This window comes from Primulina eburnea, chromosome 16, assembly GCF_022965805.1.
Source record: "Primulina eburnea isolate SZY01 chromosome 16, ASM2296580v1, whole genome shotgun sequence".
Taxonomy (NCBI): Eukaryota; Viridiplantae; Streptophyta; class Magnoliopsida; order Lamiales; family Gesneriaceae; genus Primulina; species Primulina eburnea.
The window spans coordinates 21024869-21096957 of NC_133116.1; the positions used below are offsets into that span (position 1 = coordinate 21024869).

General features: G+C 40.1%; 2 protein-coding genes and 1 long non-coding RNA gene across 5 annotated transcripts; 1 reads left to right on the forward strand and 2 right to left on the reverse strand.

Annotated features, from left to right (window-relative positions):
* The first annotated feature begins 20358 nt into the window (after positions 1-20358).
* LOC140816522 (acyl-CoA-binding domain-containing protein 1-like) lies at positions 20359-23845 on the forward strand. 2 transcript variants are annotated; one of them, XM_073175855.1, is made up of 7 exons: positions 20359-21038; positions 21603-21708; positions 21817-21923; positions 22787-22878; positions 22992-23089; positions 23424-23613; positions 23708-23845. In XM_073175855.1, exons 1-6 carry the CDS (start codon positions 20587-20589, stop codon positions 23592-23594), a joined length of 1026 nt encoding a protein of 341 aa, XP_073031956.1. In that variant the 5' UTR covers positions 20359-20586; the 3' UTR covers positions 23595-23613; positions 23708-23845. The 2 variants fall into 2 exon arrangements, with proteins under 2 accessions (XP_073031956.1, XP_073031955.1); XM_073175854.1 differs by having other exon boundaries at positions 20360-21038; positions 23424-23845.
* A 3410-nt stretch (positions 23846-27255) lies between these two features.
* LOC140816848 (uncharacterized) lies at positions 27256-42028 on the reverse strand. Of its 2 annotated transcripts, none has more exons than XR_012114653.1 (3): positions 41917-42028; positions 27547-27857; positions 27256-27392 (listed from the first exon to the last, which is right to left on the reverse strand). It is a non-coding gene; the product is annotated as an uncharacterized lncRNA (long non-coding RNA). The 2 variants fall into 2 exon arrangements; XR_012114652.1 differs by having other exon boundaries at positions 27384-27440.
* A 5786-nt stretch (positions 42029-47814) lies between these two features.
* On the reverse strand, positions 47815-51465 carry LOC140816109 (uncharacterized). Its single transcript, XM_073175176.1, has 7 exons — positions 51378-51465; positions 50921-51088; positions 50412-50872; positions 49734-49907; positions 49448-49595; positions 48849-49084; positions 47815-48462 (listed from the first exon to the last, which is right to left on the reverse strand). Exons 1-7 carry the CDS (start codon positions 51463-51465, stop codon positions 47815-47817), a joined length of 1923 nt encoding a protein of 640 aa, XP_073031277.1.
* Positions 51466-72089: the final 20624 nt, after the last annotated feature.

The window sequence follows — 72089 nt, forward strand, 5'->3', positions numbered from 1 at the left end:
ACATGCAAGGTATATATACAGATTTGCCTCGAATTCTTCTCATTTCAGTAGCAAGAACCGAGGATTTCTGAGGAAGAAAGGCTTTCAAGTTTCCTTTCACTTGTAATTGTGATTTTAGAAGATTTAGCCATCCAAATTCAAATCCGACTTCGGTTTTGAGCTCCTCTCGTTACTAGCTACAAAGTGATGTAAGTTTTATGTAATTTCAACAGGTTTCGAAATTCAGATGGTTGGGAAATTTGAATATGATAGTTATATTGTGTTCTTGACGTATTGAGCATGATATATTTGTAAACGGATCAAAGAAATGATATCATATGCATTTCCTATGAATTTCAGTATGGTTTATGAATTATTGGGGCAGAATTATTGTGTTTTGGATGGATATTGTATTGGATTATGATTGAGAATGAGATAGTGTTGATATCTGTTAAGAATTGGATTGACCGGTATCGAGAATTACGTCGTTATGCCGTCAAATTGTATCGAGATCACGTAGTGACTTGGATATGTGTTAATTTAGATTAGAGATTGATAGAGTGTATATCAACATTTCCATTTCAGATTCAGTTTGGCGACCGTGACAGCGCTTGTGCGACGAAAGGTATAAGCTATGTTTGTTTGGGAAGCCACAACTCAAATAAGATATTATTTGAGTTCCCAAACTAAAATCACATACTAGAATTATTGTATATATGGTATCATGTTATGAATTGTTTATAGACATTATCTTCAAATCTTGTAACATGATTATGCTTTGATTTCAGCATTGTATTTACATATATATGATCATTGTGATATTCAGATATGAATATAAGCATGCTTTGTTTACAGATTGATATTCATTGCATTTAAGATAGGAGAGTCGTTGACAGTCATTGTCAACTATCTAGATGTTCGGTGTATCTCAGCTTAGGAGTAGCCATTACTCTTATTGCAGCCGTTGATACAGCTCAGACCGAAGTCTAGGAATAAGACGTACAGTCACCCCGAGTGGGAGGGTAGGTGACAGCCATTGACGTCTTATTCACACCGGGATCCCTAGAGTTCTAGTCGAGTCGAGTCCAGACATGGTTTGATTCGCATTTCATTGCATGTGCATATGATGTCATTCATGATAGCATGTTTCATGTTTAATTGATTATATGCATGTATACATTTTTATACTGGGATTTGTTCTCACCGGAGTTTCCGGCTGTTGTTATGTCTGTATGTGTGCATAACAACAGGTGGGGCAGGATCTGGGTCACGCAGAGGATGAGAGATGGACATAGCGTGGTGATCTCGGGCATAGCAGCAGAACTAGTAGTTGTACTTTTGGCATGTACTGTATTTAATTACTAGTTGTTGAATATGGTTTGGAACCAGACATATTTGTATTTTATGTTTGTATATTACGTTGTTGAATAACATAGAATCTTCTTGTGTTAGCTTTCATTTGAGTTAATGTAAAAGCAAAAATTTGACCCACTTTTTATATTAATAATCCTTTTAATCCCAAAGAAAGAGTTAGAGCCCGGGTCCCCACAACAAGTGGTATCAGAGCCGTAGGTTCTGTAGACTGAGATAGAGTAGAATGAGCGGGGTAGATCGAGTCATCTTCCTTGCTTATGCTGTGCTAGCATGTTTATTGCTTTCGTTATTACATGTTGTTTATTATCTGATTGATTACAGCGTGTAATAAACTGAATCAGAACCGATTCTGGATCAGAGGTAAATGATCAGAGGAGGACTGAAACAGTTGTATAGCTTTTATACTAAATTGTTTGAATATCAGATACATGCCTCCTCGAAGAGCAGCAGTGCCTCTACGACCATTAGCGCCAGAACAGGGGAGCACATCCGGAGATCCTATGGATGTTACGGCGACCCCTATGGAGACGTTGCTGAAGCGATTCCAGTCATTCCGACCACCGACCTTAAAGGGTACAGAAAATGCAATTGAATGCGAAAGCTGGTTGGAGGATATCGAGATGTTATTCGAGTCTCTAGGGTACAGTGATGAGAAGAGAGTGAAGCTCATTGGCCATCAACTGCAAGACATTGCTAAACATTGGTGGTTGAATATCAAAAGAGCACTAGAACAGCGTGGCACTGAGATTACATGGAAAGTGTTCAAGACCGAGTTTTATCAGCGATTCTTTCCTATATCCTACCGTAAAGATAAAGGCGCTGAATTTGCAAACCTGAGGCAAGGGCCATTGAACATTGAAGAGTATGTTGCTAAATTTTCCTCTTTGCTTCGTTTTGCACCCCATGTTTCAGGAAATGATGAGGCCATGGCAGATCAGTTTATAAATGGCCTGAATCCAGATATCTTTACGTTGGTCAATACTGGGAGACCTGATAATTTCTCGGATGCATTGAATCGTGCCAAAGGAGCTGAAGCAGGATTGCTTAGGCAACGGAGTGCTCCGTATGTTGCACCGAGTCCGAGACCGCCACTACCTCCATCCCAAGTTCCTCCTCCTAGATTCGAAAGTGGTGGTAGCAGTAGTGGACGCAAAGATCAGTTGAAAGCGAAGGGTAAACAGTTTAAGAGGGCAGGGAGCAGTTCTTCGAGCTCCAGCGGGTCAAGACAGAGAGGTTTTGGCCAGAGTCTAGAGGTGGCAAGTGGATATTGCAGTACGTGTGAAGGTAAGCATGCCACAGAACAATGTCAAGGTGTAGTGGGCAGGTGTAACATATGCAAGCAACCGGGACATTATGCCAAGGTCTGTCCCCAGAGAAGTGGTGCATCGAGATTTCAGGCTGCAGGGTCGTCTGCCTCAGTGACTCAGCCTGAGAGGCAAGCTTCATCTGTCCACTCCTTTCAGCCGCCACCTGCACAGACCCAGCCTCGAGCCAGAGGTGGCCAGACAGGGAGTCAGCCTCAGAGACAACAGGCTCAAATATTTGCGTTGACTGAAGAGCAAGCACAGGATGCCCCAGATGATGTCATTGCAGGTAACTGTTCCCTTTGCGGTTATCCTGCTTATATATTGATAGATACGGGTGCATCGCATACATTCATATCGGAACGATTTGCATTATCGCATTCCTTGCCTGTTGAGTCTTTGTTAGATGTCGTGTCTATTACTTCTCCGTTAGGAAGTGGTTTGATATTGGTGACTATGGTTAGGCATTACATCTTACAGTTTGAGGGTCATGAAATTGATCTAGATTGCATAGTACTTGGGCTAGCTGACTTTGACTGTATAGTGGGTATTGATATGCTAACAAAGTACAGAGCCACCATGGATTGTTTTCACAAGATTGTCAGGTTCAGACCAGAAATGGCAGAGGAGTGGAAATTCTACGGTAAGGGTTCCAGATCTCGGATTCCCTTGATTTCGGCTCTGTCTATGAATAAGTTATTACAGAAAGGAGCATATGGGTTCCTTGTGTATGCTGTAGATGTACAGAAATCGAGCTCGACATTGGCAGACTTGCCAGTAGTACGAGAATTTGCGGATATTTTTCCAGATGAGATCCCAGGACTACCTCCGGTGCGAGAGGTAGATTTTAGCATTGATTTGATTTTAGCATTGATTTGATTCCAGGTACCACTCCTATTTCGAGAGCTCCGTATAGGATGGCACCGATAGAGTTGAAAGAATTAAAAGCACAGTTGGAAGATTTTCTAGCAAAGGGATATATCAGACCTAGTGTATCTCCTTGGGGCGCTCCAGTGCTATTTGTGCAAAAGAAAGATGGATCGATGCGGTTGTGTATCGATTACAGGCAACTGAATAAGGCAACGATCAAGAATAAATATCCTTTGCCTAGGATCGACGATCTATTTGATCAGTTGCAGGGATCCTCTGTTTATTCTAAGATTGACTTGCGATCCGGATATCATCAGCTCAGAGTTCGAGATGTAGACATACCGAAGACAGCATTTCGAACTAGGTATGGGCATTACGAATTTATTGTTATGCCTTTTGGGTTAACAAATGCTCCGGCGGTATTTATGGGCTTGATGAATCAAATCTTTCAGAGGTATTTGGATGATTTTGTCATTGTATTTATCGATGACATTCTGGTGTATTCTAAGAACAGGAATGAGCATGCCGAGCATCTCAGAATTGTGTTGCAGACACTGAGAAATGAGAGATTGTATGCCAAATTGTCAAAGTGTGAATTTTGGTTGAATCGAGTTGTCTTTTCGGGACATATCATATCGGGAGATGGTATTTCTGTAGATCCAAGTAAAGTGGAAGCTGTGATCAGTTGGCCGAGACCGACTTCTGTACCTGAAATACGCAGTTTCATGGGTCTAGCGGGATACTATAGACGATTCATCCAAGATTTCTCCCGTATTGCGAAACCAATTACACAATTGACACAGAAGAATGCACCATTCTTATGGTCTGAAGAGTGTGAGTCTAGCTTTCTGGAATTGAAGAAGAGGCTGACCAGTGCACCTGTCCTGATGATTCCTTCAGGTAAGGGTAATTTCGTTGTATATTGTGATGCCTCTCACAGAGGGTTGGGATGTATTCTTATGCAGCGAGGTCATGTGATTGCCTATGCCTCAAGACAGTTGAAGACTCACGAGACTCGATACCCCATTCATGATCTTGAATTGGCGGCTATTGTATTTGCACTGAAGATTTGGCGTCATTATCTTTATGGCGAGAAATTTGAGATCTATTCACACCATAAAAGCCTAAAGTACTTGTTTTCTCAGTCGGAGTTGAACATGAGGCAGCGTAGATGGCTTGATCTGCTAAAAGACTTTGATTGTGAGATCAAATATTATCCAGGGAAGTCAAATGCCGCAGCGGACGCCTTGAGCCGAAAGGTTTGTTCCCTATCCTTATCGACGATAGGTGTTACAAAGCTAGTTGAAAATTGCTGTTTCTCTGGATTAGAATTTGATACAGACAGGAGGCCACTACGACTTACTGCTATTCAAGTTGAGCCTGACTTGATCAGGAGAATCAAAGAAACTCAACGAACCGATCAGAATGTGCAAAGATCGATTCAAATGGTCAGATCAGGGCATTTGTCTGAATATCAGGTGCATGAGCATATCTTGTACGTTAATAACCGTCTTGTTGTGCTAGATGTTTCAGAATTGAAGCATCAGATTATGTCCGAAGCGCACTGCAGTCGGTTCAGCATCCATCCTGGGGGCAGGAAGATGTACAACGATTTGAAGACACAGTTCTGGTGGAAACAGATGAAGTCAGACATCGCAGAATATGTGTCTAAATGCTTGAACTGCCAACAGGTGAAGGCCGAGAGGAAGAAGCCCGGAGGGTTACTTCAGAGTTTGTCTATTCCTGAATGGAAATGGGACCATATTTCCATGGATTTCGTGACGAAGTTACCCCGATCTTCCCGAGGCTGTGATGCGATTTGGGTCGTTATCGACAGATTAACCAAATCAGCTTGTTTTATCCCGTATAGAATGACGTATCGGCATGATCAGATGGCGGAGATATATGTTCGAGAGGTAGTCAGATTGCATGGTGTGCCGAAGTCTATCGTATCAGATCGTGATCCCCGATTCACTTCACACTTCTGGCACAGTTTACAGCAGGCCTTAGGTACGACATTACACCTGAGTACTGCTTATCATCCTCAGACAGACGGACAGTCAGAGCGGACTATCCAGACACTGGAGGATATGTTGAGAGCCGTAGTACTAGATTTTGGTACTAGTTGGCAAGATTCCCTACCTCTTTGTGAATTCTCCTACAATAATAGCTATCAGACGAGTATCGAGATGGCGCCGTTTGAAGCTTTATATGGCAAGAAGTGCAGATCTCCGCTATACTGGGATGATGTCTCAGAGGTACCAGAACTTGGGCCAGATATGATTCGTGACATGACTGAGAAGGTGAATGTCATTCAGAAGAGAATGAAGACGGCACAAGATAGGCAAGCTAAATACGCCAATGTCAGACGTAGACCGTTGGTATTTGAGCAAGGAGACAGAGTATTCTTGAAAATTTCTCCGTTCAGAGGCGTTGTCAGATTTGGCAAGCGTGGGAAATTGTCTCCGCGATACATTGGTCCTTACGAGATTCTTGAGAAGATTGGCGACCGAGCCTATCGACTTGCTCTTCCTCCTTAATTGTCTGGGATACATGATGTTTTTCATGTATCGACGTTGCGTAAATACATGCCTGATGTTTCTCATGTCATTCATCCTGAAGAAGCTGAGCTTGATCAAACGTTGAGCTACGTTGAACAACCGATACAGATTCTTGATCGGAAGGAAAAGAAGCTCAGAACGAAGATTATTCCCTTAGTAAAAGTCCAATGGAGTCGTCATGGCATCGAAGAAGCGACTTGGGAGACAGAAGCAGATATGCGACAGAAACATCCCGAGTTGTTTTCATGATGTAAGTGATTTTCAGTCTTGATTATATTACTTGTCATGTATGTTTAATAATTGCCTGCGATTTCGAGGGCGAAATCATTTCTTAGAGGGGGAGAAATGTAAGGCTCGAAGATTTAGTTATCATAATCAGATGGATTTGTTGACAATTAAAATGATTGTAGGTGTATTTTATTGGACTAGAAAAGAAAGGGACATGTGCAATAAAGATGTGAAAGATAATCAAAAGAATAAGTAAGGTCGAAGCTATGGCGCACATGCGCGCATATGCGTGGGAATTCCAGTAGCCTCGGCGCACATGCGCAAAGAAAGGCGCGCACATGCGCGAGCAGGCCAGTAGCTTTGGCGCATATGCGCGAGAATGGTGGCGCATATGCGCGGAGCTTCCAGTAAGATTGGCGCACATGCGCGGCAGGAAATGGCGCACATGCGCGGCACCTCCAGTAGCTGTGGCGCATATGCGCGAGATAAGTGGCGCATATGCGCGAGTGCTAAATCTGCCGAGACAGTAGGTTCGGCGCATATGCGCGAGTAGTGTCCGCGCATATGCGCGAGACGTGTAGTCCAAATGGATTGCCATGTGTACGAAAACATGCAAGGTATATATACAGATTTGCCTCGAATTCTTCTCATTTCAGTAGCAAGAACCGAGGATTTCTGAGGAAGAAAGGCTTTCAAGTTTCCTTTCACTTGTAATTGTGATTTTAGAAGATTTAGCCATCCAAATTCAAATCCGACTTCGGTTTTGAGCTCCTCTCGTTACTAGCTACAAAGTGATGTAAGTTTTATGTAATTTCAACAGGTTTCGAAATTCAGATGGTTGGGAAATTTGAATATGATAGTTATATTGTGTTCTTGACGTATTGAGCATGATATATTTGTAAACGGATCAAAGAAATGATATCATATGCATTTCCTATGAATTTCAGTATGGTTTATGAATTATTGGGGCAGAATTATTGTGTTTTGGATGGATATTGTATTGGATTATGATTGAGAATGAGATAGTGTTGATATCTGTTAAGAATTGGATTGACCGGTATCGAGAATTACGTCGTTATGCCGTCAAATTGTATCGAGATCACGTAGTGACTTGGATATGTGTTAATTTAGATTAGAGATTGATAGAGTGTATATCAACATTTCCATTTCAGATTCAGTTTGGCGACCGTGACAGCGCTTGTGCGACGAAAGGTATAAGCTATGTTTGTTTGGGAAGCCACAACTCAAATAAGATATTATTTGAGTTCCCAAACTAAAATCACATACTAGAATTATTGTATATATGGTATCATGTTATGAATTGTTTATAGACATTATCTTCAAATCTTGTAACATGATTATGCTTTGATTTCAGCATTGTATTTACATATATATGATCATTGTGATATTCAGATATGAATATAAGCATGCTTTGTTTACAGATTGATATTCATTGCATTTAAGATAGGAGAGTCGTTGACAGTCATTGTCAACTATCTAGATGTTCGGTGTATCTCAGCTTAGGAGTAGCCATTACTCTTATTGCAGCCGTTGATACAGCTCAGACCGAAGTCTAGGAATAAGACGTACAGTCACCCCGAGTGGGAGGGTAGGTGACAGCCATTGACGTCTTATTCACACCGGGATCCCTAGAGTTCTAGTCGAGTCGAGTCCAGACATGGTTTGATTCGCTTTTCATTGCATGTGCATATGATGTCATTCATGATAGCATGTTTCATGTTTAATTGATTATATGCATGTATACATGTTTATACTGGGATTTGTTCTCACCGGAGTTTCCGGCTGTTGTTATGTACTGTATGTGTGCATAACAACAGGTGGGGCAGGATCTGGGTCACGCAGAGGATGAGAGATGGACATAGCGTGGTGATCTCGGGCATAGCAGCAGAACTAGTAGTTGTACTTTTGGCATGTACTGTATTTAATTACTAGTTGTTGAATATGGTTTGGAACCAGACATATTTGTATTTTATGTTTGTATATTACGTTGTTGAATAACATAGAATCTTCTCGTGTTAGCTTTCATTTGAGTTAATGTAAAAGCAAAAATTTGACCCACTTTTTATATTAATAATCCTTTTAATCCCAAAGAAAGAGTTAGAGCCCGGGTCCCCACAACATCAGATTAGTTATATGTTCATATCGGAATGACAACATTTTTTATTTTATAAAGTTATTTTAACAAACATAATGTAACGAACCGTACTTCTCATACTTAAAATTTGCGGAAAAATTAAAAACTTTCTTAAATAAAAATATCCATACGGTCGTCACTCAACATTCATAAAATAAACCTCACAATCATCCGTCACCAATAAAATTTTGCTAAAAGAAACTGTCTCCAAATATTTCGCATCCAAATATTTAAAAATCAGAGTATTTTAAACTTGCATAAAAACATAAACATTGCGGTCCTCGGGTCTAGCCTGCCACTCAGCCCAAGCCTGCCCCTTGGTCATCACCTCCTGTCTCCTCAACATAGTCACCTGCAACGATCAAGTCTAGTGAGTCTAAAGACTCAACACGTATAAACTGGAATAACGAGTACTACATAATAAAAATCACATGCACTTTAAAATAGGACATACATAATTTGAAGCTTGAACATACGTACATACAAAACTAGACGTGCCATCAACATAAACTTTCATAAACATACTGCATACGTAAACATACATAACTTCATCATTTTGCGTAGAGGCATGTTTCAAAGCAAGTGACCCATAACATAATAAACGCCTGATCAGACACACCACAGTACTGGGCTGACAGGGACGTATCCACTGTCACATACATAAGATCCCCGTTCATAATTTAACGGGCTGGTTGATCCTCGTTCATAATTTAACGCTTTCCAACCATGATCTAACCCGTTCATAATTTAACGGGCGGATTGGTCCCCGTTCATAATTTAACGCTTTCCAATCCTAACATAATTTGGTCACAAGACATTTAGCATACCTCAAAACTTAAAATATTTTCTTTGCACGTCAACATACTTACTTGGCGTTGAGGGATTCATTGGACTTCGATCGGGGTCGTTGCTGCACATACCAACATGAATTCACATACGTAACTTGCATAACTTAGACGTAAATATCATACTTACTCTCAAGTTCAATCGATACTTAGGACGTTCTAACATTTCCCATAACACGACCCTGGATAATCCTTGCACTAAACCATAACATCAAACCTCAAACGTGTTATAATATTTTTCCCAAAATATGAAGGACACGGACCCCGTGCCCAGGTCCGGCTCCGGGTCCGTGTAGGTACTGTAAAAATGTGTGTACAGAAAAGGGAACACACGGACCCCGTGCTGAGGTCCGTGTAGGCACTGTAAAAAGACACTCCGGAAGAACAACAGGCACGGACCCCGTGTAGAGGTCCGGGTACGGGTCCGTGTACACACTGCGAACGCGAACTAACGAAAATTTTGTACGTGCTTCGCTTAACTTTCTAGACTCGATTACACGGACTATGAAACGACACCCCGAGACCCATCCTAGCACGCTATGACATCAAAACATTATCGTATCAGTTCCCAAAGCGACGACGCTCGCCCTACGACACATACCATTCAAAACGTGGCATTTGACATTAAAACGTTACCTACGACTAGTACCTCGACACGAAACGACATGTCAAATAACAACCCAACGTCATAATAATCATACCTAGGTGCAACAACGATCGTCCGTCGATCTCCAACGAAGCCTGCAACAAATAGACTCGAGAACACATATTTTCATAAAAGTCGCAGTTTGAGCAGTCCCACAAAAAACGCCATAACTCACTCAATTTTCGTCCAAAAATTTCGAATCATATATCAAATCGAAGGTATCGAAAAGTTCTACAATTTTGAAATTGAAATTTTTCTCAAAATCTCGACGGAAAAATCGCAGTTTTAAGAAGAACAGAAAAAACGAGTTTTAGATCTAAAAATATTTCTTCAAAAATCGATCCGAACGAAAAACCGCTCAAACTACTACACTTCATACATGGTTTTACGCATAAAAACAACGCAACACATATTATGACATGATCGATGCATCAAGAACAGAATATACGTGCCTTTTGAATCTTAAACGTTACCGAACGACGTTACCGAAGCGGAGATAGAAGCAAGGTTGATCCGGGAAGACCGTGGCGCTAAAATCTTTGAATAAAACTAGACAAAACTTGCTGGAATTCGCTAGAAAAGGGGGCGGCTGCTAAGGGGAGAAGAACCCTAGGTTTCCTACCTTTGAAAATAATAAAAATCTGAGGGTGTGAGTGTGTGTGTATCGGTGTGTGTGTGTGTTAGGTGTGTGTAAAAGTGTGAAAATCGTGTAGTGTGTGTGTGTGGCTAGATTAGGGGATTAAAATATTGTTTAAAAAATGAATTAACCAATAATTAAAAGTTAATCCTCCTTAGAATTAAAATACACACTAATTTCAATTAAACTCCTGAATTCAAATAACACACACAAAAGTGCGAATTTTAAAAGTTTCAAACTCTAAAATAATTAAGCACATAAATAAGGATTTTAAAATGCTAAACTAAATAAATTATTTAAAATGCCCCTTCCTAACTTAAAATAAAACACCGCATAAATTTCCAAAATCGTCACCGGTCTCCTCCTCGATCTCGCCTCGAATAATCGCCTGAAACATGAAACTCGAAAAACATTTTAACGTGTAACACATAATCATGAATAATTTAAAATAATGCATTTTCATAAATTATGCATGGCTAAAGCTCATTTAAAAATAAATAAATGATCTAATAATTAAATAAATGCATAGGTTATACGTGTACTGAATTTGGGCACTACAGTTCCTCCCCCACTTATAAAAATTTAGTCCTCGAAATTAAGTCTTACCGAACAAATCCGGGTAGCGAAGTCTTATGTCGGCCTCTGACTCCCAAGTGGCTTCCTCCACTGATTGATTCAGCCACTTTACTTTGACCAACTTAGTCGTCTTGTTCCGAAGTCTGCGCTCCTGTCTGTCTAGGATTTGGACTGGTTTCTCTTCATAAGACAGTTCTGGAGTCAACTGTAACGGCTCATAACTCAGAACATGAGAAGGATTAGCCAAATATTTTCTCAGCATCAAGACATGGAGCACATGGTGCACCCCGGCCAGATTCGGCGGAAGGGCTACACGATAAGCTAGTGTCCCAATTCTGTCCAAAACCTCGAACGGTCCAATAAACCTCGGACTCAACTTGCCTCTTTTTCCAAATCTCATCACACCCTTCATGGGTGCTATCTTGACGAAAACGTGATCACCCACTGAAAATTCGAGATCTCTCCTCCTCTTATCAGCATAACTCTTCTGACGGCTTTGGGCAGTCTTCATTCTCTCACGAATCTTGACCACCACGTCTGCAGTCTGTTGAACTATCTCTGGACCTAGATCTGATCTCTCACCCACTTCATCCCAATGAACTGGTGATCTGCACTTCCGACCATACAACGCCTCATAGGGAGCCATACCAATAGATGCTTGGAAGCTGTTGTTGTATGTGAACTCCACTAGAGGTAGTCTAGACTCCCATGTTCCCTGAAAATCAATCATGCAAGCTCTTAGCAAGTCTTCTAAAATCTGTATCACTCGCTCAGACTGGCCATCTGTCTGCGGGTGAAAAGCTGTACTGAAAAGCAACTTCGTCCCCATGGCTGCATGTAAGCTCTTCCAGAAGGACGATGTAAACCTCGGGTCCCTGTCGGACACGATAGAGACTGGGAAACCATGTAAACAGACTATCTCCTTGAGGTAAAGCTCCGCATACTGCGTCATGGAGAAAGTCGTCTTCACTGGTAGGAAATGCGCTGATTTAGTGAGTCGGTCCACTATAACCCAAATAGAATTCGAACCTCTGACTGACCTTGGAAACCCAACCACGAAATCCATTGTAATGTTCTCCCACTTCCACTCGGGGATGGGGAGTGGCTTAACCAGTCCTGCTGGCCTCTGATGCTCAGCTTTTACTTGCTGACAAGTGAGACATTCTGATATGAACCTACGGATGTCTCGCTTCATCCCTGGCCACCAATACAATAACTGTAGGTCCTTGTACATCTTGGTGCCTCCTGGGTGAATGGAATACGGAGATGCGTGTGCCTCTGTCAAAATATCCTGTCTGATCGAACCAACACTAGGCACCCACATTCTACCTCTGTATCTCACAATGCCGTCTGAAACTGTGTACAGCACACTGCCCTTGGCTTCGTCTTTCAGTCTCCATTTCTGTAACTGCTCATCTGAAGACTGACCTGCTCGGATTCGGTCTAGCAAATCAGATTTGACTGTCAGATTAGACAGCCTAGGAGCCTTGCCATCCCGATAAATCTCTAGACCAAACTTCTGAATCTCCGACTGTAGTGGTCTCTGAGCTGTCAACTAAGCAACAACTGCCACTTCTCTGCTCAAAGCGTCTGCGAAAACATTAGCCTTTCTCGGATGGTAACTAATTTCGCAGTCGTAATCTTTCACAAGTTCTAACCACCGTCTTTGTCTCATATTCAGCTCTTTCTGCGTGAAGAAGTATTTGAGACTTTTGTGATCAGTGAAAATCTGACACTTCTCGCCGTATAAGTAATGTCTCCAAATCTTCAATGCAAAGACAACGGCGGCTAATTCAAGGTCGTGCGTCGGGTAGTTCTTCTCGTGCACCTTTAACTGTCTGGAAGCATAAGCTATGACCCGACCTTGCTGCATCAACACTGCGCCTAATCCGAGCTTAGATGCATCGGTATAAAGCACAAACTCACCTTGCCCTGTCGGCATGGCTAGCACTGGCGCTGAAATAAGAGCTTGCTTCAGAGTATCAAAGCTCTTCTGACATTCATCACTCCACACGAATTTAGCATTCTTCTTGGTGAGTGAAGTGAGTGGCACCGCTATGGATGAAAATCCCTTAATGAACTTACGGTAGTAACCGGCTAAGCCCAGAAAACTGCGGATTTCCGATGCATTCTTTGGCTCAACCCATTCCTTAACAGCTGCTACCTTCGCTGGGTTCACCTCAATACCACTGCTAGATACTATATGCCCCAAAAATGCAACTTTCTGCAGCCAAAATTCACACTTACTGAACTTCGCAAATAGCTTGCGACTCTGCAAGGTCTGCAAAACTGTCCTCAAATGCTGGTTATGCTCCTCATGGCTCTTCGAGTATATGAGAATGTCGTCGATGAACACGATGACGAACTGATCAAGGTAGGGCTGAAATACTCGGTTCATGAGATCCATGAAAATTGCTGGAGCATTTGTCAGGCCGAATGGCATTACTAAGAACTCGAAATGTCCATACCTGGTCCTGAAGGCCGTCTTGTGAACATCTGCATCCTTAACCTTCAGCTGGTGATACCCTGATCGAAGATCTATCTTAGAGAAAACTGTAGCTCCCTGCAATTGATCAAACAAGTCTTCGATTCTTGGAAGTGGGTACTTATTCTTGATCGTTACCTTGTTCAGCTCTCGGTAATCGATGCACAGTCTCATGCTCCCGTCTTTCTTCTTTACAAAGAGCACTGGTGCGCCCCACGGTGAGAAACTAGGGCGGATAAATCATTTGTCGAGGAGCTCCTGAATCTGCTGCTTGAGCTCTAACATCTCAGCTGGAGCTAACCTGTACGGTGCCTTAGAGATTGGCGATGTGCCTGGAACGAGATCGATTGCAAACTCCACCTCTCTCTCTGGTGGAAGGCCGGTGACGTCATCGGGAAAGACGTCTGGAAATTCTTTGACTACAGGTACCTCTGATAAAGATGGAGTGGGCACGTCAGACGCTGAAATAATACTAGCCAATAAGGCCTGACATCCCTTGGAGATCAACCTCTTCGCCTGCATGCACGAAATCATGCGAGGAAAGCTTCTCCATCTGGCTGGCTCAAAAAGAAATTGCTCCATGCCCGGCGGTCTAACCAAAACTGACCTCTTCTGAAAATCTATCAGAACTCTATTCTTAGTCAACCAGTCCATGCCCAAGATAATGTCGAATTCTGGCATCGGCAATAGGATTAAATCTGCATATACCAGGTGGCCATGTAATTCTAGATCAATGTCTCTGATCACACTGGTGGCCAACAGCTCTTCCTCTGACGGGACTGTCACCGAAAAGTTCACGTCTAGGCCAATGGACTTGAGGTCCAAATGATTAGCGAACGACTCCGATATGAACGAGTGAGTGGCTCCTGAGTCTATCAGTGCAGTTGTGGATAGTCTCTTAATAAAAATGTTTCCTGAGATGCGTTAGCACAATACAAACTTATATCCCCAACACGCAAACAGTAACTTAAAGCACAACAGAATTCCATATCCCAAGTCATACAAACTATCACTAGCACACTAATAATCCCAAATGAAAATTCCACATGCAAAGCAAAAATAATACTGCTTAGGTAGGAAAGTTTACCAGTCAGTAAGGTGGTGTCTGGATCCGCCTCCTGTGCGTGCATGGCGAATACCCTGCCCTGGGTTGGCTGCTTCCATTGCGGGCACTCTTTCAGCATGTGGTCGCTAGCTCCACACTTAAAGCACTTGCCCGATCCATATAAGCACTGCCCCGAGTGCTGACGGTTGCACTTAGGGCACACCGGAAAGTTAACGGGTTTCTGAGGCGCCCCTTGCTGCTGTACTGGACCCTTGCCCCTTGGTGGTCCATGAAAAGGCTTCTTAGCTGGCGGCCCCTGAAACGGCCTCTTAAACTGGGGCCTCTGATTCTGCTGCTGGTGGTGCTGCGGCGGTGCCTGGTAGGGCCTCTTGCCCTGTCTATCCGCCTCTATATCTCGCTGGTCCTGTTCTGCCGCCAAAGCTCCGGACACGGCGACTGCATACGTAGTAGGACCAGCTACCCTCACATCCCGGCGCAAGACGGCCGCAAACCGTCCATAAAATGCCTCAGTTTTGCCTGGGCATCATTCGAAATGAGGGGTACGAAGTAACACCCCCTCTCTAACTTTTTGACAAAGTATGCCACGCTGCTATCCCCTTGCCTCAGTGTCATAAACTCCCTGGTCAGGCGGGAGCGTACTTCCTCAGTGAAGTACTTTGAGTAGAAAACTTCTTTGAATCCATTCCAAGGCAGCACTTGCAGATTGACTGCCACTGACGCGCTCTCCCACCATAGTCTAGCGTCCCCTGTCAGCAAGAATATAGCACATCTGACCCTGTCAGCGTCCATCAGCTCCATAAAGTCAAATATCACCTCGATGGACTTGATCCATCCCTCAGCCACCATCGGGTCAGTAGTACCCGAAAACTCCTTCGGGCTCATCCTCCGGAACCTCTCATATACTGCCTCCGGTCTAGGCCTCTCCTCGGGGCCTGCAACAGTCTGGTTCCTCGCAAATTGTGCGAAGAATTGCGTCATGCCAGCAAGCATCTGGGCTTGCATATCTGGCGGTGGCGGTGGTGGGGGATTGGCCCTCTCCTCATCTCGATGCTCTCTGTTCTCATCACTTGTTTCACGGTCGATCACACGTCTAGGAGGCATACTGTTCCAATAAATTGCCCAACACGTAAACCCAACATGCATGAATATAATACCAATATCATAAGATGCACGAAATTTTGAACTTTAAAACATAAACATGCTGAAATCATGACCTAATGCATAGTACATAGCATAACTCAAAACTTTAAAACTTACAGACTTGAGGTGTGACTTCGTGAGCTTCTTGCGACTGGCAGTAGGCATAACCCTTTACAAGAACACCGCTCTGATACCAACTGTAACGAACCGTACTTCTCATACTTAAAATTTTCGGAAAAATTAAAAACTTTCTTAAATAAAAACATCCATACGGTCGTCACTTAACATTCATAAAATAAACCTCACAATCATCCGTCACCAATAAAATTTTGCTAAAAGAAACTGTCTCCAAATATTTCGCATCCAAATATTTAAAAATCAGAGTATTTTAAACTTGCATAAAAACATAAACATTGCGGTCCTCGGGTCTAGCCTGCCACTCAGCCCAAGCCTGCCCCTTGGTCATCACCTCCTGTCTCCTCAACATAGTCACCTGCAACGATCAAGTCTAGTGAGTCTAAAGACTCAACACGTATAAACTGGAATAACGAGTACTACATAATAAAAATCACATGCACTTTAAAATAGGACATACATAATTTGAAGCTTGAACATACGTACATACAAAACTAGACGTGCCATCAAAATAAACTTTCATAAACATACTGCATACGTAAACATACATAACTTCATCATTTTGCGTAGAGGCATGTTTCAAAGCAAGTGACCCATAACATAATAAACGCCTGATCAGACACACCACAGTATTGGGCTGACAGGGACGTATCCACTGCCACATACATAAGATCCCCGTTCATAATTTAACGGGCTGGTTGGTCCCCGTTCATAATTTAACGCTTTCCAACCATGATCTAACCCGTTCATAATTTAACGGGCGGATTGGTCCCTGTTCATAATTTAACGATTTCCAATCCTAACATAATTTGGTCACAAGACATTTAGCATACCTCAAAACTTAAAATATTTTCTTTGCACGTCAACATACTTACTTGGCGTTGAGGGATTCATTGGACTTCGATCGGGGTCGTTGCTGCACATACCAACATGAATTCACAAACGTAACTTGCATAACTTAGACGTAAATATCATACTTACTCTCAAGTTCAATCGATACTTAGGACGTTCTAACATTTCCCATAACACGACCCTGGATAATCCTTGCACTAAACCATAACATCAAACCTCAAACGTGTTATAATATTTTTCCCAAAATATGAAGGACACGGACCCCGTGCCCAGGTCCGGCTTCGGGTCCGTGTAGGTACTGTAAAAATGTGTGTACAGAAAAGGGGAGACACGGACCCCGTGCTGAGGTCCGTGTAGGCACTGTAAAAAGACACTCCGGAAGAACAACAGGCACGGACCCCGTGTAGAGGTCCGGGTACGGGTCCGTGTACCCACTGCGAACGCGGACTAACGAAAATTTTGTACGTGCTTCGCTTAACTTTCTAGACTCGATTACACGGACTATGAAACGACACCCCGAGACCCATCCTAGCACGCTATGACATCAAAACATTATCGTATCAGTTCCCAAAGCGACGACGCTCGCCCTACGACACATACCATTCAAAACGTGGCATTTGACATTAAAACGTTACCTACGACTTCTAGAGTGTACGAGTACCTATCGACACGAAACGACATGTCAAATAACAACCCAACGTCATAATAATCATACCTAGGTGTAACAACGATCGCCCGTCGATCTCCAACGAAGCCTGCAACAAATAGACTCGAGAACACATATTTTCATAAAAGTCGCAGTTTGAGCAGTCCCGCGAAAAACGCCATAACTCACTCAAATTTCGTCCAAAAATTTTGAATGATATATCAAATCGAAGGTATCGAAAAGTTCTACAATTTTTAAATTGAAAGTTTTCTCAAAATCTCGACGTAAAAATCGCAGTTTTAAGAAGAACAGAAAAAACGAGTTTTAGATCTAAAAATCTTTCTTCAAAAATCGATCCGAACGAATAACCGCTCAAACTACTACACTTCATACATGGTTTTACGCATAAAAACAACGCAACACATATTATGACATGATCGATGCATCAAGAACAGAATATACGTGCCTTTTGAATCTTAAACGTTACCGAACGACGTTACCGAAGCGGAGATAGAAGCGAGGTTGATCCGGGACGACCGTGGCGCTAAAATCTTTGAATAAAACTCGACAAAACTTGCTGGAATTCGCTAGAGAAGGGGGCGGCTGCTAAGGGGAGAAGAACCCTAGGTTTCCTACCTTTGAAAATAATAAAAATCTGAGGGTGTGTGAGTGTGTGTGTATCGGTGTGTGTGTGTTAGGTGTGTGTAAAAGTTTGAAAATCGTGTAGTGTGTGTGTGTGGCTAGATTAGGGGATTAAAATATTGTTTAAAAAAATGAATTAACCAATAATTAAAAGTTAATCCTCCTTAGAATTAAAATACACACTAATTTCAATTAAACTCCTTAATTCAAATAACACACACAAAAGTGCGAATTTTAAAAATTTCAAATTCTAAAATAATTAAGCACATAAATAAGGATTTTAAAATGCTAAACTAAATAAATTATTTAAAATGCCCCTTCCTAACTTAAAATAAAACACCGCATAAAATTTCCAAAATCGTCACCGGTCTCCTCCTCGATCCCGCCTCGAATAATCGCCTGAAACATGAAACTCGAAAAACATTTTAACGTGTAACACATAATCATGAATAATTTAAAATAATGCATTTTCATAAATTATGCATGGCTAAAGCTCATTTAAAAATAAATAAATGATCTAATAATTAAATAAATGCATAGGTTATACGTGTACTGAATTTGGGCACTACACATAATTATAAGGTTATACATATAGTCTAAGTTGGAGATTGTTAGATCAATTTTATTTATATGAGGTTATATGTGAATAATCATTTGTTGTGAGTTGTCTATTAAGTTAAACTCAAATTTAAAGTGAACGAATAAAATTTTGATTATTGAGCTTTTATGTATCTAATATATTGTGGGCTTTTAATGTGTAGAGGAGAAAATATAATTTCTATTTTTATGATGGACTAAAACAAAAATATCAAGAGATAATGATAGACCGTCTATATATGAATCATGGTCCCTGGATCGTGCACAATCATGTTCTCTATTTTCTTTCTTATTAAGAAAATAGTTTAAAAGAAAACTAAATAATTCTCACAAAGAAAAGCACGTAGATCTGAAAAATCTTTATTGTTATTGTCACAATTGCATATATAATAAAATATTTATATATAAATAATACAGGTCCGATAGTGACTAACCAAATAATCTAGTGATAAAATATAATTATTTTGAGTTTGAGTTTGATTTTGCGCTAGAATTATTGTGTTATGTCCTTCAATAATTTTCAATCACAAAATTCTTTGATAATTTGATGCAATAAATTTGAAAAAAGTCAATACAAATGTAATATATACAATGTATGTAGCAGCTAAACATCCTAAGCTCTCTCATTTAAAGTATAGATAAGTATTATTTGTTAGTCGTATTATAATACTTTTTAAAATGGGATAAAATCATAAAATGATTTGGATATTAGTTTTATAAAATCAATATTTTTTATTTTGTTTGCATATAATATATATTAGTATTTTAAAAATTTTCCTACTTAAATATTTTTGTAACCAAAATAAGTTTAGGGTGAAGTTGGAGAGATAGATTAGAAATCTATGGATTTTTTTTTATAGTTTTATTGTTAATAATGAAATAATATAACAAATCTTAAATCTATACTTTACTAATTTATACATTAATTATACAAATTAAATTGGATTCAAATGACATAATTATGGCAAAAACTTGTGTGAGACGGTCTCACGGGTCATATTTGTGAGACGGATCTCTTATTTGGGTCACTCATGAAAAAGTATTAATTTTTATGCTAAGAGGATTACTTTTTGTTGTGAATATGGGTAGGGTTGACCCGTCTCACGGATTATGACCCGTGAGACGGTCTCACATGAGACTCACTCCATAATTATTGGATAAACTTGATATTTGAAAGAAGAATTTGAAATGACTCTATGTTGTGATAAATTTGAAATACACCCAAACAAAAGTATGAATTTAACAATCCTTAAATCCAAATTCAATAATCCAAATACACCTATAGTGGTTTCTTAAATGGTCAATCACACAAATGTCGTTGTATTGTTTTGAATTCGACTAAATCGCGTGTTAAAAATCGGTTAATAAAACTACATTTGTTTTTGTAAATTTGCTACTTTCATCACACAAACATAATTTCTCAGTGATATGATTGTAAAATTATAAATTTGAGACAAAATATTAAGTTCGACATATATACAAGTATAAAAACATTTATGTGGGATTGGGCTCTGGCCCAAACAAGTTTGGGTTTGGGCTTCGTAATTATCTACCTCAAAGTGTATACAAATCGAAACCACGTGATCAATGTCAACAAATAGGAGCACTGTAAGAACTGCATAAAATGGAACCGTAGGAACACAGATCCAGCACTTAATAGTGGATACATGGTATAAACGAAGCGGCAGGAGGCTGTCAGAGGAGGCCTTGTCCGTTCCTCCGCCACCACCGCCGCCGCTCAAATTTTCATTTTGTTGTATATGATACATATATCTATATATACGTATTCGCGTATATGTTTCTAGGGTTCGTATTGATCTTATATCCGAATCTTTTTTATGGTTTGCAATGGCTGACTGGCAACAGTACCTTCAGTCGGTGTTCTTTGGCGTCGTTTTCTCGTTCCTCCTTGCGAAGCTCTTCTCCGTAATATTCTCCTTTCGCGATGAAAACCTTAGAATCACTCGCTCCAGTCCGGTGGTATCTGAACCGGATCCTAGGGTTTTGGATGAAACCGAGCCGTTGATCGATGAAGATGTGAAGTCGAGGGATGAGACTGTTGCGGTTACTGGTGATCGGAGTGACAGTGATGATGATTGGGAGGGGGTGGAGAGTACTGAGTTGGATGAGACATTTAGTGCTGCAACGGCGTTCGTGGCGACGATGGCAGTTGATCGTGCGGCGTTGAAGGTGTCCAATGAGGTGCAGTTGCAGCTGTACGGCTTGTATAAGATTGCTACTGAGGGACCGTGTTCCGCTCCCCAGCCATCGGCTCTCAAAATGACTGCTCGTGCCAAATGGTATTTTGGAATTTCTGATTGTCATTTACGATTCATCGTTGGCAGTAATGAAAGTGGGGAAACTGATAGATTTGATTTTCTGAAAGTTTCAATTGTTATTTGATTCGTTTTTACTTTTTATTTTTACTATTCTTTTTCATTATCTACCGATCAGGCCTGAGTTTATTGTCTTTTAGAAAATTAAAAGGCCTGGGACGGAAGATAGAATAGGAATAATCTGTTCTTAGGCATACGACAACGAAATAATTGTTGATCTTCAATAGTTAAGTTTGTGACGGATATATTGTTCTCTTTTCTGAAGTCAATGCCTGAGTTAGAAGAATTTCAGCCTTTTAATGTATTTTCCGTGGCTTTTGCATTTTTTCATGACTTTTAATCATCAATTGATATGTTCATTTGTCTTTGTATGGATCTGATCATATTTTCCTAGTGATCGTTTATGGAGATTACCTTGCAACTCCAAGTCACGAGTGGCTTTGGTGCACATGTTTGATGGCTTGTTTTCTGGGCTCCTTGATGCTGGAGATCTCTGACCATTGGAACACATGTTTTTTTTTTTGACAGGCAAGCATGGCAAAAATTAGGTGCTATGCCTCCTGAAGAAGCAATGGAAAAGTACATTGTCATTGTAAATGAATTATATCCTTCTTGGGCTGCTGGTTCTGCAACAGTGAGAAAAATTATTTTCTGTTTTTTCCGTTTTTACCAAATTATCTGTGCTTACACTGTTCTTTACCTTTGTTATCGTCTTTATTCCTGGGTGCCATACTGATTGCAGAAGAGAATAGATAAAGAGATCAGTGATGCACCAAATGCAGGCTCCAGGGGACCGATGGGACCTATTTTTAGCAGTTTTATATATGAGGATGAACCCGGATCCGATTTGTGAGGATTCTGAACTTAACAAATATTCTTGGGAGTTTACTTTTTACTGTAGTCTGCATCATGTGAAGCGTGGTCTCGATATCCTCTCTGTGAAGTTATGTTATTGCAGAGGACTCTTTCTGTCGTTTCCAACTAATGTTATCCCAAATATGTTAGTGTGTGAGAACAATATATAGAACGGATAAGATAAAAAGTCTTTTGTAATTTTTATTTAATGTCTCCTGGAGTTCTCACTTTCAAAATAATCCCTCATCCTTGTACACAATAGAGGTGGTAAGACAGATGGGTCAGGGGAGATAATAAAAAATTTAAAAAAAGGAAAAGAGTGCAAGCTTATCTTTGTGGATTGTTTATGTCTTGATACGGAGTCTCGGGAGGGATCATTCAATCCATAATCCGCTCAGGAAGGCAATAAGTTAGAGCTTGTCATTGGCTATATACCTTTTTGCTTTTTTTCTGGTTACTTTATAACTTTGAAGTTAAAAAGACCACCATTTTAGTTTCGAATTGAATGGGAAAAAGCATTTAGTTGCATTATAAAGCTGAATTCTCAAAAAAATAAACTTCCTTGTAAGCACACCCAATGTTTTTTAGATTGTATTTCACACTGGGTACCGTCCCCCACATATCCTTCACCCAGACCTTATGTATAGGATTAATTGGTGAATGGCCATTTTTAAATCCTATTAACCGAGTGATCAAGCTTCTGATAAGTGTTCGTCAATCTACAATTGATAATGTTGTGGGGCACCTACACATTAAATATCTATCAATAAGTTGAACCAATCTTTCTTGTTTCTTCCTTGCTTACCATGATTTGGAGTGAAAAAAATTGAGCATTATCATTCCCTTTCTCTTTGCAGAAAATTGGATGCCATACATTCCTTTGCACAAGGAGGAGATGAAGAGAATCTGCTCAAGTGTATTGAGAGTGGCGTCCCCTTGAATCTGAAAGGTTTATTAATGTTTGATTTCTGAATTCCTCAACTATGTTGCTCTGGAGTGATGGTTATTTTTATTAGTATGTGATGCTAATACAGTTCTTAGTTATTTTTCGAAATGTTGCAGACAGCGAGGGTCGTACTCCTTTGCATTGGGCTGTGGATCGTGGCCATATAAACGTTACTTCGCTCCTCCTTAACAAGAATGCTGATGTGAATATCAAGGTATATGAAAACTTTCCTTGTGAATCTCTGTTACTGTGGTAAAGTAAATCGGGAATTTATTTTTTTGCTTTGAAGAATCTCAACTGTTATGTACTTACGTGTGAAGACAAATAGTCGATTAAAACCTTTTTTACATGCTGTTATTAATGAGATCAATCAAATATTATGGACATAAGGAATAGCTTGGTTTCATGTCCACTGTTGTGAACATGAACTTCTGATGTACAGACTACAGAATACCAGTTGATTTTATGTATGTGTGGCTTAGATTCAAGTAAGAGGTTGTCGCGATGTTTTCTTTCTAAATTTTCTTGTGCGCATTAATCATTGATAGGATAATGAGGGTCAAACAGCATTGCACTATGCTGCCCTTTGTGATAGAGCTTCCTTAGCCGAGCTACTTGTGAAGCACGGTGCTGACATAGAGATAAAGGACATTGAGGGAAACACAGCTACTGATCTCTGTGAGTCGAACTGGCCTTGGATGCAGCATGTCAATAGCTAAATCAGTGTTTTCCATATTGGTAATTCCACTCACGTAAATGGCATCTTAACCTTTTGGAGTTCATGTATCATTTCCTCCCTATATCTCATGGGTTGTAGTATTTTTTGACCCAGGATTTTGCCATGCTATGCCATCTAAATGTTGGGTACAAGTTAGGAAATTCCCATCCCTTTTTTTCTCTTTTGCAGAATAATCAAACATGTGAACGTATGCTTCGATTATCTAATTGCATGACTTGTTTAGTCAAAGAATCTACTTTTTGCTACCTGATAACGTTCTACTTCCATTAAAATAGACGTAAATTTGTATAGAATTCACTATAAACTAATCAAAATAAGGAGAAAAGAAATAAAGAAAAAGATCAAAATTTTCCAAGCTTTCGCTCCTACAGAAGCCAAATCACAGAGGGAGGGGTGAGAAAATTATGCCCTTGCATAAATGTTGGTATAAAACTAGGGCAAGCTGATGATGGATGAAGTACAAAGAATTACCAAAGTGTGGATTGGGATTTTTCTGTCGTTTTCTTTTCTTTTTCCTTGGGAATATTTCACGTTTTCTTTTTTAGTCTCGGAAAGTCTGATAATCAATCATTCACAGTAAAAGAAGAGGTGAACAATTGTTCAATAGTCACGAGTTTGATTGATTTTATCATAGTGTAATTTCTAGAGTACTATGCTAGTTGATGTTTATCCGATGCATGCCAAATGGTAACGGTTTTACGTTAAATTGGTTTTTGGTAACCAAACATGAGATGAACCTATCCCATGTTTAAATTCCCGCGTAAACAGGCCCTTGCTAGATTAATTCATGTCGATTAAATCTCGAGGCGCCGACGAATCCATACAATTTGGAGGACAATTTGATTTTATCAAAATCTACAGGAAATTTTAATTTCCAACATGACAATTCCGCTCCTTTTTTCATGTTAATATTTTCTTCACTATTGTACTGCTCAAAATAAATAAACATTTGGGGACTTACATTTATCCCAAGTTTGTGTTTAGTTTGAATATTGAGATTATATATAGATAAGTCATCGATGATTATTGAAATGATTGGATAGAGAATATGTAATGGTGATTAATAAGTAAATTGTTTGATTTAATTGAAAAATAGTGGGATTGTAAGTGTGATTAAGTAAGTGATGAGCGACAATTTTTGTGCTTTGATAATGAAAAACAATATATATACCATTTTATCCATTCTTTCCCCCAATTTTATCTTCAAAATTAAGGCACTGAAACTAAACGTATGGCGGGGTTTTTACTATATTAAATATTCTAGGAAAAACAATGATTAATTTATTTAATTCCAACTTTTGCGAGATGTCAATTTTCATTAAAAATTAATTTGAAGAAATAACTGAATGAAAAACATAAATGCATTGTAAACCGACCTTGGACTTAAATCTAAATGCAATAAAAATATTTTTTGTTTCTATTTACTACACTACCTATCCTTCACCGGTACAACCCTATTTCCTTATCTCACCTCATCGCTGGAGTTAGTTACTCGACCTGTAAGCGAGCAACACACGATACCCAAGTGTTCTTCGTCTGCAAAAGCAAAACCGTAGGCGAAAAACAATTGTGGAACACCCAAATAAACTAAAATCTACTAAAGAATCTGTTACCGTTCATCATGGGAATCATCGACATCTGACTTAGGACCACCAGACCTTTGATAAACATCGGTGATAATTGGATGGCACACTGCTTCTACCTCCTTGAGCTTCTCCTCGTAATCCTCCTTCTCAGCCGAGTGGTTGTCGTCCATCCTCGAGAGCCTCCTCTGTCGCTGTCTAGATTTTCTCCTTCTCGTCAGCCTCCAATTTGTACGCGAGTTTGTCCTCGTCGTGATTTGGTTCCTCAATCCTCATGTTGTGAACATAGGTCTCCAGGCTGTTACGGGCGTACGGGCGTCGATTCTTTCTTTGATCTTCTTGTCTTCCTCAGCGAATTCCTCGGCCTCCTTGACCATCCGATCGATCTCTTCCTGACTCAGACGGCCTCTGTCATTGGTGATGGTGATCTTCTCAGACTTACCAGAGGCCATGTCTTCAGCCTTGACGTTCAAAGATGCCTAGAGGGTGAAATGGTATGCATCCAAATTCAGCCGACAAGATACAAACACACAGTAAATTTATACATAGGAGTTTCGAAACAATTAAGTCAGTTTGATAAGAATAAGTATGACTTTTTAGTTCTTTCACTTCTCATTCTTGCACTTGAATCGAACAAATCCTTTCATTTTAAGATTAAGATCTACATGCAATCCTGCGGTAAAACTGACATTATGGGTTTGTGAAACGTCTGTCATTTTTATCGCTTAAAAAATACAAGATATTTTTTTTAAACACTCAATTTTCGGCCATATACGTAAACCTCATGAAAATATTTTACCCTTTAAAATAAAACATCATCCAACTAGCATTTTAAAAATCAAGTGAAATAGTCATAAAAATGAAATCGTCAACTGTTTTACCCAACCTAAAAAACAATAAGTTTGAAAAATATAGCATATACTAAACCTCTCAAAAATCTCTCAAAAGCATAAATAAATAGTCTTACATAAGTCGTAAATGCGGAAAAAGTAGAAGCGCTGGTCCTCGAGTTTTGTGCACCTTCAGTCCAGTTAAATCATCCGTCAAGTCTTCCTCAACCTCACCTGCATCCATCACACCTATTGAGTCTAAAGACTCAACACAACATAATCTTTATAGCAAATAATACATATAAAACCACATGCAACAGTGAAAATACTTTTATGTAAAATAACATTTCATGACATGCAACATAACTTTAACTTTCCTTTTTCCTCAACACGTAAAATAACATTTCATTTTAGGAACCCTATATGACACATAAATTTCGACCCCGAGCCAACTTTCGATTTCCACGAGTCACCCCCGAACCAAGTTGATCCGAAACAAAAAACGAAGGCCTCTACCTTACCCATAATCTGGCCGAGAACCCCTATGTGGACAAGGACTCATGCTTAGGTGTCTAGGACTCTAGCCCATGAGTTGGCCCTCTAACCAACCTCTCCAGCACTCGCCTAGGACCCTTAGGACGCACCCTGACCCAGCCCTTGAACCCCAGGCCGAGCCCCACGTCTCCTGTGCAAGCGCTGAAACCTGCGCATGACAGGAAGGCTCCCGGGTAGGAGTCTTGCTTGGCAAGGACTCCTCCAAGACCACAAGAGCTAGGACTCCTCCCTGACCCCTCACAACCCTGGCTAAGCCTTGACTCAAGCCAAGACCAAGCCAACCCCTCCCTCATGAAACCCGATCACCCCTAACCTTGACAGCAGAAATCAATTCTCTTGGTTTGCTTATTCTTGCTTCGACTTTGGTGTGTGAGTATGTTAGGACCTTAAATCGTGTAGAGACACCACTGGTTCCAACCTAAATTCATGGCAGCCCCCTTTTCATAATAACTTTAGGAATTTGCATCAAAATATCATGAGTCCTCAAGTGTGCATGCAATAATCCGAAAATACTGGAAAATAAATCATGTTCTTCATGCATCCAATAATTAAAACAATAATATGATATGATGGATGAGAAAAGGAGATGTATGGCGTGATTTTGCGTTTAACACGCACGAAATAATGTTGACGACGAAGAACGGAGTGAAATGCCATTGTCATTGGTGATGGTGATCTCTTCCTGAATCAGACGGCCTTTGTCATTGGTGATGGTGATCTTCTCAGACTTACCAGAGGCCTGTCTTCAGCCTTGACGTTTAAAATGCCATTGGCATCGACCTCGATGTGACTTCAATGTGAGGGGTTCCTCTGTTCAAACAGAAAAGAAACATCGAGGCTTCAATTTGAGGGGTTCCTCTGTTCAAACAGAAAAGATACGATGTTAATATATACATAAAATTGAAAATCGAAAGAAATCTTGTGATGGTGTATGGATGGGGTAAGTCTATACAGCAATAAGAACTTTGGGGCTGGAGCTATTCCTGTGAGATCGAATTTCCCAAGCAACTTGCAGTCTTTTGTAAGACTTCTTTCACCCTCAAAGAACTGTCATGGATTCAGTGTTATCATCACGTAGGACGAGGCTTTCCTTGTTATTTTCGATAATCGGATGACAGGTACCTAAATTGTGACGGTAGTCTGTTGATCCTGGTAGGTGGTGAAAATTTGAGATTTTTTTTGGTACAACGGTGTTTTTTGGGATCAATTTGGTCATCACCGCGCCGACGGTTTCTATGCCAAGGGTCAGTGGAGCCACATCCAAGAGAAGACTATCTGGTGTCAAGCTCGGCTTAATAGTTAGACAAATACTTCAGCTTCAAAATTTTCATCAGAACAGCAATATTATACCTTTGGTTTCATCACCACCATCTCCACTCAAGATTCCTCCTTGAACAGCAGCACCAATAGCGACAGCCTCATCCGAGTTCACACCCTTGTTGGGTTCCTTCCCATCAAAATAATCCTTGATGATGCCCCCAATTAAAACACTTTTATTTAATTTTCAATTAATTCAATAATTATTGATTTCTTGTAAAAACTCATTTTTACTTTAAATAATTAAAATCATATTCTAATTATTTATTTTACAAAAAAATTATCAATTTTCCAAAAATTAAATTTTCAAAAGAAAAATTGATCCAATTTTCCAAAATATCAATTTTACCCAAAAATTTGAAAAATCAGAAAATCGCACCCTAGGCCCAAACAATTCAAGCCCGTCATCCAGCATGGTTCCCGAGATAGTCCCGGGCAGTCGCCTGCGCTGTCCGCCCGTCCGCTGCCAGAACGTTTCGGGCAATCGCGGAAGCCCTGTGCGCGCAGCGCGGAAGCATGCCGCGCACGCACGGCGCGCGCGGACTGCAGCGCTGCGCGCTGTGCGCAGAGCGCTGTGATCGCAACCATGCGCACGGGATCTGCCCGGAACAGTTCCGGGCAGATCCGAATTTTTTTTTTTCTGGAAAAAAATAATTTTCATCGTGCTACAATTTTCTGAAAAATTTTCTTGTGTGGTTAGAAACAAATTATTCAATATAAAAAACTATACGATTTAGAAAAAACCTTGGCTCTGATACTACTGTTGGATCTCGGTTTTTCTCGTGCCACAAACGCAGCGGAAGTTTCAAAATTTTTATTTTATTTTGACAATCAAAATATATTTGTTTTGGACACTCGTATGGTTTTATGATTAATCATTCATACGGTGTTAGAATTATAACTTTAGGATTTAAATCACTTGGCTCCAACTAATCCGGTATAGGCGGATATAGCTCTTGATGAATCCCTACGAACGATCTTAAAAAAATAACTCCTTCCTTCAATCTTCAGATCAGGTCCACGACTAGGAGATTTATTCCTCTTCTAAATTGCACTAGAAATTTAGAAGTTGTTTTTCGTTGGAGATCAAAAATCGAGATGCAGCTCAACTCTTGAGGTGCTTCAAGGTGGCCGAAAATATTTAGAGGAGAGAAGGAGAGATTTTTGAAATTTGGAGCTTGTGGTGGCTAGGGTTATGGCTTGATCACTCCTATTTATAATTAAGCCAAGACCTAATACACATAATTAAGATTAATGGGTTTGATTAATTGGGCTAGTCTAACTAGTTTAATTAATTAATCAAAGTCCATTAAGAACTTTAATTATTTAGTATGTTGGACTTGTACTCCTACAAGCCCATTAAACATACTTCTCACTATATTTAATTTAATATTTAACAAACTCAACCTTTGAGCTTAATAAATTAAATACATTATAAATTCAACATTTGAATTTAATATTTAAATTATAAATTCAACTCCTTGAATTTTATTACCTCCAAAATTTAATATTTAATAAACCCAACTTTTGAGTTTAATAAATTAAATTCTCAAATTTTATAAATTCAACTCCTTGAATTTATTTTCACCAAATTTTATAAATTAATAAATTCAACTTCTTGAATTTACTATCTCATAAGTTCAACTCCTTGAATTTATTTTTCTCAAAATTTAATTATCATAAATTCAACTCCTTGAATTTACTATGTCATAATATAAATTCAACTCCTTGAATTTATTCTTTCAACGGGAACAAATGATCCAGTACTTGTGTGACCCTCAATGGTTCAAAGATACAGCTAGCCATGGTTCACAACTCTTTGTGATTCAGAATAACATTTATTCTTATTCGGGCTTACCCTAGTTAGCCTGATTCTTTTCATCAACACCTTGATCAAGAATGTCAAAACTCATTTCTGATTGCACCCATCGGATCATGGTAAGAGCATCTAGTAGCATCGCCCCATGATCCCCTAGGTATCACTGATAGTGTCTGCAAGAATCAGTAGATTATGATTAGCGTACAGTACGGTCCATTCATCTCATATATCTCGATCGAATCTACAACCATTGGTTCACCGAGGGTTGCATATTAATTCGATAACTATGTGATACATATAAATAGTGGCATCACATGTACCATTGGAGAACTCCTTCTCCAATGTACATCTCATACTCTGGCCAGATATTCCATGCACTATTATTGTATCAGGTCACACCGGATATCCACACCCGTAAGTGAGCGGTGAATCCCCGACTACAATTCACTGGCTCCTATATGTGTCGCAACTATACCCAATCTCGCCACCTGATGACTCTCCTGGAGCCGGTAAACGAGTCAAAGCACAGCCCTAGCATATAGAGCCTCAGTGTTGTCCCGGGTCGTAAGGACTAATGGTGTACAATCATAACCACGAACTTATTCTCTCGATGAATGATAACCACTTGGAAAGTACGAGGGAGGGTTGTTTGGTATAATCAGCATATGACTACCCATCTGCATGTTTGGACATCTCTATGCCCTTACCAAGGAACGTAGTACACAACATCACAGATGCTAGTCTCGAGTTCAAGCGACCTTTATCCATGTTTTAGGCGGCTGAATCGACTAGGAACGAATTTAGATCATACAGTGTATACAAACGAGTTTCAACATCGAATTACGATTCATTTGTAATAAAGTATAATCAAGGACTTTATCTATGCTGATTGCATGTGTATACAGATAAAGTAAAACAAGACCATAAAAGTTAAATTATATTAAATAAAGATTGTTTATTTCATTTGAGTCAATAAATTTCCTAGCCAACCGTTGGCTTGCAGTGCATCTACTCTAACAATCTCTCACTTGCCCTAGAGCCAACTACCCATAAACATTAATCCCATTGCTTCGCGATGCTTTTCAAACAATGGTCCTGGCAAGGACTTTGTAAGTGGATCAGCAACATTATCTGCAAAGGGAACTCTTTCGACTGATATATCTCCTCTTCCCACAATCTCCCGGATGATGTGGAATTTCCTTAGTACATGTTTGGATCGTTGATGAGACCTTGGTTCATTTGCTTGCGCAACAACACCAGTGTTGTCGCAGTACACCGGGACTGGATCAACTCCATTAGGAATAATGTCCAACTCTTGGACAAAATTCCTCATCCAAACTGCCTCTTTGGCTGCAGCAGATACAACAATGTACTCAGCTTCAGTGGTGGAATCCGCAACGGTGTCTTGCTTGGAACTTTTCCAAGAGACGGCCGCACAATTTAGCATGAATACAAAAACCAGAGGCCGATTTTGAATCATCTACATCACATTGGAAGCTAGAATCAATGTAGCCTTCCAATTTCAATTCTCCACCCCCATAGACCATGAACAAATCCTTAGTCCTTCTCAAGTACTTAAGAATATCTTTCACGGTCTTCCAATGCATTGGACCAGGGTTCGCCTGATATCTGCTTGTAACACTCAAAGCGTAAGCAACATCGGGACATGTTGATATCATACCATACATGATACTGCCAACAGCTGACGCATATGGAATACGTGTCATCATCTCTATCTCTTCATCAGTTTTTGGGACACAAGGCTTTAGATAGAGTAACACCATGACACATTGGTAAGTATCCTCTCTTGGACTATTCCCTAGAGAATCACTTCAGAATGGTATCGATATAAGTGGCTTGAGTGAGTCCTAGCATCCTTTTTTATCTATCTCTATAGATTTGTATTCCTAATACGTAGGATGCTTCACACATGTCTTTCATAGAGAATTTCCTTGCTAACCATAGTTTAGTTGATTGCAGTAATCCTACATCATTCCCAATTAGTAGAATGTCATCAACATAAAGTATAAGGAATGTCACTGCACTTCCACTAACTTTCTTGTACACACATGATCCCTCAGGATTCTTAGCAAAATCAAACTCTTTGATAGTGCTATCAAATCTGAGGTTCCAACTCCTTGACGCCTGCTTGAGACCATATATTGATCTCTAAAGTTTTCATACATTATGCTCACTTCCTACTAATGTGTATCCCTCAGGTTGAGATATATAAACTTCTTCTTTGATGTCTCCGTTGAAGAATGCGGTCTTTACATCCATTTTTCATATCTCATAGTCATACCATACTACTATGGCTAGTTGTATTTTAATAGACTTAAACATAGCAATGGGTGAAAAGTTTCCTCATAGTCAACTCCTTGCTTTTGAGTATAACCTTTTGCAACCAGTCTTGTTTTGAAGGTCAATACCTTTCCATCCGCCCCAAGCATTCTTTTGTAGATCCATTTGCATCCTATGGGAACGATTCCCTCAGGTGGATCCACCAATGTCCAGACTTGGTTTGAATACATAGAGTCCATTTATGACTGCATGGCTTCAAGCCATTTGGTTGAATCAGTATCAGATATTGCTTCTTTGAAATTCATTGGATCACATCCAACACAAGACTCATCATGGCCTTGTTCATGAAGAAGCGTATATCTTGCAGGTGGTCTAATAACCCTATCAGACCTTCTAGGAGCTTGTACTTCAACTACTGGTTGTTGGGGATTAGGTTCAACTACTATAGTTGAGGGAGTATCTTGAATTTCTTCAAGTTCTATCATCTTGCATTTTCTATCTAATCGAAATTCTTTTTCCAAAAAGGTGGCATTTCTTGAAACAAACATTTTGCTTCATTGGGATGATAGAAATAATATCCAACAGAATTCTTTGGGTATCCTACAAAGTAGCACAAAGTGGATCTACTATCCAATTTGTCTCCCACTGTCTGCTTCACGTTAGCAAGACATCCACATATTCTCATGTAAGAATATTTGGGAGTTTTTCTCATTCATATCTCATATGGTGTTTTATCAACTGCTTTAGTATGGACATTATTCAACAACATTGCCGCAGTTTCAAGCACAAATCCCCAAAACGATGTAGGCAATTCCGTAAATCCCATCATAGATCGAACCATGTCCAACAAGGTTTGATTACGACGTTCAGCAACACCATTCAATTGTGGTCTTGCTGGTGGAGTCCACTGTGAGATAATCTCATTCTCTTTTAGATAACCTAAAAATTCAGCACTTAATTATTCTCCACCTCGATCAGATCGAAGTACCTTAATATTTCTTTCTAGCTGATTTTCTATTTCAGATCTGAATTCTTTGAAGTTTTCAAATGCTTCAGATTTGTGTTTCATCAAACAAACATACCCATACCTCGTATGGTCATCAGTAAGAATAATGAAGTAGGATCGCCCATATATTTTGCTAACACGTAGCGTGCCACAAATGTCTGTGTTGATCAAATCCAATAGACCATGCGCACGTTCCACGTTTCCATTGAATGGAGTCTTTGTCATTTTTCCTTTTAGACGGGACTTACAAGTAGGAAGAGAATTTATGTCTGACAAGTCAAACATGCCTTCTCCCACTAGTTTGTGCATCCTTCTTTGGGAAATGTGACTAGTCTAGCGTGCCATATTTGTGCGGATTTGGATCATCTAACTTTCTTTTGTTTGTTGTTGAAATCATGTTTACTTGGACATTCACTTATCATTTACAGAACATTTTTGGCGTATATAATTTCTTATGTCCGAACTTCTTGCAGTGAAATAAATATGTTCTGAATTATCGGGCTTTTTAGGCCCTTTAAGTGTCCTTCAGAGTTTGCTTCTTATTGGGATTGTTCTTCTTGTGAGGGGCAGAACATTTCTTTCCCTTACATTATGGGCCATTTTTCGTCTGACGAGAGGCCAATTAGAAAAACAACATTTTCTTCTTTTATGGTGATCTCATAAGTCATAAGCGTATTGACTAGCTCTTTAAGGCTATCATCTATCTTATTCAAATTGAAGTTCACCATAACCCCGTCAAATGAGGAAGAGAAAGACAACAAATTGATGTTATCTAGTAACTCGTTAGGAATCACATATTCCATGCCCACCACATTCTCAATAAGCTCAGTCTTACGTACACGACGCTCATGGGCCAAAGCCCCATCTTGCATACGTGTAGTCATGAGCTCCTTGAAGGTGGTGTGCATCATTGTATGAGTTTCATGAACCATGCAACTCTGCACGTGTATTCGAATGTCAGCAGCATTCAACATTTCCTCAAACTATCCCTACAGTTCATTTGACATAGAAACGATCATGTTACACTTTAGCTTGCATACTATGGTCCTACCATCTTGCATGGTTTGTTAGTTCAGCAGGACTGACAATAGTGTGTATGTCTTTTCTCCGAATTCAGAACAATTTTCCCAACCAGTCTTGAAAATTAGATTCGGTTAGCTTGTTAATAGCAAAAATGGATTACGTGACGAAATCAAAAATATACTGATATGGAAACAGAATTATGGTTGCTGATTATTTTAAAATAATTTTAAGATATAAAATACGGACTTTTATTTTATAAATTACCTCCCACTATTTTGACATTTTCACCACCCTCTGATGAAAAAGGGAAATCGTATTTCCTTAGTGGGCACGTAGAGTCCAATTAGCCAATTATAATCCCGAATAATATCAGCCAATTATAATTTTTAAAAGGTAGAATCCAATTGCATCCCTATGCAACCTCCACGTGTTTTGCTTCACGTTTAATAAGGACCCAATAATATGACACATTTTATTTTCGCGTGTCAACCGAGCCATCAATATTGAATTGTAGTAGACGGTCGCCATGAGTTCCCCCAATAAAATGAGCCGAAGTCATGGGAATTCCACTCAATTCACATCATATGTCCGGTGGAAGTCACAATTTTCCGGCGTCCAGGCCTCCCCAATAATAAGAGCCAGACATTGTCTGCGGGTAGCGATCAACATGCAACCACGGTTGATGGAAGGTAAGGAAAAATTAAACTCTTTTAATTTTTACTTTTATGGTTTGATATAAATTTTGAATCATATTCAAAATGAAGGATTTCAATTTTAAAATTGTCTCATCATTTTAATTTTAAAATCAAGTGCCATGTTTGTATGTATGCTGGATTCATACAACTATATTATTTAATAATATACATACATGCATACTAATATATATCGCATATATCATAATATGACATTCAACAATAAACAAGGATGATTGATTGCCAACAATATTATATCCATGTGAGCCAAACATGGATCCAAGTCCAAAACCTAGGTGAATGCAGGGATGCAAATGCAACTATTACAAGTGCTTCCAATATTTTATATGTCTTCATCTTGAGCATCGGGTCCACCATCTTCTAGTCTTAATCTCCCACTATTTCTAATAATTACATTTAAATAGCCATGACACATAAGGGATACATCTCATGGGGTGGGAACGGGCCATAAATCAGGCCCACTTTAAAATATCAAATATTAACAAAATGAATAAAACAGTAAAATATTCTAACATACACATAACACATTGGTCAAAGCTCGCGATCATCCTTCATGCATTTAATATCAAATATTAACATCAATTAATTAAACAAATTTAATTAACTGATAAATCATGTATCTGATCATTTATAGCTAAACACCACAATTATTAAAGAATGTAATAAATTAAATAAACACCTTTATATAATTTCCAATTAATTCAATAATAATTGATTTTTTTAAAACTAATTTTTACCGTAAATAATAAAAATCATATTCTAATTATTTATTTTACAAGAAAATTATCAACTTTCCAAAAATTAATTCTTCAAAAGAAAAATTGAACCAATTTTCAAAAATATCAATTTTTCTCACAAATTTGAAAAATCAGAAAATCGCATCGTAGGTCCAAACAATTCAAGCCCACCATCATGCACGGTTCCCGAGACACTCTCAGGCAGCCGCCCGTGCTGCCCGACCGCTGCCCGAACGTTTCGGGCAGTCGCGGAAGCCCTGTGCGTGCTGGAAGCGCACAGGTGCGTGCAGCGTGCGGACTCTCCACGCGCGCGTTGCGCGCTGTGCGCAGGGCCCTGCGCACGGGATATGCCTGGAACAGTTCCGGGCAAATCCGAGGGAGGGTTGTTCGGTATAAATAACCACAGACTTATTCTCTCGATGAATGATTACCACTTGGAAAGTTCGATGGAGGGTTGTTCGGTATAATCATCATATGACTACCCATCTGCATGTATGGACATCTCTATGCCCTTACCAAGAAAAGCAGTACACAACATCACAGATGCTAGTCTCAAGCTCAAGCGATCTTTATCCATGTTTTAGGCGGCTGAATCGACTAGCAACAAATTTAGATCATACAGTGTTTACAAACGAGTTTCAACATCGAATTACGATTCATATGTATTAAAGTATAATTGTAATGCCCGAGAATTGGATTATCGTAATTTGTTATAAGATTATTGAATTAAATAGATATAATTACAGACGGGCCATTCTGAGCGCCAATCGGCAAAGCATATAAATTGTGCAAGTTTTGGACAGAGCTATTGGCGCCCGAGCGGTAGAAAGTGACCGTCCGAGCGCCAATGTTCAACAAGAGCATGGTTCGGGCAGAAGATGTGGCGCCCGGGCGGTAGTTTTTGACCGCCTAAGCGCCAATGTGTGATAAGAATGTAGGTGGACAGAACCCTCCGCGCCCGAGCGGTACTTTGTTACCGCCCGAGCGCCAATCGATAATAAGCTAAGCTTCGGACAGAGTGCTCGGCGCCCGAGCGGTAGTTTGTGACCGCTCGAGCGCCACCTAAGAATTGTGAAGAATGAGCCACGTATCTTGGCATGCAAGATATATATATATATATATATATATATATATATATATATATATATATATATATATATATATATATATATATATATATATATATATAAGTTCCTTCTTCAGAATTATCAGAACACAAGAGCCGAGAAAGTTTCCAAGGAAATCCTTACGCCTTTTATCGTGTAGATTTGTGATTATGAAAGATCCGGCCGTCAGATTTTGAATCCGACTTCAGTACTGTGTTCCTATCAACGCAGGCTACAACTGGACGTAAGTTTTGTTACGTTTAGACATGATTTTAACTTAGGATATTGTCAGAATTGAATATGAATCGGATACAGTGTTTCTACTACGGAAGACATCGTATAATTGAAGTCAGCTTAAAGAACAAACTGTTTATGAAATTGTTATGAATTTCAGAGTTGAGTTAGCTGAGATTCTATATCAGAGTTGTGTCATTATTCAGATTATGAATTGTAATGATACTGATTATGAATTCTGGTATTATATCGGTGATGTTGAGATTGACGGGGTTACCGAGACTGTATTATTATGCCGTCGAAACATCAGTTGATTTATATTTGATCAGAGTCAGTATGAAAGAGAGTGTACTGTTATGTCATTGATATTAATCAGACTTTGTATTGATTTGAGTATTGATCAGAACAGATTCTGAACTGAGATATATACTGATATTGTAATTGTACGATTGTCATTGCCAGACTGGGTATGGACAGATCAGAATACAAGACTTCGTCTTCGTCAGATCGGGAAGACAAAGGTATAAATAAATGTCGATTCGGGATTGCACAACTCGAGTTGGGTTTGACTTGAGTTTCCCAAAATCACATACTTTATTTTATTGCATTGATATTTGCAATTATCAGATTGATATGCTTAATTTATTGAATTATAGCAGAGCCAGAGTTTGAGTCTAGGACAGATCAGCCTAGCTAGGGCAGAACCGCCAAGTCCTTGTCAGAACTGCTCAGACCATAGACTTGTGGTATATCGATGAGCTTAGATGTAGATTGACGTCTATTGTAGACACTCGATATAGCATGCCCAAGTCTAAGTCTTTGTCAGAACTGCTTAGACCCTAGACTTACGGTGTATCGATGAGCTTAGATGTAGATCGACGTCTATTGTAGACACTCGATACAGCATACCAAAAGTCTAACTTAGATCGGGATCCCTAGATTAGAATAAGAGATGAGTCGAGTCTTAGATATTGAGACTAGAGTTTGATTTACAGATCCGTATTAATTTATGTTTCGTAGATTACGATTCGGGTTTATTTACAGACTGTTATTGATACATGTTGTTTGACTATGCTACATGTGATAAGATATAATTCATGCTTTTATGTTAATTCAGTTAACTGCATGTATACATTGTTTATACTGGGATATTTATATCTCACCGGAGTTATCCGGCTGTTGTCTTATTTTGTATGTGTGCATGACAACAGGTGGGACAGGATCGGGGTCCAGAAGAAGATGAGAGATCAAGATTAGAGCGGTGATTCCAGACTTGGATATAGATATGTTTCATTACTTGAATGTAGTAGTTGAACCTAACTGTAAATTAGATGCATGTTATACAAGATTTGTATTATTATACTAGTTTGTATAATAGATTGATTCCATTACCTTCCGCATTTTAAAAAGAAAAATTTTTAGACCCTGTTTATCTTAACTGATAATTAAACCCCAAAGATGATTAAGAAGATGACTAGTGTCCGGGTCCCCACAATAATCAAGGACTTTATCTATGTTGATTGCATTGGTATACAGATAAAGTAAAACAAGACCATAAAAGTTAAATTATATTAAAAATAAGATTGTTTATTTCACTTGAGTCAATAAAATCTCTAGCCAACCGTTGGCTTGCAGGGCATCTACTCTAACAATCATCACTTAGGACGAGGCTTTCCTTGTTATTTTTGATAATTGGATGACAGGTACCTGAATTGTGACTGTAGTCTGTTGATCCTGGTAGGTGGTGAAAATTTGATATTTTTTTGTTGGTACAACGGTGTTTTTTGGGAACAATTTGGTCATCACCGCGCCGACGGTTTATATGCCAAGGGTCAGTGGAGCTGTAATGCCCCAGATTCGACGACTGTCCTCACTGTATCAAGACGGGTCTTTCCAGCGTGCTAATGTCCTCACTCACACGCACCCTGAGAAACTTCCCAGGAGGTCACCCATCTCAAAATTGCCCAAGTCAAGCACGCTTAACTTTGGAGTTCTTATGTGATGAGCTACCGAAAAGAAGATGCACCTTCGGATATGAGTAGTATAAATCAAATCTTTTAAGCCCTCTTCAACTGTACAGTCCATTACATTGAACAGTCTCGGAATCCCTCTCATTCTCGTGTGGGTCGGTTCATTCATGTTCCCTCCACCTAGAAGCCTGCCAGGAGCCGCTCATTGTCCGTGCAACTGATGGCACCGGCGATCACCCCCCCGCCCTCTTCGGCCCCGGGCCTCACATGCCCACCAGCTTCCGCTTGGTTCGTCCCCGAACCACACCGTACTAAGAGAGGTCGGCTCTGATACCAACTGAAATGTCTGTTATTCGTTTTCTTAAAACGTGCTAGAAATTTTTTTTTAAAACCTCACTTTGCATCGGCCGAACCATAAAATATTTTTGACATCATTTTAAAACTAAACATCCAACTGTCATTTAAAAATCCAAAGGAAAATATTTTAAAGCATAAAATCGTCAAACATTTTACCAACCTAAAAACATTATTTGAAAAGTATAGCTCATACTATAACCTCTCAAAAAATCTCTCATAACATAAATAAAAGACGTAAAAATATCTTTAACACTACTTAAAATCATAAATAATAACTAGTGCGGAAAACTAGCGTCGGTCCTCGGGTTATGTGCACTTTCAGTCCAGCAAAGTCATTCATCAAGACCTCCATTATCATATTCATAATCAGTATCACATGCATCAATCACACCTAGTGAGTCTAAAGACTCAACACGTCATATCCTTGATAACGAGTAATACGTAATACAGTTAACATATAACAGTGAAAAATATTTGTACTTAAAATATCGTTTTCATGATAATGCATAAACATAAACATAACATTTTCGTAAACATTTTCATGATGCATAAAACTTTTAAATAAAACATTTTCATAAACTTATGCATAAACATTTTCATATAAACATAAACATGTTCATATTCATATCCATATTCATATAAACATATTCATGTCCTCATATTCATATTCATATTAACATATTCATATTCATGTTCGTGTATGTTGAATTCAGATCGTGATTGTGACTCGTATTCTTAAACGTATTGGGCGATGGATCCATCTAAAGAAAACCACAGTACTGGGCGGCGGGGACACCAGCAACACTCTCACCGGTCAACTGGGCCTTGGCCTACGTATTAACATATTCGTATTCGTATCACGTATTTGTATTCGTATCCGTATCCAAAGAAACACGATCGTCGGGCTCCCACTGGGACCATAACCCTCACGATATTTCCAACATGTAGTAGTCACAATCTCTTCACTTCCTTCAACATGTTATCATCACTTAATAAAAATCATGTATATGCGTATCGTTTTATTTTTTAAACCAAGCATGCAACATATCTTTTAAATGTCAAAGATTAAACCATAAAAATCTATGAGCATTTAAAATAAACGTTTTAACATCTTAAAAATTCATAACCATTTAAAATTGACATATTATCATATAAAAATTCATAAAAATCCATAATCATGGAAAATAATCATATTAGCATATAAAATAGCATTTAGGACACTGCCATGACGTTTACTAATTTCTAGGTGTAAAAAGACCGTTTTACATTGCACCCCATGCATGAAACACTGCAAATACACAGCAGCATGCACGCCTATGGCAGTCCTCACGTTTCTGGTTTCTTTCTCGTGCCCTGCCTGAACCAACCCCTAGCAGCCCCTGCCCCAACCTTATGCCACCTTCTCTAGACCCAAAAGGACCTAGTTCAACCCAGCCCAGCCCCCTGGCCGAGCCCCTCCTCCCTGCCAAAACTTCTGAACCTGCGCATGTTTCCCTTGGCTCTCGGGTGGAGTCCTTTTTGATAAGGACTCCTCCCAGCCCCTGGTATTCAAGTCCTAGCGTGGCTAGGACTCTCCCCCTGACTCACCCTTGACCTTGGCTAGCCTTTGGAACCAACCAACAGAGCCCTTGCCCCTGCAACAATAAAACCGAACCCCCTACTTCCCCATGACAGCAATCTGCTTCAGCTTTGTGTGTGTTCGGTTATGTGCATGTTTGTGGCTTATCTTAGGACCCTAACCTCATGTAAAACAATGTCTAAACATGTCCTGATCATGGCAGCCCCTTTAACAAGTATAAAACATGATTTTGGAAATTGCAAACACCAATTTGGAACACCTAAGTATATAGTTACGAAAATTTAACATGGTGCAATGTTTTTCTAAAAAAATTCTTGTATAAACAACACTATGGTGTGATGATGTTTGAAGGAAAGAATAGGCGTGCCTTTGCGTAATTTACGCACGAAAAACCGTGGACGATGACGAAGAACGGAGCAAGTCTTTTGGCTCGAATCACCTTGGCTATTTCTCGAAAATTTCTTAAATTGTTTAGCATGTGTGTGCCGTGTAATTCAGGTAGAATTTCAGAATGTGGCCGAGTGTTTTTGAAAGAGTTTGTAGGGTTTTTGGAAAGGTTTACATATTATATAACTTAATTAAACAATAACAAGGATTTAGACCTATTAAGCCCCTAAATTAATCATGTTAGTCATTAATTAGAATTAAATAAAATATTAGTAAAGTTTTGGTAAAATAGTTTGTGAATTAAATAGTCGGGTTGTCAAAAAGCTCGTATTTTAGTTGAAAAACCAACACCGATAAAATTTACGTCCCGGCGTATAAAATTACCTCAAAACTCCTTATTTTCAAAAATAAGAAAAAGCATCACCCTTATTTTAAATAATTAAAAACAAATAACCAATAAAAACATTTTCTATTTTTCAGCCCTCAGTCTCCATTCCTCGATCGCAACTCGAATAACCTTTAAAAATACATTTTAATGCAATCATGTAGAAAAGTATATTTTAAACATGCAATTATGCACAACAAAATTAATCCATGCAATTAAAACCATTAATTGAAATGCACAAGGAATTTAATAATTTGCGCATGTGGTTTGCGTGGACCTTTAAATTTTCAGGGCGTTACAAGAGCCACATCCAAGAGAAGAATATCTGGTGTCAAGCACGGCTTAATAGCTAGACAAATACTTCAGCTTCAAAATTTTCATCAGAATAGCAATATCATACCTTTGGTTTCATCACCACCCTCTCCACTCAAGATTCCTCCTTGAACAGCAGCACCAATAGCGACAGCCTCATCCGAGTTCACACCCTTGTTGGGTTCCTTCCCAACAAAATAATCCTTAATGATGCCCCCATAAGGATCCAGGTCATCATTAACCCGGTTTATTCATTGGATAGCCCGGATCAGAACCAATGCGCCGGGAACTTTCCTCACTAGCCAGGCATTTTTCCCCTTTCCTGGGGATCAATAGCCCGGGCCCTCGTACAAGAACCGAGTATCTTACTAACCGGGCCACCTCGAGAATTGCACCGCACTCGAGTATGATGATACCGGCTGTCTAATCTATCAGAACCACTTGGGTTTAGAGTGTTCTAAAAGTCATCAAAAGCTATAGTATGTGCAGGCGAATTGCCATACTTAGTAGGTGGCACGGGAAACGCGGTACCTACCCCTTTTTTCTCCTATAAATAACAGGTATTAATGTCATTTAAGGATTCTAAAAAATCTTTGAACTTTCAAGAACTCACATATATTTGATTGTGTTCATCTTCAACCTACTAACTTAAGCATCGGAGTGGCTATGCCGGACACTCCTCTGGCGCCCATTCACGAGTTTTTTTTCTTGTTTGCAGGTGTTATTGAGTCATTATCTTCACTCAAATTCCTAAACACTAAATTATTGATTTGATCCGGTGGAGCACTGTTGCGTGTTTTCACTACCGCAAGTATACGGTGTCAAGTTTTAGTACTGTATGAGTACAGAAATCGATCCCACGAGGAGTAATTATTCAAAGTTGTATATTAATTACCATAATTGACATAGCTCAAATTTATTTAGACAAATCGAATGGTTGGTTTGTAATCAATTCAAATAAAATAGTAATTACTGTAATTCTAGCACGCAGTATAGAATTCACTGAATAAATAAATCTAGAGATATGATTTCGTCGAGTCTCCCCTATGTTAAATTAACCATGACTAACATTAAATTAAATTGCACCATATTTATTAACCAAGAACTCACAATATTTTCTATTCCCTCTGTCGAGTGCTAAATACAAATGTATTACCTATTACCGATTTTAATATGTCTATTCAAAATCATGCAACAATTAATAACTGCACACAAGGTTCTATTATGGTTTCGCCAAAGTTATACATCTTCTGCACGCTATAAACATCTTACGATGCGATTTCCCCTGTCCTAATTTCGATCACCTCTCTCGAGTGTTAGATCTCAATTATTTTATCATTCGAATTATGGCCAGTAATCCAAAGCATTTAATATAGGAAATAACGAATAAACACGATGAAATAATTCAATGCAATATCAAAACGTCGATAACATAGGTTCGACTTCGACTACTTCAATCTCTAGAAAATAAAATTTAGTTCATACTCAAAAGTAGATCACAACAAAACCTGTTTGTAATCATTAAAAACGTAAAAGTAAGAAACCGAATTAAGAACGTGTTGGCGAGAGATGGAAGTGCGTCTCCATGTCCGGATTAAGCGTCTTCAATCTCCGTTCTTCGCGCTCCGTCCTTCGTTTTCTCTGACCTTTTCGTTCTTTTCCTGCTCCTTGTGACGGCTGCTGTCTAAAATTTCCGAACCCTTTTAAGATCCACGCCAAGCCCTTTTTATTTCTGAATCTCGCGTCGCGCGCATATGCGCGCCATGAGCGGCGCATATGCGCGCAGCTCTCGGCCAATGTTCTTGGGGCAACTCTCGCGCATATGCGCGATCTTACTCGCGCTTATGCGCGAGTCACACTGCATGGGCCGCGCATGTGCGCGGCATTGGGGGCGCATGTGCGCGGAAGCTACTGCCAGTTGCGCGCATGTGCGCGGGAACACGTCGCGCACGTGCGCGGGGCTTCCTGCATTCCATTGCTTCCTTGGCTCATATTTCTCTACTAGGCACCATTTTCGCTCCTTTTCGCGCCCTTTCAGTGGTCTCACCTAGGTTCCTGCGATCACACCAGAAATAACAAAAACGCGTAATTCCGCCCGAAAAGACTAACAATCTATATGAAATACAGGAATAATATAAGTGCAATTTTTGCACTTATCAAATCCCCACAAACTTAAACTTTTGCTAGTCCCGAGCAAAAATAAAACTAAAAATAAATAAAACATTAACTAGACTAAACTAGTAAACGAACAAGAATTGTGGAATAAAAGGATAACCTCTAGCATCAGAGATTACAGTTTCCATGATATTAAATCGAACACATGCCAAATTACTCAAAGTTCACGTGCGTGTGTGTTCTGCTATTCTCGTTTACCCACTCCAACTGCCAAGATAAGTTAATAGTTGTTCATCTCATAAAATTCTGGACTCCTCGACACACATGGAATTAGCAAAATCATTGAAGCACACATTTACCTTCACAAATCAAAAGGACTTATAGGGTAAAATTTGGCTAAACAAAGTGGTATTATGAAGACAGAAATAACCAAAGAAAATCCAAAATCATGAGATGCGCACGTGTACAAAATCAAATTCTGTGTTTATCGACGGCATTTTTTCAAGTGTCCATAGCCTTAACTTTGACAACTCTTCTCCACTAGTATATTGGGTACGCGTGACTCGGTTAATAGGTCTTTTAAGCTTATAACGTTAGGCTATGGCTAATGGCTTCAAATGAAGGTAGGGAGTCAAAAGTGAGAGAAAACAAACAAATTCATTTTTCAACACGCGTCTCCTTCCTTTTGTTTCACTTCCACTTGCCTTGCCACAACAGTTTCATCATTTTGCCCTCTTTTTACATCACATGTCATACTCTTTTCCTCTTTATTCAACTTCTCCTTCTCTCTTTTTTTTTTAAATAAACATTTCTTTCTTTCTTTCTTTTCACCTTTTCGTGATATTCTTATATGCACACAAGGGAGAAGAACTTTTGTAGTGACACACATGTTCGTTTTCTCTCAGTTTTCGGTAGGCATTAGTGTATATCCTCAAAAGTTGGTAGTTGAAGTAGGAGTTTAGAATTGATACGAATGGGGGCTTTTGTGCGCCTTGGCACACTCCATTCGATTTTCATTAAGCTCAAACATGGGACACTAGGGCATAATATGATGTTATGGGTAGGCTTGAAAGGCTCAAACGTTCCAAAAATCGCCTAAATCATCCCTAAGTCACGCAATACTCGTATCTCGCCTCGAAGAGTGCCAAGCCAAGTTCTATACTACTCTCAATTAACCAACCAACAAACACAGACATATCATGTTTTCAGGTATTCAAACAGAACAAATCACATCTCATTCTCATTTAGGCTCAAAGGGCTAACAATCGACAAATTATTCAAGGAAAAACAGGCCCAACATAAACCAAAGACTGCCTGAATCATTTTTGTGTTAGTGAACATGTAACTCAACAACAAGTAATCAACATGCAGGTTTTGGAGTCCATTCATTCATTTCAAATCACAAACCACGTGAACACTCTCTCGACATTGGGTGTATCAACAAGCATATCAATTGTGAGTCAATGTGTAAACAGTTAAGTAAGCATAGCATGCATTCGGATTCGTAATCAAGGAGAACATGAATTTCGGGTCAACTCTCATCATTGTTTGGTTATTACCTTAATTCCACAATTCTAAAAAAAACAATTAACGACTACGAAAATAAAAATAAAGGCTGAATTAATTAAATTTTTTTTTTCAAATTAAATAAACATAAATAAATGAACATCAAAATTAAAAAAAACTAAAGCAAATAACTCCTCAGATCATCAGATAAAATCAAATCATCAATCAACCCCCTAAACTTAAAGTATGCATTGTCCTCAATGTATAAACAAGAATAAACGAGACAAGCATACCTCACACGACGAGCGTCAGTGCTCGCCGTCATCATCATCAACGTCCTCATCCATGTGCTAGGGTGGAGCCTGCGGAGGAGGTCCTGGATACTGTGGTGGTGGTGGTGGATACTGTGGTGGACAAACAGGTGTCTGGGGAAACATGGGATCGTCTCGACCTAAAGGTAGGAACCGCTGAGCAAGAACGGACGTGAAGTCCATCATATAACCCATGGCATAGTCTGTGCGGTACTGAAGCGAATCCAGCACCTGGCACTGCTCAACTAGTAATCTCCTCTGATCCTGCATCTCAATCTCTAGTCGCCTCAATCTGTCTCCCCTGCGCTCTCTGGCTGCTGCAGGCGGTGGTGGAAGCTGATCCTGTGGGGGATCCTCTGCTGCTGGGAACCGATGGGGAACATATGATGCGGCTCCAAAGAAAGCAACAATGGGAGCCTTCGCCTTGAGTACCGGCTCATCAGGGGCCCATGTGACGCCGGCCTGGTGGCATAGCTCGGTAACAGTGTGGGGGCAAGGGAGAGCAACCGTGGCTAACCCTGCGCCTGCTCGCATAATCGAGCCATAGATGAGTTTCCCCACGTCAACTGATTTGCCCTTTAGGATGGCATAAACCAATGCGGCCTTGTCCTTGGTGACATCATAGTAGTGGGAAGATGGGAGAATTCGAGCCAGCACAAAAGATGTCCAGGCGCTAGTGTTAGGGCCCATGTCACTCTTTTTCAAAGAAGTCGGTCCGCTCGCGCTCATTTTCCAAACAGCGCCAGCCTCACAAATGGTCCGGATAACCTCTGTATAATCAACTCCGGCCTCGAGGAATTCACTGTACTCATCCTGATCGAAACTGGGCATTTGATATAACGTGTTGATCGTTCGAGAATCAAACGGCACCAATTTCCTGCGGACCAAAACCTTAGATTCGTCATGCCGAATCCGGAGGTTGGCATAGAATTCTCGCACAATTGAGATGACTGCGTCAGATGGCACTTGAGCGAATTCTACCCATTGCCTTCGTTCCAGTTCACTAATGATCACACCACGTGCAATGGTCAAATTGAACCCCTGTTCCGGAATTATAGGCCGTGTCATCGAACTATCATATATCTGTTGGGCCTCCTCGCTCCAAAATCTGTGTGAATCAAAACTTGCGGAAGAAGAGGCTCCCTTCTTTGATTTTTTTTCGGTGCCATCTCAATAAACAACTATCACAATCACACAATCAACCCAAACACAGAGAGGGCAAAATTGAAGCTAATCGGACCCCAAATTTGAATAATATGATTTCACCACACCAATGATTCCAATAAACAATGCAACACACAACCCAATCACAGAATACTTTAGTTTAGAGTACCCACTACGCAATCTCACCAATTTCTCATATATATTGACACCAATTTCAAGAATTTCGAGATTTGAATCAAAAACCCGGGTAAACCCTTGAGTTCACAAGAAAATTACCAAAAATTTTGAGTGTAGTTGGATTCACGGTGGCGAGGTAGGGCGGCGGCGGCGTTTCGACGGAGGTGCGGCGGCGGCGCTTCGACGGAGGTGCGGCGAGGGTTTCTTTCAGAGAGAGAGTTTGCTGTTGTGAGTTCTGAATAAGCATCGCGCTTCCCCTTTTTTTTAAAAAAAGCTGTGTCGCGCGCATATGCGCGCCTTGAAGCGGCGCATATGCGCGGTTGCTACGGCTCGGCATGCGGCAAATGGGCGCATATGCGCGCCAAGATTGGCGCATATGCGCCAAACACTCTGTAAATATCGCGCATGTGCGCGGCCAATGTTGCGCATATGCGCTGAAGCTACTGGAAAATTCGCGCATGTGCGCGCTCGGAATGGCGCATATGCGCTGAGCCCTCGGCCAATCCTTCGCATTTCTTTCTTCTTTTTTTTTTATAAATAAAATACCTGCAAAAGAATAAAAATGCAAATTAATACTTGAATCGAGAAATTTAAAAATAATAAGCGTAGGAATCAAAATAAAAATTAAATAAATTGAATGCAAAAAATAAATAAATGTGGGTTGCCTCCCACACAGCGCTTGGTTTAACGTCATCAGCCTGACTTTCTTCAGTCTACTTTGGTTCTCCCAGTGGGATGTTGTCCATGTGTCGCACTTCATTTCCAAAGTAATGCTTGACCCTCTGACCATTGACTTTGAATTTCTCACCATTTTTGCATTTTAGCTCAATTGCCCCGTGTGGGTACACTGCTTCCATTGTGAACGGTCCAGACCATCGTGATTTTAACTTACCAGGAAACAGCCTCAGTCGAGAATTGAATAGTAACACATGTTGCCCTGGTTCAAAAAGTCGGCGAAGAATCTGCTTGTCATGCCATCTCTTTGTATTTTCCTTGTATATCTTGGCATTTTCGTATGCGTCATTCCTAAACTCCGCCATCTCATTCAGCTGCAGCAGTCGTTGTTCGCCCGATGCTCCCTTACCAAAATTTAGCTTTTTCACCGCCCAATATGCTTTGTGCTCCAGTTCCACAGGGAGATGACAAGCTTTTCCAAAGACCAACCTATAAGGGGACATCCCGATAGGTGTCTTGTATGTAGTCCTGTACGCCCATAATGCATCGTCTAGCTTGATCGCCCAATCCTTTCGGTTTGTCTTCACTGTCTTTTCTAAGATTTGTTTGATCTCCCGGTTGGATATCTCTGCTTGTCCATTGGCTTGCGGGTGGTATGCCAGTGTCACCCTGTGCTTCACATCATACTTGGCCAATAGTGAGTTAAAAATTTTATTACAGAAATGCGTACCTTCATCACTGATAATGGCTCTAGGCGTTCCGAATCTTGTGAAGATGTTCCTGTGGACAAACTTAACAACAACTCGAGCATCATTAGTACTGGTGGCGATTGCTTCCACCCATTTTGACACATAATTAACAGCGAGTAAAATGTAAGATTGACCAAAAGATGATGGGAATGGACCCATAAAATCAATACCCCAGACATCAAAAAGTTCCACCTCCAAAATATTTGTTAGTGGTAATTCATGTCGTCTAGAATATTGCCAACTCTTTGGCATTTATCACATGACTTGACTAAAGTATAACTGTCTTTAAACAAATTAGGCCAATAGAAATCTGACTGTAATACCTTAGCTGATGTTCTAGATGCTCCAAAGTGTCCACCGTAGGGTGAGGAATGACACTGCTCTAGAATCATACCCGCCTCTTCCTCTGCTACACATCGTCTAATTATCTGATCAGCGCATCTCTTGAACAAGAACGGATCGTCCCACAGATAAAACTTGGCATCATGAAGAAATTTCTTCTTTTGATGATACGTTAAATCTGAAGGTAATTCTCCTGCAGCAAGGAAATTAGCTATATCTGCAAACCACGGATGTGTAACACTTACCTTGAAAAGTTGTTCATCTAGGAACGACTCGTTGATAGCTCCACCTTCAGTTCTTTCTTCCAGCTCTAGTCGTGACAGGTGATCAGCCACCTGGTTCTCACAACCTTTCTTGTCTTTGACCTCAAAGTCAAATTCTTGAAGTAGGAGTATCCATCGTATCAACCTGGGCTTTGCATCTTTTTTGGCAAACAAGTAACGAAGAGCTGCATGGTCAGTAAAAACCGTTACCTTTGTGCCAATGAGATATGTTCTAAATTTGTCGAAGGCAAACACCACTGCTAGCATCTCTTTCTCAGTAGTTGTGTAATTCTGTTGGGTTGCATCGAGTGTGCGACTCGCATAGTAAATGGATTTAAACATCTTGTCTCGCCTTTGTCCCAATGCTGCTCCGCTAGCATCACACATGAGCTCAAAGGGCTCCTTCCAATCAGGCACTATCATGATGGGTGCAGAGATCAGTGATGCCTTGATCCTGTTAAACGCCTGCAAACAATCATCGTCAAAAATAAATGTTGAATCCTTTTCTAACAAATTACATAAAGGTCTAGTAATTTTAGAAAAATCTTTAATATAACGACGATAGAACCCGGCATGCCCCAAGAAGCTTCTGATTCCTTTCACATTTTTCGGCGGTGGGAGCTTTTCGATTGCCACAACTTTGGCTCTGTCCACTTCTATCCCTTTAGCCGAAATTTTATGCCCAAGCACAATACCTTTGGAGACCATGAAATGGCATTTCTCCCAATTCAACACTAGATTCTTTGCTTGACATCTCTGCAAAACAAGCGTTAGATTCTGCAAACAATGATCAAAAGATGAACCAAACACAGAAATATCATCCATAAACACTTCCATTATTTCTTCGACCATGTCAGAAAATATGGCCATCATACACCTCTGAAAAGTAGCAGGTGCATTGCAGAGACCAAATGGCATTCTCCTGAAAGCAAATGTACCGTAGGGACAAGTGAAAGTAGTCTTCTCTTGATCCTCCGGTGCTATAACAATCTGATTGTAACCTGAATAGCCATCTAGAAAGCAATAATAATGATAACCACCTACTCTATCAAGCATCTGGTCAATAAAGGGAAGGGGGAAGTGATCTTTCCTAGTCGCGTCATTCAATTTCCTGTAGTCAATACACACTCGCCAACCAGTCACTGGACGAGTTGAAATCAATTCGTTATTCTCATTTCTGACTACAGTTATTCCCCCTTTCTTAGGCACTACTTGTACTGGTGAAACCCATGAACTATCAGATATAGCATAAATAACACCAGCGTTTAACAATTTTAATACCTCAGCCCTCACAACTTCTTTCATGGCAGGATTAAGCCTCCTCTGATGATCAACGTAGGGGGAATAGGACTCTTGCATCAAAATTTTATGCATACACACGGTAGGGCTAATTCCCTTTATATCAGCAATTGTCCATCCCAAAGCAGATTTAAATTCTCTCAATACCCTCAACAACCTATCTTTCTCATCACTAGTAAGAGCAGAAGATATAATTACCGGATGTGACGAACCCTCGTCTAGGAAAGCATAGCACAAGTGACTCGGTAACTCTTTCAATACAGGGGTTGCTTTTGGTACCTCCTTATGTGCATCCTCAAGTAACTCCTCCAGTTGGGCATCACTCTTTTCCTTAGGTAGTGTATTGAGAGCAAGTAACTCCTCTTGCACATCCCAATCATCTTCATCCAGTGTAGAAGCTGATTCCAACAAGCATCTCTCCAAAGAGTCTTTTGTCAACTTACCTGCACCAACATGAGATACACATGAATCAATTATATCAATACTCTTACAAGTACTTACCTCATTTGGTCCCTTGATGGTGTTGTAGATGTTGAAAACAACTTCTTCTCCACCTACTCTCAAGGTGAGCTCGCCTTTGTGCACATCAATCAATGCCTTCCCGGTAGCTAGGAATGGCCGTCCAAAAATAAGCGGAGTCTCCTGGTCTTCTTCCATATCTAATATGACAAAATCAGCAGGAAATATGAATTTGTCTACCTTTACCAGCACATCCTCTACTATCCCTTGTGGATAGGTAAGTGATCTGTCAGCCAACTGCAAAGTAATAGTGCTAGGTTTCACTTCGCAAGCTCCAAAGTCCTGAAAATAGAAAAAGGCATTAAATTTATACTAGCACCTAAATCACATAAAGTCTATTTACTCTAGAACCACCAATAACACAAGGAATAGTAAAACTCCCTGGATCTTTGAGTTTCTGGGGTAGTTTCCTTTGAAGTATTGCACTACACTCTTCAGTCAGCTTTACAGTTTCAAATTCTTGAAGCCTCCTCTTTTTGGACATCACATCTTTGATGAACTTAGCATAATTGGGCATTTGCTCCAATGCATCGGCAAATGGAATGTTGATTTGTATTTTCTTGAAAATTTCGAGAAACTTCGCAAACTAATCATCTAGCCCTTTCTTCTTGAACCTCTGTGGATATGGAAGATTTAACTTCGGTAAAGGCTGCTGTTTAAGTACTTTCTCAGGTTCTTCTACTCTCTCTTCTCCAACACTTGTACCCTTTCCATCATCTTCCTCAACAAGAATCTCTACACTCTCTTCAGTTGTCTCTTGGATGCCAATTTCCTTACCACTTCTCAATGTGACAGCTTTTCACTGCTCCCTAGGATTCACCTCGGTATTGCTGGGAAACTGCCCTCGATTCTGATCTTTTAAAGCATTGGCTAGTTGCCCAATCTGTGTTTCCAATGAATTCATCGTGGCACCCATATTTCCCATGTGTGTCTCCATGTTATCAAGACGAGACTTAGTTCTCGCCATCCTCTTCCCAGACTCAGTCACAAATGTGCCAACTAGATCTTCAAAAGATGGCTTTCCTTCCCCTTTCTGTGTATTGAACATCGGTGGAGGATTCAACACGTTCTTGTTGTTCGCATAAGAGAAATTCTCGTGATTCCTCAAACCTGGATGATAAGTATTAGGGGGAGGATTACCTCGATAACCTCCTCCAAAGCCACGATTGTTGATGTACTGAGCCTCCTCCATAATTGGCTCTTCCTCAGCAGTCACCAGTGCTACTTCAGACGTAGCTTGGCTTGCTTTGTTCATCGCTGCAGTTTGTGTAGTCAATGCCGAAAACTGTGCAGTAAGTGATGTAATCGGGTCTACAGCATACACTCCAGCAGGTTTCTTTGATCCAGATCTTTCACTCGGCCACTGATAACTGTTGATGGTCATCTGTTCAAGCAAATCATAGGCCTCATCAGGTGTTTTAGAAAAAATAGTACCTCCGGCGGCAGCATCCACATTCCCTCTAGTCGGCCCATCCAAACCATTGTAAAATAGCTCGATTTGTACCCAATCTGCATATCCATGATTCGGACACTTCCTGAGTAACTCTTTGTATCGCTCCCACGCCTCATATAATACCTCAAATTCTCTCTGCCTGAATTTGGTGATATATATTTTCAACTGAGCAGATTTAGCAGGAGGAAAATATTTTGACAAGAACTTCGTAACCAAATCCGCCCAAGTAGTAACACTTCCCAGCGGTAGATATTGAAGCCAACTCCTTGCGTGATCCCTAAGAGAAAATGGAAACAGGCGCAATCGAATAAGTTCGTCAGAAACACCATTCATTTTTACCGTATCCGTGATCTCCAGAAAAGTTCTGAGGTGAAGATGGGGATCTGCGGTGGCTGCTCCTCCAAATTGGTTCTGTTGAACCATATTAATGAGTGCGGGCTTTAGCTCGAAGTTGTTAGCAGCAATGGTTCCGCGAGCTATTCCAGAGTAGTGAGCGTTGATAATAGGACGGAAATGTTCTCGGATAGGTACCTCTCTAGGGGGCTCATTCTGGTTGTCTCTGTTTTCAGCCATTGCTTTAATTTCGTCTCTCCTTACGTTCCTTAATCTCCTGGCAGTTCTTTCGATCTCCGGATCAAAAATTAGCAAGTCGGGATTTTGATATTTTCGCATGCACTGCAAAACAAAAAGACTATAGATTAACAAAATAAAGAAAACAAAACAAAATAAAGTCTAAATTAAAATCAATACTACTTAGTAATGATATCAATATGCAATTAAATAGTTTACTCCCCGGCAACGGCGCCAAAAACTTGTTGCGTGTTTTCACTACCGCAAGTATACGGTGTCAAGTTTTAGTACTGTATGAGTACAGATATCGATCCCACGAGGAGTAATTATTCAAAGTTGTATTAATTACCATAATTGACATAGCTCAACTTTATTTAGACAAATCGAATGGTTGGTTTGTAATCAATTCAAATAAAATAGTAATTACTGTAATTCTAGCACGCAGTATAGAATTCACTGAATAAATAAATCTAGAGATATGATTTCGCCGAGTCTCCCCTATGTTAAATTAACCATGACTAACATTAAATTAAATTGCACCATATTTATTAACCAAGAACTCACAATATTTTCTATTCCTTCTGTCGAGTGCTAAATACAAATGTATTACCTATTACCGATTTTAATATGTCTATTCAAAATCATGCAACAAGTAATAACTGCACACAAGGTTCTATTATGGTTTCGCCAAAGTTATACATCTTCTGCACGCTATAAACATCTGACGATGCGATTTCCCTTGTCCTAATTTCGATCACCTCTCTCGAGTGTTAGATCTCAATTATTTTATCATTCGAATTATGGCCAGTAATCCAAAGCATTTAATATAGGAAATAACGAATAAACACGATGAAATAATTCAATGCAATATCAAAACGTCGATAACATAGGTTCGACTTCGACTACGTCAATCTCTAGAAAATAAAATTTAGTTCATACTCAAAAGTAGATCACAACAAAACCTGTTTGTAATCATTAAAAACGTAAAAGTAAGAAACCGAATTAAGAACGTGTTGGCGAGAGATGGAAGTGCGTCTCCATGTCCGGATTAAGCGTCTTCAATCTCCATTCTTCGCGCTCCGTCCTTCGTTTTCTCTGACCTTTTCGTTCTTTTCCTGCTCCTTGTGACGGCTGCTGTCTAAAATTTCCGAACCCTTTTAAGATCCACGCCAAGCCCTTTTTATTTCTGAATCTCGCGTCGCGCGCATATGCGCGCCATGAGCGGCGCATATGCGCGCAGCTCTCGGCCAATGTTCTTGGGGCAACTCTCGCGCATATGCGCGATCTTACTCGCGCATATGCGCGAGTCACACTGCATGGGCCGCGCATGTGCGCGGCATTGGGGGCGCATGTGCGCTGAAGCTACTGCCAGTTGCGCGCATGTGCGCGGGAACACGTCGCGCACGTGCGCGGGGCTTCCTGCATTCCATTGCTTCCTTGGCTCATATTTCTCTACTAGGCACCATTTTTGCTCCTTTTCGCGCCCTTTCAGTGGTCTCACCTAGGTTCCTGCGATCACACCAGAAATAACAAAAACGCGTAATTCCGCCCGAAAAGACTAACAATCTATATGAAATACAGGAATAATATAAGTGCAATTTTTGCACTTATCAAGCACCTTACCCGGCTCATCCATTTCATCGAGTACACATCATTGGCGCCGTCTGTGGGAAATTTGAGATTAAAATGTTGATATGGATCCTACAAGAAGAACTAACCAAGACAATTCCCGGGCTCCTGGAGATGGTGTACGTACGTCGAGACAATGTGGTGTTCATCCTATAAGACCCAATCTTATTACCATATCCCCGAAGGAGTTATCTACAATTGTATATGACGCAATGCAGAAAGCTATGGCCCAAAAAGATCCATCTCATCATGTTACCATTCCGAGGAGGGAGCAGGAGCAGGATCAGGGAAGGAGGGAGGAGGAGGAAGTGAAAGAGTAGGACGGGGAGTCTAGTGCTGGGTCTAAATCCCCGACTGTGGGGGAAGAGCTGTTGGAGTTAAGATAGAAGATGAAGGTATTGGAAGAACAGTTGGAAAGCCGGGATACTTCTAGGGCAGTTGGAAAAGGGATGCCCGTTTGCTGAAATCATTGTCTGGATACCTCTTCCCGGGAACTTTAAATTTGCCAAAGTGAAAGATTACTATGACAATGCAGATCCTGAGGAGCACCTGGCTAGGTTTGAAAATATGGCCATGTTACACTGATCAAATCAAGTGTAAGGTGTTCCTAACAACGTTGGTGGATTCTGCTCAGAGATGATTCGATGGATTGGCTCCTCAAAGTATTCATTCCTTCAAGGACTTCCAAAAAGTTTTTTCACACCATTTCAGCAGCAGCAAGAAGTACAAAAAGACTGTTTTTAGTCTTTTTGAAGTCAAACAGAGCCCGGAGTATAGTCTGAGGGCTTATATCAGGAGATTTAATAGAGTGGCTCTGGATGTTCCTACCTATGCCACCGAAACAAAGACAACTGCATTCACCCAGGGCTTGAGGGAGGGTGAGTTTTTTCGATCTTTGACTAAGAAGGTGCCCGGGGATTTTGAGGACTTACTGTCCCAGGCAGAAAAATATATCAACATGGAGGAAGCCCATAAGCAGAAAAGAGAAGCGGGGAGGAAGGAGAGAGGAGACCGGGTGGTAAAATCTGAGGAGAAGGGGCTAAGGATGTGTAATCCGGGGCATTTTTCTCACCATGTGCCTTTAAAGATTACCCGGGACAGGGAGGTTCAGGAGTGCAGCCGGGATTTGGCCCTAGATCACCAGCTAGCCAGGCCTGAGAGAAATGGATTATGCACCCTTCATTGGGTGTGTTACAATAACACCGAGGACTGCAAGACCCTGAAAAAAAATTATGTCTCACCATCCAGCCAAGGACATAACCATGCCAGCAAGAAGCCGAGAATGCCAACTTGGATATCTCGGCAGCCAGAATCCAGCTCTAGGGGAGGATGTTTGAGGAGTAATCTGATGAGTGAGCTCGGGGGAGGAGAGAACCAAAGCCCGAGAGAAAGAAGAATTCACCCCCGGCAATGGGGATAATCAAAATGATTTCTGGAGGATCCACTGATGGTGACTCTAACCGAGCTAGGAAATACAGGAGTAGGAAGGAGTGGATGGAAGTAGAGGGGATGAGGAGGAATGGGGTGGTAATCAGCTTTGGCCTGGAGGACTTGAAGGGAGTAAATCTGCCCCATAATGATGCCTTAGTCATCCAAGCCCGGGTGGTCAACTACGATATCATGAGGGTCTTATTGATTCGGGTAGTTCTGTGAATGTAATCTTTAAAGAGGCCCTCATGCAAATGGACTTGCAGGGTTATCATTTGGAAACTGTGGAGACTGCACTCTTTGGCTTTGCTGGCCATGTTGTTTATCCGGAAGGAGAGATTGTCTTGCCACTGATTTTGGGCTCCCAATATCTTAAAAAGATAGTGATGACCTCTTTCACTGTGGTGGACTCCCCATCATCATATAACATCATTCTGGGCCGACCGGCCATGAATGAGCTGAGCGTCGTGGCATCCACCTCTCGCCAAAAGATCAAGTTTCCTGTGGAAGCCCGGATGGGTGAAGTTCGGGGAGATCAGCCTTCTTCTCGGAAATGTTATGTGGAAGCAGTCCGGGCTGATCAAAGTAAAACCAGGAGGGAAGGGAAGAAAGTAAGAGTTGATGAAGTGGGAGGGAGAGTAGTGGAAAAGGGTGGCTGAGGAAGAGCATGAGGTTATAGAATTCAGTCTAGGCCAGCAAATCCGGATGGCTTGGGACCTCAGTGCATCCACCCAGGTTAGTTTGATTAATTGTTTAAAAACTAATATTCATACTTTTGCCTGGTCCCAGCAGGAGTTGGCAGGGATCTCACCCCTGATATCCGAGCATCATTTGAACATTCTCCCGAGATTTCATCCGATGAAGCAGAAGAAAATACACTTTGGTCCGGAGAAGGACAAAGTTATTGATGAACAGGTGAGAGATCTGCTGAAGGCCGGCCACATTCGGGAAATTAAATTTCCTACATGGCTCTCGAATGTGGTGTTGGTGCCTAAGTCCACTGAGAAGTGGAGGGTTTGTGTGGATTTCCGGGATCTCAACAAAGCTTGTTCCAAACATCATTATCCTTGCCATGGATTGATCAACTGGTAGACTCCACCTCGGGCTTTGAACTACTGAGTTTCATGGATGCTTACCAGGGATATCATCAAATCCCTCTAGCCAAGAATGATCAAGATAAGGCCAGCTTCATCACCTCAGGAGGTACGTTTTGTTATGTTGTAATGCCTTCCGGGTTGAAAAATACAGGGGCCGCTTACCAAGGTCTCATGAAAAAAGTCTTTGAGAAGCAGTTGGGCCGGAATGTGGAAATGTATGTGGACGATATTTGGGCAAGTCTAAAGAGGCTGCGAACTTCATTACTGATTTGGAGGAAACTTTTGCCACTCTAATGCGTTATGGAATCAAGATCAACCCTGCCAAATGTATCTTTGGCGTGCAGAGTAGCAAGTTCTTGGGTTTCATAGTGACAGACCGGGGAATTGAGGTGCATCGGGAGAAAGTCAAGTCTCGGTCTGTCAAAAAGTGCAGAAGCTGACCGGGAGGATTGTCTTCCTTTCTCGATTTATATCCTAGTCAGCACACAGAAGTTACCCTTTCTTTCAATTCCTAAGGAGGCCCAACAATTTGGATGGGATGAGAAGTGTGAACAGGCCTTCAGGATTTGAATATCCATCTTGCAGAGCTTCCTGTATTGGTGAAGCCGGAGCCCGGGGAGAAATTGTTTGTTTATTTATCTACTACAGAGTATGTTGTTAGCTCAGTAATGATCAAGGAGGAAGGATCTGATCAGAGACATGTCTATTATGTCAATCATGCTCTAAGAGGTCCCGAGCTTCGGTACAGTGAAGTAGAGAAGATTGCTCTGGCCTTGGTTGTGACTGGCAGGAAGCTGTGACCGTATTTCCTGTCACATCAGATCATAGTGCTCACCAATAGCCCTTTGGGAAGAATTATGACTCACTCAGAGGTATCCGGGCGGATGATCAAGTGGACAGTAAAATTAGGGGAGTATGATATTGAGTACAAACCCCGGGTGGCCATCAAATCACATGCTTTGTCAGATTTTTTATCCGAGATGGTCCAGCCCAATGAAAAAGAAGTATGGAAAGTTTTTGTGGATGGGGCGTCTAGCCTTGCTGGGTATTGAGTAGGGGTTGTGATAATATCTCCCTTTGGAGAAAAAATCAAGCTGGCCCTAAGAATTGACGCCCGAGTAACTAACAATGAGGCCGAGTATGAGGCTGTTCTGGCCGGCATCAGAGCTGCTCGAGAAATTGGAGCTTCCCGGATCATTCTATACTCTGATTCACAATTAATTACACAGAAGATCAAGGGTGTTTATGAAGTTAAGGATGACAGGATGCACAAATATCTACAGCTTATCAAAGTCCAATAAGAAGTCTTTATGGATTGGAGCATTGAACAAATACCCCGAGAAGAGAATAATAAAGCAAATGCCTTGGCAAAGATGGATGCTTCTTTATCAGAAGCCAATACCCGAGAAGTGCTACATGTTTCTCGGCTAGTCCCCTCCGCAGAAGAAGAAATATTGCCAACGCCCGGGGACTCCTGGATGAGACCCCTGATCAAATTCATTATAAATAATAAATTACCTGAAGATAAAGCCCAAGCCCAAAAGATTAAGAGACAAGCTCCCAGGTTTGTTCTCTTAAATAATGTCTTGTACAGGAGATCATTCCAGGGACCTCTATTAAAATGCTTATCTAAGGGAGAAGTGGATTATGTCCTCTGGGAGATTCATGAAGGGTGATGTGCTGAGCATCTCGGAGGAATATCTTTGGCCCGGAAGACAATTCTTGCTGGATTCTGGTGGCCAACTATTAGCCAAGACTCTGCTCGAATGGTCCAGGCTTGTGAGGGTTGTCAACATCACTCAAATTTTAAGCATAGCCCGGCCAATTTTATGCCTATGAAGCATATTTGGGCATCTTGCCCCTTTGATCAAAGGGGAGAGATGCCCAAATTTTCAGCATAGCCCGACAATATCTTTGTCCCGGAAGGTTTGTTCTCTTAAATAATGTCTTGTACTGGAGATCATTCCAGGGACCTCTATTAAAATGCTTATCTAAGGGAGAAGTGGATTATGTCCTCCGAGAGATTCATGAAAGGTGATGTGCTGAGCATCTCCGAGGAATATCTTTGTCCCGGAAGACAATGCTTGCCGGATTCGGGTTGCCAACTATTAGCCAAGACTCTACTCGAATGGTCCAGGCTTGTGAGGGTTGTCAACATCACTCAAATTTTCAGCATAGCCCGGCCAATTTTATGCTTATGAAGCCTATTTGGGCATCTTGCCCCTTTGATCAGTGGGGTATGGATATTGTGGGTCCCTTCCCAATTTCCCGGGCTCAAAAGAAATTCTAGTTGGTGGCTGTAGATTATTTTTCCAAGTGGGTAGAAGCTGAGCCCTTGGCCAAAATCAAGGGACAAGAAGTTTTAAAGTTTTTGTGGAAGAACATAGTATGCCGGTTTGGAGTACCCAGAAGGCTGATCTCAGATAATGGAAGACAGTTTCAGGGCAAAAAGATTACATCCTGGTGCCGGGAAATGAAGATCACTCAGTCTTTCATCTATGTTGCCTATCCTCAAGCTAATGGCCAAACAGAAGTTTTGAATAGAATTATTATACAAGCATAGAAAACCAGGCTACAAGGCAAAGGAAATAACTGGGTGGAAGAATTACCCAGTGTTCTCTGGGCGTACAGAATAACTACCCGGGCTCTTACTCAAGAAACTCCCTGCAACTTGGTATACGGTTCTGAAGCAGTCCTTCCAGTTGAAATTAGACAAACTTCTTCCCGGGTAAAATCTTACCCAGATAATAATGAATTAATTTTTAAGAATAAAATATGACGTATATTAGTCATATGAAGTCCAAATTATTTGAGATTTGAATATAACATAGAAAACTCAAAGATATAGAAGTTTTATGTTTTGAGTTTTGGAAAATTTGATCGTTTGACTGGTCCAAAGGGATGTACCGATATTAAAATGTTAAATAGTATATATTATATTATTTTATTAATATAATATTTATTAATATATTATTTTATTAATAATATAATATAATATAATATAATATTAAAAAAATAAAAAAATATATAAATATGAATGTTAAGGGATGAATTCTACAGAATTCATTGTCGAGAAGAAAAACGAGAGATAGGTGAGAAGAGGATTTTCGATTTTTTTTTCAATCGTGCGACTTATCGGTTTATCCAATCGACGAACCGACTTCAGTTCTGGGATCGTTGACACGAGGTCTTCAATTTGAGGTATAAATTTTATATTTTTGATGATGTTTGAAATTCGTCGATTTTTGAAATAAATCCGATAAATTGTTAAATCATGCTGAAATTGAAGATTGTTGAATGATCTATGATTTTAACGAAGAAGAGATGATTATAGTGATGTTATTTTGAATTATTCCTAATTTATTATAATTAGGGAATTTTAATCATTGAATTGAGATTGAAGAATTATTTATCAGTTGTTATTAATTATGATAAATATATGCGGTAGAATAACCGACAAAAAACTATGTTTTGAAGTCGAAATTGAATTATGTTATAATTTTGATTTGTTATGAATTTTCAAAGTTTCAAAAGATAATTGAAACTTATATTGTCGATTTTGAATGATGTTATTGATTTAAATGAATATGTTATTGATCTACATAGATTATTGTACTGATATCTTCAAGCTACATCAACTGAATCGAAAAATTGAGGTATGTTGCGACCGGGTAACATACGACAGGTATCTGTATTATATGATATATGTTGTATTGATTTGATTGAGAATATGTGTCTATATGCCTTATGTGATGATTTAATATGGCATACATGACATTGTGATTTGAATATCGATGTATAAAATAAATGTTTTGTTAACACAAATCGTTTGATGCATACATCGATACATGAAATGCACGTTGAGCTATGATCCTTGGATACCCTGATATGATTTGATTGGATTCTGGGGTTGGGTTTGTGAACACAATGCTATGTTTGGTATTACACGACCCTTAAAACATAGACATTTGTTGCCCCGACGATTGATTGAGATTTGGGATTTGATGGCGCTTTGTCGACGCTATCATACGAGTATCCTTGATTGAGGCTGGTGTGCCAGCTCGATCATTGATTTGATAGCGATTCGATCGATTCTAACATGTGCTCGGTGGATGGGCATTTGACCTGTTACCTCCACGACATATATGCATTGCATATCGTATATCATCGTGTTGATATCTGTTGTATATATTATGGTTGTTCCATACAGAACTTTGCTCACCCCCAAGGGGAGCTGTTGTTTTCTTTGTGTGTGGACAATGGCAGGTACTCCAGGATATCAGGAGACCAGAGAGGGTGCTTCTGGAGGGAGTCACTGTTGAGTTGAGGTTTTATGCTTTGTTTCCTAGTATATATGTATATGTATCTATATACCGAGGTATGTCCCAAGGATATGAGTTGTTTGTATGTGATTGGTTTTGATTATGTGTGGGCGTGTTTTATGATATGAGATTATATACTATTTTTAGTATTATAATAACAGTTGACACATTTTGGGCTCATTGTAAAGAAAATTTAAACTCGTTTTCCGCTGAAATTAATTAAACCCTACTCAGATTGTGTTGTAATAACGATTAGGAGTTAAGGTCCCCACACAGAGTGGTATCAGAGCATAGCTGGGAATGCTCGATTGAGTCTTGTGTACACTTGAATAGGCACAAATGAATTGTGTGTATGTGTTTGATTTGTTTGTATTACTTTCTCTTACTTGATTTAGTTTGAGTAAGTTGTTGATGAGATTGATGATATGAGATGATGATGATGTGAAATTGATATCGATTTGTGATATTCATCCCCTGATTTGTAGATGGATCCCACAAATGAAACTGCGAGCTGCATTACTGAGAGGATAGTTGGACAATTTGAAGGATTGTCCATGGATTTAGTGATGGCTCGATTCCAGGATTTTAAACCACCGAGGTTCTTTGGCACTGAGAGTGCTGAAAGAGCAGAGGCCTGGTTGAAGGATATTGAGCACTTGTCTAATATTGTTTTATATTCTAAGGCTCAATGAATGAAGCTTGCCTCGTATCAATTGAAAGACCGAGCGAAATCTTGGTAGGAAGCCGCTGAGATTGGACTGAAAGAGGTCGGGATTGAAGTCACATGGGATGTATTCAAGGCCCAGTTTTTGGAGCAGTATTCCCCTCTATCTTATTATACTACCCAAGAGAATGAATTCAATAGTTTGCAACAGGGAACGATGACTGTTGCAGAATATGCTTCGAAGTTTTCTACCTTGTTGAAGTATGCGCCTCATGTAGCTCCGAATGCAAAAGCAAAATATAACAGATTTGTGAATGGTTTACATCCTTCTATATATACTTTTGTTGTTTCTGGTTTGTCTACGAGATACGTAGAGGCAGTTGAACGAGCTAAGGACGCCAAAGCTGGATTAAGGCGAGGTGGTCCATAGTATACTCCTTCACCTCCAGTGGACAGCTCAGCAGCCTACCTTGCGTTCGAAAGGTAAGAAGTTTAAAAATACAGGTTCCACTGTTTATTCAATTTCTTTGAGTTCTAATGGATCCCAGAGAGGGAGTCCAGTGATTGCTCCTTATTGTAGTCATTGTGGACGCAAACATACTATCCAACAGTGTCGAGGTATGTTTGGTACTTGTTATCAATGTGGACAGGAAGGTCATTTCTCTCGAGTATGTCCGAACAGGGGTACGACTTCGTTTCAACCCCAGCCAGGATTTAGAGGTGGCCCCAGTATGATGAGACATGTTGTTCTTGTTCTTTCTTTTCAGCAGTCGAGTGTTCCACGATATCGAGGACCAGGTGGTCAGACTGCTCAAGTTCCTCCTCAAGTTCGAGTGTATGCTATGACCGAGGATCAGGCGAAAGAAGCTCCTGGTGGTGTGATTGAAGGTATTTGCATGCTTTGCGATTATCCTGCACGTGTTTTATTTGATACAGGAGCATCTCATTCATTCATATCTCATGCATTTGTTGCATCTCATGGCATTGAGTGTACCCCGTTGTATGATACTGTGTCGATAGCCACGCCAGCAGGGAAGATTATTATGTCTGAGAAAGTTGTGCATAATTGTGTATTGATATACAAGGATAATGTGGTATTTCTGAATTTGATTGTCCTCCCAATGCACGACTTTGATTGTAGTTGGCATGGATATCCTGACGACAAATCGAGCTATTGTTGATTGTTTTCATGGAGTGGTTCGATTTCGACCGATGGATGGACCCAAGTGGAATTTTTATGGCAAGGGTTCCAAAGCCAAAATTCCATTGGTATTTTCCTTGGAAATGTCTTGACTTGTGTCTAGCGGAGATGAGGGCTATCTTATCTACGCTATTGATGTCTCTAAGAAGGAGCATTCTTTATCTGAGATTCCTGTTACGAAAGAATTCCCGGATGTATTTCTCGATGAGATTCCTGATTTTCCTCCTAATCGAGAAGTTGAGTTTAACATTGATCTTGTGCCGGGGACTGCGTCTATTTCTAAAGCTCCTTATCTCATGGCACCTTTAGAATTGAAAGAACAATTACAGGATCTTCTCGATAAGGGATATATTCGACCGAGTGTATCACTTTGGCGAGCTCCATTTTTATTTGTCCGAAAGAAAAATGGTACGATGCGAATGTGTATCGATTATAGGCAACTGAATCGGGCTACTGTGAAAAACAAGTACGCACTTCCTCGTATTGATGATTTATTTAATCAGCTTCAGGGTACTTGTGTATACTCGAAGATTGATCTTCGATCTGGTTATCATCAAGCAGGATTTCGAGAAGAAGATGTGCCTAAAACTGCTTTCCGTACCAGGTATGACCACTATGAGTTCCTGGTTATGCCATTCGGTCTCACAAATGCTCCTGTTGTATTTATGGATTTAATGAATCGTGTCTTTCGAGATTATCTTGACCAATTCGTTATTGTATTTATTGATGATATTCTTGTGTATTCGAAATCGAAAAAGGAGCATGATGAACATTTGAGACTGGTACTTCAAACTCTTCGCAATAGACATTTATATGCTAAATTGTCCAAATGTGAATTCTGGATGGATCGAGTAGTATTTTTAGGCCACGTCATTTCGAGACATGGCATATCTATTGATCCTGCTAAGGCTGAAGCCGTATTGAATTGGTCGAGACCTACGAATGTTCCTGAGATCCATAGCTTCATGGGTTTAGCTGGTTATTATCGTCGTTTTATTGAAGGATTTTCGAAAATAGCTAAACCTATTACTCCACTGACACAGAAGAATCAGCGATTCATTTGGTAAGATGATTGTGAAGCTAGTTTTCTTGAATTGAAGACGATATTGACCACAGCACATGTGCTTACTATTTCCTCAGGTACCGTAGGATTTGTAGTGTGTATAGATGCGTCTGGTAAAGGTTTGGGCTGTGTTCTGATTGAAATCTCATGAAACTCAGTTATCCTGTTCATGATCTTGAATTGGCCGCCATTGTGTTTGCTTTGAACATTTGGCGCCATTACTTGTATGGAGAGAAGTTCGTTACATATTCAGATCATAAGAGTCTGAAATTTCTCTTTTCTCAATCCGATTTGAATATGAGGAAACGCAGGTGGATGGATCTCCTGAAAGATTTTGATTGTGAGATTTAGTATGAACCTGGATCGGTGAACGTTACTGCGGATGCCCTTAGTCGTAAGGTGCATGATTCTGTGTTAGCTTCTGTCAATGTCACCAAAGTACACGAAGATATATGTACTTCTGGCTGGACTTTTCACTCGAATGGAATTCTGTCACTGTCTCAGCATTGCAAATTGAGCCTAACTTGATATCGAAAATCCGAAAGGCCCAACGAAGCGATGCTCAGATCCAAAAGTCGAAAGAACTTGTATCTGCAGGACATCAGTCTGGATTCCAGATTTCTTCTGATGGTTCTTTACGACTTAATGGTCGGCTGGTAATTCCTGATGATTCTGATTTGAAATCTGCCCTTCTTCGAGAAGCACATTGTAGTAAATACAGTATTCACCTTGGAGGCCGAAAAATGTATTTGACATTGAGAACTCAATTCTGGTGGAGACGTATGAAGAAGTACATTGCTGAATTTATTTCGAAATGTCTTGTCTGCCAGCAAGTGAAAGTCGAGAGAATGAAACCGAGAAGATTACTCCATAGTCTTGAAATCCCGAAATGGAATTGAGAACATATTCCTATGGATTTTGTGACTCATTTACCTCGTTCGCCCAAGGGCTGTGATGCTATTTGGGTTATTATTGATCGGCTTTCGAAATCTGCACATTTTATTCCATATGAGCGGACTTATCCTTATCAGAGAATGGTCCGTTTATACATCGAGAATGTTGTGAGACTGCACGGTGTGCCAGTCTCAATTGTATCAGATCATGATCCCATGTTTGCTTCTAAATTCTGGGGTAGTTTCCAAGAAGCGATGGGTACGCATTTGGATATGAGTACTGCTTATCATCCTCAAACTGATGGCCAGATGAGCGTACGATTCAAACGTTAGAAGATATGTTACGTGCTGTGGTGATGGACTTCATAATGGGATGGCAAGATGCCTTACCATTGGTTGAATTTTCTTTAATAATAGCTTCCAAACGAGTATTGGTATGGTACCATTTGAAGCATTGTACGAGAGACGATGTAGGTCACCGTTATTCTGGGATGAAATTGGTGAAAGACAATTGACTGGACCTGAAATGATACATGAAATGAATGATAAGGTTCAGTTAATTCGACAGCGGATCGTCAAACGAGTTATGCGAATAAATGAAGACGACCCTTAAAATTCCAGAAAGGTGATTAAGTGTTTTTGAAAATATCTCCATTTAGAGGCATGGTTCGATTTGGCATGCGAGGGAAATTGTCTCCTCGTTATGTTGGACCATATGAGATCGTTGATCGAGTTGGGGATCTTGCCTATCGACTGGCATTTCCACCATCTTTATCTGTCATTCACGATGTATTTCATGTTTCTATGTTGAGAAAGTATGAACCAGATCCATCACATGTACTTGCACTTGATGAGGTTGAACTTGATCCTTCTCTCTCCTATGTTGAACAACCTGTTCGCATAATGGATCGAAAGGAAAATATATTGCGTAACAAATCGATACCTTTAGTTCGAGTGCAATGGACACAACATGGTGTGGAGAAGTCAACGTGAGAATTGGAAAGCAAGATGCGAGAATCATATCCGCACTTGTTTGATTCTATTGCACATGTTCCATTATATTCAATGTATAGTGATCCATTTACTGATTTTAGTTTTGATATGTACTATAACTGGTGACATATTATATGTTTGCCAATGTTATGTATATATAGAGATGTTTGAGATTTCGAGGACGAAATATATTAAGTTGGGGAGAAATGTGAGACCCCGAAAATAAATAGTTTTGATGGCATTTTCGTGAATAAGTTGAAAAATAATGAATTAATTTTTAAGAATAAAATATGACGTATCTTGGTCATATGAAGTCCAAATGATTTGAGATTTGGATATAACATAGAAAACTCAAAGATATAGAAGTTTTATGTTTTGAGTTTTGGAAAATTTGATTGTTTGACTGGTCCAAAGGGATGTACCGATGTTAAAATGTTAAATAATATATATTATATTATTTTATTAATATAATATAATATAATATAATATTAAAAAAAATAAAAAAAAAAGATAAATATGAATTTTACGTGATGAATTCTACAGAATTCATTGTCGAGAAGAAAAACGAGATATAGGTGAGAAGAGGATTTTCGATTTCTTTTTCAATCGTGCGACTTATCGGTTTACCCAATCGACGAACCGACTTCAGTTCTGAGATCGTTGACACGAGGTCTTCAATTTGAGGTATAAATTTTATATTTTTGGTGATGTTTGAAATTCGTCGATTTTTGAAATAAATCCGATAAATTGTTAAATCATACTGAAATTGAAGATTGTTGAATGATCTATGATTTTAACGAAGAAGAGATGATTATAGTGATATTATTTTGAATTATTCCTAATTTATTATAATTAGGGAATTTTAATCATTGAATTGAGATTGAAGAATTATTTATCAGTTGTTATTAATTATGATAAATATATGCGGTAGAATAACCGACAAAAAACTATGTTTTGAAGTCGAAATTGAATTATGTTATAATTTTGATTTGTTATGAATTTTCAAAGTTTCAAAAGATAATTGAAACTTATATTGTCGATTTTGAATGATGTTATTGATTTAAATGAATATGTTATTGATCTACATAGATTATTGTACTGATATCTTCAAGCTACATCAACTGAAACGAAAAATTGAGGTATGTTGCGACCGGGTAACATACGACAGGTATCTGTATTATATGATATATGTTGTATTGATTTGATTGAGAATATGTGTCTATATGCCTTATGTGATGATTTAATATGGCATACATGACATTGTGATTTGAATATCGATGTATAAAATAAATGTTTTGTTAACACAAATCGTTTGATGCATACATCGATACATGAAATGCACGTTGAGCTATGATCCTTGGATACCCTGATATGATTTGATTGGATTCTGGGGTTGGGTTTGTGAACACAATGCTATGTTTGGTATTACACAACCCTTAAAACATAGACATTTGTTGCCCCGACGATTGATTGAGATTTGGGATTTGATGGCGCTTTGTCGACGCTATCATACGAGTATCCCTGATTGAGGCCGGTGTGCCAGCTCGATCATTGATTTGATAGCGATTCGATCGATTCTAACATGTGCTCGGTGGATGGGCATTTGACCTGTTACCTCCACGACATACATGCATTGCATATCGTATATCATCGTGTTGATATCTGTTGTATATATTATGGTTGTTCCATACAGAACTTTGCTCACCCCCAAGGGGAGCTGTTGTTTTCTTTGTGTGTGGACAATGGCAGGTACTCTAGGATATCAGGAGACTAGAGAGGGTGCTTCTGGAGGGAGTCACTGTTGAGTTGAGGTTTTATGCTTTGTTTCCTAGTATATATGTATATGTATCTATATACCGGGGTATGTCCCAAGGATATGAGTTGTTTGTATGTGATTGGTTTTGATTATGTGTGGGCGTGTTTTATGATATGAGATTATATACTATTTTTAGTATTATAATAACAGTTGACACATTTTGGGCTCATTGTAAAGAAAATTTAAACTCGTTGTCCGCTGAAATTAATTAAACCCTACTCAGATTGTGTTGTAATAACGATTAGGAGTTAAGGATCCCACACCAGGGCACTACACCCTGGCTCGGGACACCACACCTAGACCATTTTCGAGTACCGTGACATGCTCCCCGGCCCAAGGCTTCGCACCTTGGTTCTTAAAAATCACAGGGCACTACACCCTTGCTCGGGGCACCACACCTCGACCACTCCCAAGTCCCGGGACATGCTTCTCGGCCCAAAGCTCCGCACATTGGTTCTTAAAAAGCTAGGACACTACACCATGGCTCGAGGCACCACACCTAGACCATTCTCAAGTCCTGGGATATGCTCCTCGGCCCAAGGCTCCACACCTTGGTTCTTAAAAAGCTCAGGGCACTACACCCTGGCTCGGGGCACCACACCTCGATCATTCCCAAGTCGCGGGACATGCTCCCCGGGCCAAAGATCTGCACCTCGGTTCTTCAAAAGCCCAGTGCAGTACACCTTGGCTCGGGGCACCACACATCGACCATTCCCAAGTCCCGGGACATGCTCCCCGGCCCAAGGCTCCGGACCTTGGTTCTTCAAATTCCCAGGGCACTACACCCTGGCTCGGGGCACCACACCTCGACCATTCTCAAATCTCGGGACATGCTCCCCGACCCAAAGCTCCGTACCTTGGTTCCTAATAAGCCCAGGGCACTACACCTGGCTCGGGGCACCACACCTCGACTATTCCCAAGTCCTGGGACTTGTCCCGGCCCAGGGTTTATCCACCCTGGTTATTCATACAAAACAAGTTTGTGTCAGGATTTAAAGGATCTACACTTCGGGCATTTATTAAGAACACGGGGATCTTTACTCGAGAGCATGTTTCATTATCTCTATTGCTTATTAAAAATCCCTGTCGGTTTTCAACACTTAGTAAATTTTATGATTTAATGCATTCGAGCAATTATATTACTCGAGTTTCTTGAAGACTTATCAGGATATTATGAAGGAAATTGGAATTTCATTAATAAAAGCCCGGAGGCTGAGAATTACAAATAAAAATTGCATAAAAAAGGAAAAGTACAAGGAAACAATCCTATTCTAAGTCCATCTGCTCGGACCCTGGCTGTTCTTCTTCTTCAGAGTCCTCATCCTCCTCCTCACCCTCCTTCGAGAGTGATGTGATCGCCTGTTTGAAGTCGGGGAAGTTTTCCCTATCCTTTTGCATAAACCCGGCCTCTTCAATCTGCTTCCGGCATTTGTTAAAGCTCGATTTGAAGAGAGGATAGGCTCGATCTTCAACTGCTGCTTTGAATTTAGAGGATGCGAGGAAAGAGGTTTTGAATTGTTCCCTGTTTTGCTCAGACTCAGCCAGGGCCTTCTCAGTATTCTTGGCCCGGGACATTTGTTCTTCTATGCCCTCCGACAACGATCTGTGTTGCCCTTAAGGGCCTCCTTCCTAAGGAGTCCTTCATTAATAACAGCCCGGGCTTAGGCCAGATCTGCCTGGGATGACTCCACCGAAGCCCGGAGGTGGCCACCTCTTCTTCTCGAGCAGTCTTCGCCCGAGCAAGCTCGACCTAGAGTTGGTCGTGGAGTTCTTGAAGAGCCCGGGATTGGTTGTTTTTTTTTGTGGCTACCGCAGCCACCTCCTCGAAGGCCGAGACCATCATTTGAGCAGCCTGTACAGAGCAAGTTAGTAAAAAAAAAAGGAGAGCAGAAGGTAAAAGAGGACTCATATATACAGAAGTTTCGAGCCTTCGAGGAATCGAGTAGCCGACAGGGAGCTCTTCAAGTGAGCCTCCTCAGCAAGAATGATAGGATCGGTTATTGACTAAGGAGTCTTTAGAAGGGGGGGGGGGTTGAATAAACACTTCTACGAATTTAAATGTTCTTCGAAAAAGGTAGTTCAGTTTTATTACAAACTGAACTAAGTATCCCGTCGATCAATAACAATCAGTTAAACTGAATAAGCAGTTGCGGAAAGTAAACTGATTGAAAGATAGAGTATCTAACTGAAAATGAAAAACTGAAGTAAAGACAACACAATATGTTTCTGGATGTTCGGAGATTTGAATAACTCCTACGTCACCCCTTCTATCTCAAGGATAGGATATTCACTAAAAGACTTTGATCGAGTACAACACTTGTACAGACCCACTTCAGTTAGGACTTATCTACTGCCTAAACTGAAACTCTTAGTATAATACAATGATCTCTGTGAGTAACTGAACTTAGCACTTATTGAATTATCAATATTACAGAGTGCTAGTTTGCTCAACTTGTAGCCTTGATTGCTACGAATAGATCTAATAAGAGTGGGCTGAGATTTTGACAGAGTAATAGCAAGTTTGAGATTGATAGATCGTCGTCACTCTTCAACTGCTCTTTAGTCATATTTATAGACTATTATTTCAACTGTAACTTTGAATTTATGTATCTGTTGATTGCCACTTCATCATTTCTTGGACAGTGTTCTTGATTGCCTCTTCATTATTGATTGTAAAACGGCGTTTTAATTTCAATAGCCGAAATACGTTGTTCTATGCGGTGCGGCTTTCCATATTCAGTTGCTGTCTGATATGTTTTTCTGTCTGTTGAATGATCTTTCCCGAGGTATCTTCAGTTGAGAGACTTTAATATTTTCGGCTGAATGTTTTAACTGATCAGTTCTCAACTGATCAGTTTGTGTCAGCTGATTTCAGTTGATAAGTCCAGCTGCCGAATTTGCTTTCGCGTATTAGTTGATTTAATCGATTGATTTATGTTTTGTCAAACTCCAGAATGTAGTTTCCAACAAAGAATAAGTATCTGCTTAAGGAGTTGAACTCTGATCGGAAGAGCTCCCGCCTTAAAAATACTAGCCCGGGTCGGCTGTTCAGTCAGCAGAGGTGATAGGACTCGTTTTTACGTGTTTTTAGTGTTAGTTTTGAGTCGCATTCATGCATCATATTAGTTTGTTTTAGTTTAATTTAGCATTCATTTAGCATTATTTAGCATTTGGCTGATCTCGTGTATTTTGTGGTTGTTTTGTAGGAATTGGACCAAAAAGGGGGATTTTATATGCAGAGCAGCGAGAATGCCTCGCTAGGGCGGTCAAAAGTGACCGCCCCAGCGAGCATTTTAATCCAGCCGAGGAGTATTTGCGCGATCCTCTCGCTAGGGCGGTCAAAAGTGACCGCCCCAGCGAGACCAAAGACGCGGCCAAGGATTTTTATTCGAGAACCACTCGCCCCAGCGGTCAAAAGTGGCCGCCCTAGCGAGCGACGAAATCCGAGAAGATTTGTTTCCAAATTTTATGGACTCTATAAAACCACCTAACCTAATACACGAGAGGAGGCGCCGAGATTTGGAAGGGAGAGCACTGTAGCAGGCGATAGCTCAACGGAACCGGAACAAGAACTCAACAGCGTTTTCTCTTTACTCTTTTATTGTAGTTAGCATTTAGGGGATCCGACCCCGAACCGTTGTTTGATTATTTAATTCTCGACTTTTGATTCATTCTTGATTGTGCTATTATTTTACATTGAAGTTAAAGCCTAGCTAACTTTAAATAATATCTAATATTGTGGGTGAGTTCGAGAGAATAACTTGCGATAGGAACAAGTAGCATAATCCGTGGATCTACAATTTACATAGAGATATGAAGTTGGATACACGTTGGTAGTCATAGTCCAGTAGAGCGAAAACTAAGGGATTTCATAGATCGACATGCAATTCACCGTTAGTAAATAATAAAAGAGATTTTATTATTCTTTCGTGTAGAATTAGTTTAGCATAGCTCGAGAGAGTATGTTAATTGCTTAGGAAATCCTGTCAAAAGCGTAAATCAGTGTCGATAT

What these genes read in the sequence shown, in the direction of transcription:
- LOC140816522 (XM_073175855.1), top strand. Translation starts at nt 20,587, where the DNA reads ATGGCTGACTGGCAACAGTACCTTCAGTCGGTGTTCTTTGGCGTCGTT. An exon ending in CGTCCCCTTGAATCTGAAAG is followed by an intron (nt 22,879 to 22,991) that starts GTTTATTAATGT and finishes GAAATGTTGCAG; the next exon opens with ACAGCGAGGGTCGTACTCCT. An exon ending in ATGCTGATGTGAATATCAAG is followed by an intron (nt 23,090 to 23,423) that starts GTATATGAAAAC and finishes AATCATTGATAG; the next exon opens with GATAATGAGGGTCAAACAGC.
- LOC140816109 (XM_073175176.1), bottom strand. Translation starts at nt 51,465, where the DNA reads ATGCCCAATTATGCTAAGTTCATCAAAGATGTGATGTCCAAAAAGAGG. An exon ending in ACCAAATGAGGTAAGTACTT is followed by an intron (nt 50,873 to 50,920) that starts GTAAGAGTATTG and finishes ATGTTGGTGCAG; the next exon opens with GTAAGTTGACAAAAGACTCT. An exon ending in CATCTAGAACATCAGCTAAG is followed by an intron (nt 48,463 to 48,848) that starts GTATTACAGTCA and finishes CTATTGGCCAAG; the next exon opens with TATGATGTGAAGCACAGGGT.